The following is a 72,089-nucleotide window of genomic DNA, read 5'->3' as shown; positions in this document are numbered from 1 at the left end:
CTCCTTTTGTACCATGCCAAATGAGTCTATCTCTCGAGTTCATAGAGCTGATAGGTGTTTGAAGAATCACTGAAGCTTCCCCTTCTTCATAGATTTCTTTTACAAGTTCTATTTTCCAGCTCCTTGTTGTAGGGTCAATGAGTTCTACCACTGTTGCCTTGCCATCGAGCACCTTAATTGGACTTGTTACCTTTGTTGGCTTAGTTTTTACTAACCATTTCTCTGTCCAAATGTGTATTTTGTCTCATGAACCCACCCTCCAAAAGGACCCTGCCTCTACTATTTTTCTTGTAGCCAACAAACTCCTTCATACAAAAGAAGGTTTAGATCCCACCTTAGCTGATTGGAAGTTTGATTGAGGGAAATACTTGGCTTTTAAGACTTGGCTGCAAGGGAGGAGGAATCTTGAATTATTCTCCAACATTGCTTGGACAGCAAAGCTTTGTTGAAATGTTCAAGGTCCCTAAAACCTAAACCCCCCTCAGCTTTTGATTGCCCCAACCTTTTCCATGAAATCCAATGTATTTTTTGCTCTTTTCTTGTTGTCCCCACCAATACTTTTGAATGACACTATTTATAGCTTGTACTAGGGTTAGAGGGAGCTTGAACACACTCATTGTGAAAGTTGGAAGAGCTTGAATCACTGCCTTTAGATAAATTTCTTTTCCTGCCTGAGAGAGGGTCTTGATTCTTTGGTTACTTAGCTTCAAATTGATGTTGTCTAGTAGTGTCTTGAAGGTTTTGAATCTGTCCTTGCCAACTACTTGGGGTAGTCCCAGATACCTTTCATATGGCATGGTGGTCCTTATTCCTGCTATTAACAAGATGAACCTTTGAGTAATTCTGCTGGTATTCTTGCTGAAAACAACAGAAGTCTTCTCCACATTTAATCTTTGGCCCGAGTCCCTTTCATAAGCTCTCAGTAGACTTACCATCCTACCCCATTCTTCTGCATTGGCCTTGCAGAACAATAAGCTATCATCTGCAAAGAAGAGATGGGATACTCTCATCTGTCCACAAGCCACTGTACCCCATGTATTAACTCCATCTCTTCAGCTTTGCATATCAAATTACTCAAGGCTTCAGCACACAATATGAAAAGGTAAGGTAATAGGGGATCACCTTGCCTTATGCCTCAAGTTGGGGAGAAGGTTTTTTGAGGTTCACCATTCACCAATAAGGAGTAGTTGACTGTTTCAACACAGTGCATCATCAAGTCCACCCATTTTTTCCCAAAACCCAGCTTGATAAGAACTGCTGTCAGAAAACACCACTTCACTCTGTCAGAGGCTTTACTCATGTTTAGTTTCAAAGCCATATAGCCTTCTTTACCTGCCATTCTACATTTCATAGTATGCAATGCCTCAAAGGCAACAATAATGTTATTTGAAATAAGTTTGTTAGGTACAAAGGCATATTAAGAAGCAGAAATTACACTAGGGAGCACTTTTTTCAATCTATTTGCTATAACTTTTGAGATAATTTTATAGAGGACATTATATAGGGATATAGGTCTAAATTCTGTCACCTTTGTTGGTGCCCTCTTCTTTGGTATCAAAGCAATGAAAGTGTTGTTGATGCTTCCCATGCTATCCTTTCCATTCAGCACATTCAATACTGCTTCACACACTTTAGGTCCCACTATGGACCAGTGTTTCTAGTAGAAAATTGTTGGAAAACTATCTGGTCCTGGCGAGCTTAGCCCATTCATGCTTAATAGAGCTTCTTCCACTTCCTAAATGTAGTAGGGTCTGGTGAGAGACTCATTTTGGGACTCAGTCACTCGGGTCTCCAATGAAGAGATGCAATTGAAAGGTTAAGTAGGGTTTGAGGAAGAGAAAAGGTCAGTGAAATAGGTTTGGAACATTTCACAGATTCCCTTTCTCGAGGTTACTGTCTAGTCACTGCTATCCACCAGCTTCTTGATCATGTTTGTTTTCCTTCTCTATGATGCAGCTTGGTGGAAGAACTTAGTATTCCTATCTCCCTCCTTATGCCACCTTTGCTTGGCCCTTTGCTTCCACTTCATGTTATCAGTCTCTAAGATTACATCCACCTCTCTTTGTACTTTCTTAATTTCACCAGTGAGAAGCTTTGGGTTTGGCCCATTTGGTTAAATGAAGGACGAGGGAATGGAGGGAGGATATTTAAAGGATTAATCAGCTAATGGGAGTTGTCTGGGGTCGGAGGATAGTGGTGATTAATGGGGTTAATTTTTTGAGGCAAATCAGTTATTAATGGGGATTGCTTGGAGTGGAAAGATACTGCTCCATCATTCAACGGGTTCTTGCTCAGTCAAGTGTTCCTCCTCAATTAACTCTTCTTTTCCAAGTGCGATATCCCTCCTACGTGCGGCTTCCATTCCACTTTCAGAAATGTGCACCGATGAAGGTGCCAATTGAAAAGAAATATTGGTGGAGTAATTCTGTTGGAAATTTGCACCAGTAGTGGAAATTAAGATAGATTCACTCCATTGTTCCTAAGAGACTTTTTGCTTCATGGGGACGTCAGTGACCTTTTCTTTGCCTTTCCTAGAGTGTGAATCTGCCAAATTTTTGGAGGATGAAGATGAGTTTTCATCTCCACTTCAAAGGCCCATTCCACTACACAAAAATCGATCAATCATCAGCTTTTGTTAAAAAGAAACAAACCTCACAAGTCAAGCCCCTTCTTCCCTCATAGCTCAAAAATTACCTGTCAGAAGGCTAGCCTATATACACTCTCTAAACCTAGCCTATCACCCTCCTTCCCGAAACCCAAAAGTCTTGAAAGGCCCCATAATAGAGCCCACCCTCATTTCCATCACTCCCTCCCCACTGAAAAAGACCCAGTCACTCCCCCAGCCCATTAACAAAAATGATCCCAGAATATCCATCAAGATGTAAACCCCCTTGTCCTTACCAACCATCCAATAGTACAACCCAATCCTCCCTATATCCCCAAGACCCTCTTTACCTCCCCTTCTTTGACCCCCTCCATTTCACCTCCCGAAAATCACAATCCCAAAAAAGGTGCTTCCTTCACTTAGAAAAGGAGGTTCCCATAAAGGAGAGAGCTTTACCTTTTTATCGAAAAAATTAATCTGAAACACATACCAGTAGTGAAGATACTGAAAGTGATGATAATATCACTATGGCTTCTTTAATCAAATCTGATGGCAAGAGGAAGTATTTGGCAGTCCAGCAAGGAAGCACAACATTTGAGCCACTACAAAAGGCAACAAAGACACAAGCTAAAACTTCTCAAGATGGTAATATCTTTCAGACCCCTCCTTAGAAATTCGCATATCTGGTTAAAGTAGCCAAAATGGCAAGAGAAATCTGTCATTGCCTAAGACATGAGGCTTTTGTATTGGAACTGTAGAGAAATTGCATGTTCCTCTGCAAGGCGTAGTTTAAGGGAAAAAAATCAAGACTCGCCGACCTGATTTTATTTTCCTAGTTGAAACTCTATTAACGGATAATAAAACTCATGGTGCTCTAAACAGCCTAGGTTTTTCTCTTTTTATGCATGTCCCTCCTTAAGGTAAAAGGGGAGGTTTGTTAGTTTTGTGGCATCCTAGTATGGATGTTGAGCCAGTACATGTTTCTAGTAATATTATGGCTTATATGGTGTACTCAGATCTAGCTTACACGCTATAATATCCGCTTCTTCTTTCTTCTTCTTCTTTAAGTATGAGTCTCGTTCTACGTGTTGAGCTTCAGTCTACGCGATGAACCTCGATCTACGTGCTGAGCTTCGGTCTACATGTTGAGCCTCGTTCTACGTGTCGAGCTTCGATCTACGTGCTGAGCCTTATCCTAAATGTTGTACCTCGATGGTGTGTTCCGAACGTTATCAAGTGGATTTCAAAGTAAGATAGATATTTTAATACTTACGGATATTTTAAATATTATGAAAATATCTATAAAAGATATTTTCAGTATTATTAGATAAGATTGTTTTTAATGTAGCATAATTATAACATTTCAATGACCTCTAAAATTATTATAATTGTGAATAATTACTTAATTTAAATATTTTAATTGCTTTAAAATATTAAGAGGTTTAACTTTACGTTGAAATCTCTTATTTAATTTAAATGATTTTGTTCTCTTTGAGTAATTAACGATACTTTATTATTTTAAATAATGATGAAGAAATATTATTTTATAAACTTTAGCTTATAAAATAATATTATATCTTAATTCCTCTTAGTGTTTTATCTAAGTGTTTTATTTTAAATAAAACACTTACGCGTTTTCAAATCAATGTTTAAACTCATCATTAGATTGTTTTGAGGATCCCGAAGCGTATGACTGAGATTAAATACATAGGCCCCTACCCTTTTCCCTTTACTTTTTCCTTTCTTCCTTTTCTCTTTTCTCTCTCTTCTCTCTCTTCCCATGCATGTCCAGTCTGTGCTTTGTGTTTCATGGCCTTCATCCACCTCAAGCAACCTCCCACCATTTCAGATTCACTGTTCACGATGTGATGCTGCCGTGCTCCGCCACCTTTCACCACCATGAGGCCACCATGAGCCTTTCCAAGGCCAAGCCTAGCTATTCTCAAGCCCAAACCGTCACCTTACGTGGTGGACAGCCACTATACGCGGTGTTACTACCACGTACGCTCCTCCAACGCTTGATCATGACGAGCAACGAGCGACGCACGAGTTATCCCGTCAATGGTATAACCCTTTATCTTTAGTTATTTACTTTTAAAGTAGTTAATTGGTTGGACTATAGACTGTGTAGTTAGTATTGTGGAGCTCGCTGCGTAGTTGTGAAGTGAAGTGTAGTTGTGAAGTGTTGTGCTTGATTTGTAGTATTGTGGACTGTGCTGTGAAGTGGGCGTGGGATAGATGCCATAGTTGTGATACGGCGTGAAGTGTGAAGAGAGTACGCGTGGATCGTACTCTGTGTAGTGCAGCGATGCGTCGTGTGACATGCACTATAGTGATATGTAGCATAGAATGAAGGGAGTGAGCGCAGAGTGTACTCCGTGTTGTATGGCAATGCATTGTGTGGTGTGCATCGTGTTAATAGGAGTTGTAGCGAAGGGAGTATGCGTGGCGCATACTCCATGTCGCGTTGCGATGCACCGTGAGATGTGTATCGTAGTGATGTTTGTTGTAGTGTGGATGGAAGAGAGTTCACATGAGTGCACTCTATACTAGGTCGTGATACACTGGATGGCGTGTCACGAAGGGTTGGATGGCGTAGCAGAGAAGCGTGGAGTGTATGGTGTAGTGTCAGGAAATTGTGTAACAGTGTTTCGAATCAGTGGTGATGTGGCTGTAGTCCAAGGTAACGGGTGTTGCCTTGAGGCTGACTTATGGCTGAAAGTAAGTGTGAAGTGGTGAAAAAGTATCAGAGAGTACAACGAAATCACGATGGACATTGTGCTGTTATTAAGGAATATTTCTCGATCCGCATAGTGTGACAGAGGTGCATTTCTGGATGCAGTCCTCTTGTCAAGTGGAGGGAACTGTGTAACAGTGTCTCGAAGTAGTGGTGATATGGCCTGTATTCCTGGGTGATGAGCGTCACCTTGTGGTTGACTATGGCTAAGAGTATAAGGAAGTGGTGCAAAAGTATCAAAGAGTGCAGCAGAAGAATGATGGGTATCGTGACGTGACTCGGGATTAGTCTTGAGCTACGTTATGTGATAGAGGTGCATTTCTGGATGCAATCCTCTCCTATCAAGTGTTGGGATGAATTTGTACCGGGACGGGAAATAGGAAGAGTCCTATCGACCAGGTTTGAGCAAGTTCGTATTGAAGTATGGAACTTGTTTATACAAGCGGGCATTCATTGGAACTATAAGTTACTCTTAAGTGATAAAAGGGGATGAGATACAAGTGTCTCTAGCAAGACATGTGTACCAGACAGGTTTACCATATGTAATGGGTAATCTGTCCTGATCATGGTTATATTGTGTTTTAGCCCCAGAGTTGGCTTAAATTCATGTAGCCTGAGTGGATGGGAATGAAGATTTTGTATGGGCTAGGATACGTGAAGGTAATGACGAGTATATAGTCTAAGGTTGGGATGCATGACTTTGTCGGTCGAAATCATGCGTCGGATTGTGGAAATAGAAGAACGAGATGGAGGTTTTAGTGTCTTAACCCTAAGGTAAATCATAGAGGTTCACTTTAAGGAATAAGACCCCAAAGGTTTTAGCATAGTAAATGGCACATAAGAGCCCAAAGATGGATGAAGAGTGTTCCAAGCGAGGCATAGTTCTATTTTCTAGAATAGTTCCTTATGCATTAGATAGATGATGTCGTAAGGTTATGTGTATGCATGTAGGTTGCCATCTGACACGCACATGAATGAACTGCATGGATTGAGTATGGCATGAAGTCCAGGTAAGTATTATGCTCATACTCTTCTAGAGTTTTCTTTATAGAAATGAAGAAGAAGAGGACAAAAGCTTTTCTTAAAAAGGAAAATGAAACCTTTTCAACACGAATACACGTTTTATGAAAGAAAAATAATGAAATGTAAGTTTTCAAGTATAAGTATGTCGCAGCCTCCCTTGGCAACCCCTTTTCAAGCACCCAAAGTATGTACTTGTATGCATGTGAATGAATGTTATAAGTAGTACGTATTGTATGTATGTTCACGAAAAGAATGAAATGCTGAAACTGAAATGAAAAGAAAGAAAAGAAAAGAAAGAAAAATAGATTTTCTAAAATAGCTCTCTCCCCTAAGAATGATTCTTTCTAAACAACTTTTCTTAAAATAAAAGAAAGAAAACTATTTTTTTCTCTTAAAAGAAGAGAAAACTTTTAAAACGACTTTTACAAAATAAAGGAGAGAAAACCCTTTTTCTTAATTAAAACTTTTATGAATCGAAAGAAATGAAGAACCGTAAGAACTGAAAGAAACGTAAGAACTGTATGGACTAAAATGAAAGAATGGACTGTAAAGGAATGGAAATGACTGTAAAGGAATGAATGGACTGAATGTATGATGTATAAAAATACGTAAGGGTCACATGGACTGGAATGGAAATGGTACCAAATGAATGGACTGGACAGGGCAGATTTCAATGCTGGGTAAGTAGTACTGGTAGTGCATCCAGTGCTGCACCCTGACGGAATGGATTCCCAACCTGTGGCCACGGACAGAATCAGGTCCAAAAGATCACTAACCCCAGCACACGGGGCGTAACAGTGTGCAATGGCCAATGAAAGTGAAAAGAAAGAACGAATGCATGTTAAGAAAGAATGCATGTATGTATGGATGAACGGAATGCATGAATGTACGTAAGTAAGAAAAGATGTATGCATGAACGTATGTAAAAGAACGAATGCATGAAAAGATTCTTTAAGAAATGAATGCAGCGTTGCATGGGGGAACTGTTTTAAAGAAGAAAGCATGTTTATAAAGAAAAATCTCACCTCGCAACATTTTAAAATGAAAAGAAAGACGTATGCATGCTACGTACGATATGTATGTACGGAATGATAACTGCATGACTGAAAAGCTATGTTATTATATTTTGACTGTATGAAGTAATACTTACGAGTCATCGACTCATTTCAGTTTTATGTGTGCCCTCCCAGGTACAAGATGAGCATGACAGGTCAGAACAAACACAACCCAAAGGGAAGAGCACGAAGGCCTAGGCAAGATGTTTTATAATTGAAACTTTAATTACGAAACATAATATTTTCTGCTATAATCTTTAATTAAGAAAAATGAATTTTATTTATGACATGGAATCTTTTGTTTCTTGGCATGAATGGAAAAGAAATTGAAAAGGAATTGTAATTCCCGTTGATTTTTATTAAAATCGTTATGAAAAGGACCCACCATAAGGACGGGTGTTACACACGCTATGGTTACTCTTATGTATTTATTGTCTTGCACAACCAACTCATAAGACTAACTTTTGGAACATGCTCCATGGTATTATCTCTACCTTCTCGGGCCCCATGCTAGAAATAGGCGACTTTAATGTTATTCTAAATCAAGTAGAAAAAGTTGGGGAAGGCCTTTGCTTCTTCCTCCTATCCTAGTGGGTTGAAAATTTGTATGGACCAAAATGGCCTAACTAATCTAGGATTCTTAGGACCAAAATTCACTTGGACCAATATGTGACACGGGCATAGCAACATCAGGGTAAGGTTAGACTGTGGCATTGCAAACTCTCAGTGGTCCCTAATGTTTCTAGATGCTAAAATTCACAACCTTCCTATTCATTCATCTGATCATGGACCCCTATTTCTCAACACTTAAAATGGTGGTAAGCCATTAGGATCCTTTAAGTTTAAAGAACTTTGGACTAAGGATCCGACCAGTTTCTTAGTTGTGAAGAATGCTTGGGAATCGATGTTTATTGGATCTCCTTCTTTTATCCTTTCCTAGAACCTCAAGACCGTAAAAAAAGCTCTTAAGATCTAGAACAAAAATTCCTTTGGACATAGAACATCTTATAGTTTGTTTAGAGGAACAACTTAGGAGGGAAGAAATCCTTTGGCATAAAAAATCACACACCCAATTGCTCACTACCGCTGATTTGAACACTAAATTCTTTCACATGTCATCTATCATCAAAAGGAGGAATGACATCTCTTGTATAAAGAACTCCAATAATCAATGGATTAATGATAACTCCAAAATTCAAGATATGTTCATTGACCAATTCAAAAACATTTTTACTTCCTCTCTTCATGACATTACTAAAGATTTGAACACTCTCTTTCCCGAGAAGCTCAATCTCCAAGATAATGACTTTGCAAAATCCCAAATGATGAAGAAATCTTTCAAGCCATCAAACAAACCCCTTCCTCCAAATCCTCAGGCCAGGATGGCTTCATTGGCTTATTCTATAAGCATTATTAGGATATTGTCAAACCAGATCTCATTCTGTCCATCTAGCATTTCTTCAACAATGGCCATCTCCTGATAGAAATTAATCATACTCATAGTGTGCTCATCCCAAAAACATAGACTCCTAACACTGTCCATCAATTTAGACCAATAAGCCTGTCAAACTTCTATTATAAAATCATCTAAAAAATTCTTTCCAATAGGCTTAAATCTGTGCTTCATAAATTCATCTCCCCACAACAATCAGATTTCGTCCTGGGTTAATTAATTCAAGAAAATACCATCATTGCCCAGGAGATCTTCCATCATCTAAAAATAAAAAAAGGGAAAAATGGTTTCATGGAATGGGATTTTTTTTAATTAAAGTTCTAACTTGCTTAGGCTTTAGTCAAGTCTGGATTAATTGGATTAAGGAGTGTATATCCACCGTTTCTTACTTTGTCGTCGTAAATGGGAGTCCTCGCGGTCATTTTACCCCCTTGCGAGGAGTAAGGCAAGGAGATCCCTTATCTCCTTTTCCGTTCATTATTGGAAGTGAGGCTCTATCTAGGCTCATCTCAAGAGAGGAAAATCTAGGCAATATCAATGGAATTAGTATAAGCAGGAGAGGTCCCTCCCTTACCCATCTCCTCTTTGTAGACAATATTAACCTCTTTGGTTAGGCCTCATCCAATATAGCCAAAGCATTCCAAAACTGTCTAAAGAAATACTCATCCTGGTCAGGCCAAAAGATAAATGTCAACAAATCCTTCATTCAATTCAGTAACAATACTCCCATGTCTTCGAAAAGAGAAGTGAAAAAAATCCTCGACTTCAAAGCTTGCACTAATAGAGTCAAATAACTAGGGCTCGCCCTCAGCTTTGATGCCCCTGCTTAGATCCTCTTTAAAGACATTGTTGAAAAGTCTAATCAAAGCTCTCAGGCTGGAAATCTAAACTACTTTCCCAAGAGGGTAGAATTACTTTGATTAGATCAGTTGCAAGCACAATACCTTCTTACATCATGTCTAGTATATGGATCCCCAAAAGCATGTCAAGTCAAATCAATAGAGCATGCATGAAATTATGGTGGGGCTTTGATCTGAAAAAAAGCATAGCTTCACCCCTAAATCTTGGAGCTCGATCTACAGACCAAAATCAATGGGGGGGTTAGGGATCAGAACAAATTAGAACAACCATCTCTTTTATCAAAGCTCTTCTGAGTAAACTCGGATGGCATCTCATCAGTGATGGCACTAGTGTTTGGAAAAATTTCCTAACAAAAAAGTACCTTAATTCTTCCAATTGGCTAGATGTTAGATGTAAGCAATTTGATTTGAGGTTCTAGAAAGGTCTATTAAAACAAAGAGATTTCCTAGCCACTAGTTTCTATTTCCATATCAACAATGGGTCTGACACCCAAGTGTGGAGTGATCCTTGGATTCTTTCTCTGAACAAGCATGTTCCTAATGCCTCACACTCTTCCATCATCCCTGACCCCACATGAAAGTCTCTGAACTTATCCTTGAGCAACCCAAGCAATGGAATAGTCTTCTGCTTCAAACTCTCTTCTCAGAGAGCTCTGTGACTGAGATAGAAAAGATCCATTTAGCTCTTTTTAACTTTCACAACAAGAAAGATAACATCAAATGGGTTCGTCACTCCAAATTGTTTTTAGTTAAATTAGCTTATGCAACCATCCTATCCCAATACCAGGGACAAAATTCAAACTACCACTTGCTCAATTGGAAAACCTTTCTCGTCTCTTCTTAAGATGTCCTTACTCAAGATTATGTGGCGCCAATCCCCTTAGCCCTTAAACATAGAAAGGATCACTAACCAAGACATCACAAACTGGATCCTTTTTATTCTAAACCCAACCATCAATCATACTATAATGATCCAAGGTGTCAAGAAATTCTAGCATTTTGTGTAACCTTAGCCATGGACAATATTTGGTTCTATCGGAACAAAATCATTCATGACTCCCCCACCATAAATACTGATCAATTTATTACAAAGGTCTTAAAGTCTTACAAGGAACACTGCAATGCATGGGAGTGGAAATCAATGGGCAATACTCCTTTCTGGACTCTTCCTCCACTAGACTTTCTCTTAATTTCATTTGACACAATAGTCAAGGAGTCTGGGAGCACAGTAGCAGCAATCGGCAGAATCCACAATGGTACAACCATCATTGTAATCACAAAGTTCTTGAGATCAAGGAACCCGAACCTAGGGGAAGCAATGGCACTATTGTGATACCCTGTATTTACGTGTATTTTTATTGCAAAATTATTTAAAATTATTTAAAATTATTATAATTAGTAGTTCTTTTATTTTAAATTAAACGTGTTTTTCGTTGTATTGTTTTATGATTTTTAAGTTGTGAGATTTAAATAATGTGTTTTTTTGATATTAATAATTACTTCGCATTTAAATTACTCTCTAGCTTGAATTATTTTATTGTTGGGCTTTAACTATTTTATGTTATTAATATTGAATTGTAGTATTTTTATTTGGATTTTATTGTACTCTTTATTTTCAAATAGTTTATTGTTGAATTCTAATATTTTATTTTATAAAGTTACTGTATTTAAATTATTTCATTTAATTCGTCATTTTAAAATTCATTTTTGTTGGATCAGTTTGTGATCCTGAGTTGAAAAGACTGGACTTCACTTTCTTTCCCTTCTTTTTACTTTTTCTCTTTTTCTTCTTTTTTTTTTTTTTTCTTTTTTTCTTCTTTCTTCCCTGCTCTTTCTCTGTCCCACGCGCAACGTCCCCTCCCCCTTCCTCCATCCATTTTTTTTCATCCACCAAGTGCATCACCGTGCACCACCCGTGTGCCTCACCGCCCCTCCCACCTGGTTCCTCACCTGCTGGCGACCCTCCCCTTCCATTTTTAGACCACCCCATGCCGCCGTTAACCCCCACGCGCACCATGAAGCGGTAGCCTAAAATTCTCCCTAGTCCACCGTCGCTCCACCATCAGCCACCATTTCTTCACCACTTCATCACTAACCTCTTGCCGACCTAGCCCACCCATGTCCAGCTCCGATCCATCGCTAGAGCAACCCCCACGAGCTCAACTTCATTTTGGTATTTTTTTACTTCCACCGCCTTTTACGCCGCCACCCATGGCCAACCACCACTTCTACTAGTTTCATAAACACCTCTAAGCCATTCCCTATCAATCTCAAGCCTTGGTTCGTCCCCATTCAAAAGTGGATATTTTACAACCCACGATCACAGTGTATTTTACATTGTTACATTGCTTTTTTGCCACCTTTTGTAGCCCCTTGATCCTTTGAAAAATATTATATAGCACTGTAAGTATTTTTCAAACTTCATTGTAGATTTAAATATATTATTGCTTTTTTAATAAATTGTGACTGGTTGGTTATTCCAGACTGAGTCCGAGGAGTCGAGGGTCAGATGGATTTGAGGATGGAGTTATTTTATGTTTGATTGATTTGAAATGTTGGATATTTTGTGTCATGTCATTTGCATTGCACGGTGCATGCAATACATGTGTTGGATATTGAAAATTGGATTTTCACAAGATAAATAGATTTTTGGTTGCGTGTGTATCACCACCCCAAGCCGAGATAGAGCATTATCTCAGTGGAGCTCCTCTGGTCACTCAGGAGTAGATACTGAGTGACATCCCCTGGCGACGACCGGATTGCACAATACGGTAATATTGTCGTGTCGACTCTGTGGTCTCTCGGTTAACGGGGACTAGAGAATGCCTGGTCATGATACGCGTTGGGGTGGGACTGGGTATCGCTCGTTTAGATGTCACATGCCTGGTCGTTATCTACAGTGTGACATAGGAACCAGAGTGTGCAGATGATCCTTAAGGGAGATTATCATGCATGCATTAAAATTGGAACTGGTTTTGGATATTGGACATAAGCCATTTTCTGGGAAAATGGCAAGTTTGATTAAAGGATTATTTATGGGCCATTTTATGGGAAAATGACGAGATTTTATAAGAAGATTATTGTAAACCATTTTTCTGGAAAAATTGTGGTTTTTTTTTTGTTTGGGCCATTATCTAAGATAATGGCGAGGACTTGTTTTAAAGGAATTTATTGTGGGCCAAAAATGAGATTTTTGGCGTGCGTGAAAAATTGTGGATTTTTGGGACACATGCATATGACATCTTTTCATGCATATTGTTGAGTTTAATATATTTTTATCTTGTGGTGTTTGAATTATTACTTACTTGCGGCACCATTTTTGGTACCGTAGATTTTGATGCAGAGGTTGAGGAGGAGGAGGCTGAACTTGAGAAGGCGGCTCTGCCACATTATTGAGTTGGAGCTGTTTTACTTTTGGACATTATTTTACTTGCTTTTATGTTATGTAATTTGGATTTGAAACAATCTTGAAATTTGTAATACTCTGGTAAGCTTGTGTTTTAAGTGAATTTGTATTTAAACAAAATTATGATACTTAGTTGTAAGACTTTTATTACTGCTGCGTTAATTTTATTGTACACATGTTACATGTACACACAATCAACACTTGGTGATGGGATGCGTGACTTGTGTTGTCATCATCCCGATGTCTCGATTTCCACGTGTCCGTACGTGGGAATTAGGGGCGTCACAGGTGGTATCAGAGCAGTTCAGATTTGGGTAAAACCAAATATCTCATAGGTGCAGTACCAGAAAATTTTAAAAGCTTGAGTTGAAATTATTTTGTTTATTTATTTTGAATTGTTTTTTTATTTAACTTGATTTGATTTTATTTTATTTGAAATTATTTTATTAAATTTGAATTTATTTTATTTAATTCCATTTGATTTGATTTGATTTGATTTGGTTTGATTAGATCTTATTTGAATTGAAAATATGTTGTTTTATTTATTTCAGTGTATGTTATTTTATTTAATTGGTTTATTTCTAATTTTATTTATTTTGTTTTGTTTTGTTCTGAGTTGAAAGTGGGGTTAAGGGTTACGCTATAGCAGGAAGGCAGTATAATCGAGAATACCATTATTAGGCATGAACATTTAGTGTAGTAGGCTTAAATTCTTAGCGACGTGTTTTTCCTTTATAATGTTGAGGTCTGAAGGGAATGTCATGGTATAAGTGATCTTTTTGGAGTAAGAACTCATGACGCAATGAGGAGCGGAATTAGCTTTAAGTTGCTTGAGATGATTGGGGTCTTAGATTCTGTAGAATTTTTGTAATGAGGCTATAGAATAGGAGAGTGTAGGTTCAACGAACTTCAAGGATAGGTTTATGAGAATTTTATTTAAGGTATGAGCCCTATATTTATGTTATGAAATAAGTTTGTGGGGTTTATGGTGGTAGGTTCAACAAGCATTTGGGGGATTAGTTAAATTGGAGGTTTTAGATTTTGCCTACACGAAGAAGCAATTTCATAGCAATTGAGGCTTAAGAATTTGCAAGCTTTATAAGGTGATGTTTTAGATTTGAGGACATCGATCTTGAGGATTTATGGAAATGAACCTTATATAGTTTAAGGTTTTAGAGTTGTAGGCTTAAAGGGTTGATTTATAATAAGATTTGAGTTCTTAGTTTTGCAAACTTGGTGCGCTAGCTTGATCTACTCTAGAGAGTGATTAGTTTGTAACCATTAAAATGAGGTTGATCTGAGTTGAGTTATTGATATGGAAATTTTCAGGAGCGTATTTCTTTGAGGATTAAAGGTAATGATCTAGTTTGCATATTTTTTTAGGATTAAAGATGTTGATCTAGTTCGTGTGTTTTTCTGAGGATTAAAAATATCGATCTATTATGAAAAATGATTGTTTTAACTTGAGGTTGTAATTGTAGGTTTAAAATTTGATCCATATTAATTTTAAGGATAATAGATGGTGCATATTTAGGAAAATGATTTTTATCGATTCAAAGGTTATAAGTCTATCAAGCTGTTGGGAATAGTAGTTTATGTGTTGATATTGAATGCAATTGAATTTAAGGCTTTATGATCCTTAGACTTTTGGGACTGGATTATTAGCAGGTTTAAGGTTATATTCAGTACAAAACTTTAAACGATTACTAGTTGCTAACTTAAGGATGTAAGATGAGCAGATTCAAGAATAGTTATTTTTGATTTGAGGATATAAATCCAAATGATAGAAATGGTAGGAATGGATCACTTGTATGTTGGAGTATTGGTTAAAAAAAAGAAATCGATGCGTAATAGTTGTGAATGTATGGATTTTGAGAGTGCAGGTCTTTATTCCATTTTTGACTAGAATGAATTGGTTTTGGTAGGAAATTGAAATTGATTCGATATGATATTATTAATTTAAGAGATCTTGGTAGTCATGAGTTTCTGGTGAGTTGATCGGAGTGTGCAATCGAAATGGGTTACTCAATGGAATGTTGGTTGATAATAATTGTTATGATTATCTTCAGGTATAGTAATTTAAATTTGTGAGGCTATACTTTTCTTTGGAGATCAAGCGCCCAATTGGGAGAATTAGGGATATTGTTATTTAACTTGAAGAGAGATTGTTGGGTCACCATGTGTGGTGTATGATAAAATTTTGGAAGTGGAAACTTAGGCATCAACGGTAGGTAGCATAACCATATGTGTGAGGTAATAAAGCTTAGGATCCATGAGTGTTGTTCAATAGTTTTTGATGGATTGAAGATTTAAACAGTATGGCTTGCCTTGAGGTTTATTTGTGTTGTGCGATTGAAGGAATTATAAGTTTTAATACTAGAGTTTTTTAGAGTACAAGTAGGTGGGTGAGTTACCAAGAGGGTTTCGATTATGTCTTGGTGAGGTTAATGGTAGTTTGTAGTGAGTTTAGTCACCGCCAGATTAGATAATATTCATAATGTAGGTGATGAGCTTGAAAGTGTAGGTTGTCGGGTAGAAGTTATAGGTGCTCTTGTTGGTTGGCCTAGAAGGACTCGAGCCTTTTTGGATATGTTCCTTATCTTTAGATGAGACAGGTGTATTTTGGGATGATGTTACATGTTTTCAATTTGGGACGTTGAGGTTGATCGGTATTGGTTTTTGACAATGATTATTGATGCACTTTGTGGAGTATGGATTTTGATTAGTGTAGCTAGAGCCAACTGAGGAATGAGTGATAAATTGTTGTTTTTGGAGGTATACTATTTTCTGTCGAACTGTGGTAACGGATTTTCTTGTTTTCAGGTGTTGAGTTAGTTTGTACTCAAGGGTGTTAATTTATGAGGACATAGTTTTTTTACATTTTCGCGTATGGAAGCGTGATTTTTAGAGATAATTGGGTGTTCAAATTTTGTGTTGATTTTGAGGAAGTAGTGGTTACTCAAAATTTTCAGAAGATACTAGCAATTGGAGAGTAATCATTTGGTTGTACTAGTTATGCTTATTGATGATTAATTTTGAAAGTGGCTATTAGGTTACCAAAGTGTAGTATGCAATGAAGTTTGGGAGATAAAGTATAGGATTGGTTTACGTTGGCACAATTTATTCTAGGAAGATATTATCCATTGAAATTACTTGAGTATTGTATTAACGTTCTTATGGAAATGGTGATTTCCAATTACATGGCCACCCTAGGAGTACATCGTGATTTGCAATTGGAGTACTAGTACGAATATAATGGAATCGCCTATAGGAGTAGATTTGGGAGAGCTTTACTTGTGCCTGCATGGGGTTAGTTGATGGTATGTTTTCTCAAATGTGTCTTGAATTGTACCTTATATCCTGCTTGGCACTGATGTTTGATCTCATAAATTTCGATGATGAAATTTATTTTAAGGGGGGAGAATGTGATGCTCCATATTTACGTGTATTTTTATTGAATTATTATTTAAAATTATTATAATTAATAGTTCTTTTATTTTAAATTAAACGTGTTTTTTGTTGTATTATTTTATGATTTTTAAGTTGTGAGATTTAAATAATATGTTTTCTTGATAGTAATAATTACCTCGCATTTAAATTACTCTCTAACTTGAATTATTTTATTGTTGGGCTTTAACTATTTTATGTTATTAATATTGAATTGTAGTGTTTTTATTTAGATTTTATTGCACTTTTTATTTTAAAATAGCTTATTGTTGAATTCTAATATTTTATTTTATTAAGTCACTGTGTTTAAATTATTTCATTTAATTCATCGTTTTAAAATTCATTTTCATTGGATTAATTTGTGACCCTGAGTTAAAAAGACTGGACCTCACTTTCTTTCCCTTTCTTTTTCTTTTTCCCTTTTTCTTCTTTCTTTTTCTTTTTTTCTTCTTTCTTCCCTACTCTCTCCCTCCCACGCATGGCGTCCCCTCCCCCTTCCTCCGTCCGTTTTTTTTGTCCACCCAATGCGCCACCCATGTGCCTGACCGCGCCTCCCACCTGGTTCCCCACGTGTCAACGACCCTCCCCTTCCATTTTCAGGTCACCCCATGCTTCCGTTAACCCCCACGTGCACTACGAAGAAGCTGCCTAAAATTATCCCCACGTCGCTGTCGCTCCACCACAGCCACCATTTATTCACCACTTTATCACCGACATCTTGCCGACTTAACTCACTCATTTCCAGCTCCGATCCGTCGCCAAAGCAACCTCCACGAGCTCAACTCCGTTTTGGTCTTTTTTCACTTCCACTGCCGTTTTCGCCCCCACCAACGGCCAACCACCACTTCCACTAGCTTCATAAAAACCTCTAAGCCATTCCCTATCAATCCCAAGCCTTGGTTCGTCCCCATTCAAAAGTGGATATTTTACAACCCACAGCCACAATATATTTTACACTGTTACGTTACTTTTTCATAACCTTTTGCAGCCCCTTGATCCTTCAAAAAATATTATATAGCAATGTAAGTATTTTCCAAACTTCATTTTATATTTAAATATATTATTATTTTTTTAATAAATTGTGACTGGTTGATTATTCCGAACTGAGTCCAAGGAGTCGAGGGTCGGATGGATTTGAGGATGGAGTTATTTTATGTTTGGTTGATTTGAAATGTTGGATATTTTGTGTCATGTCATTCGCATTGCACGGTGCATGCATATACATGTGTTGGATATTGAAAATTGGATTTTCACGAGATAAATGGATTTTTTGGTGCGTGTGTATCACGATCCCAAGCCGAGATAGGGCATTATCTCGGTGTAACTCCTCTGATTACTCGGGAGTAGATAAAACTGAATGACATGCCCTGGTTAAACTGAGCTCCTCTGGTTAATCTGAATTCAAATTCAAATATGTTCCACAAAAGTATATTAGTGGGACATATTTCTAACAACTAGACAGTAAGATGTACACATAATGGCCCAATGAAACATGCCTAAATATTCGGTAATACAGAAGTTGTGTTGTCCATTCGTCTTGGTTAAAAATGGTGAAAAATCAGGAACAAAACGCTAAACAGAAATCACAATCTTCCCTCGTACTTACATTGCAATAGTCAACATTATTTGAAGATAATGGCAAAAATCAAAATGCTCTTGTGCATTCACCTAGCCATTTGTACATGAAATCAGATCATACATAAGTTATATCTAAAACTTTTCCTTCTACATTAGTACATATATTTGAAACTCCTAAATGAAATATAAAAGAATATACATATAAATATATATTTATGTACATATAAGTGACAGCACCATGTCACGTTCCTAACCTCTTAACACCGCATTCAGAGCAGAACTTAGAAGTTTCTCTCAAGTACGGGGCCCCACATTCGTCACAAAACTTTGCCGGGCTGGATGGCTGACATATGATCAATTTTAAAAGTTCAGTAAAGACACAGGTTGAAAGAAAAAGATAACAAATAAATCCTCCTGAGCCTTTTTCAAACATTCACAAAGCTATAATGAAGCCCTACTTTGTTTTCCATAAGAAAAAGCATCAATAAAGATTCGAGAAAATTAAGCAGGATTCATAGATAGTTTAAGCTCGTGAGGATACACAAAGATTTTAATAAAATATACAATGAAGGAAATGGACCATTATTCATTCTGATGTAAATATAAGGGACAAAAAGATCACATGAATTGAGACATTGAAATGACATACTGGCCATTGTTCCTGACATAATCACAAAGCAAAAACATTCCCTCTTAATAGATTGGCAGTACCAGTTCACACTCACAACATCACATTTCAACACAAGAAAACATGTGAATGCAAAACTCTGATAAAGTATAAATTACACGAAAAATAAAAATGCACAGTAACACCTCCCTAAAAATATTTCTCAATATAACTCGCTGTTGAAAACAAAAGCACGCACATACAGACACAAAGAAATCAAAGGAGTCCTATGGTCAAATATGCTTTTAGGGGACAGATAGCAGGTTATCCAAGGAGTCCTATGGTCAAATACGCTGAGCTACTTTTGACCAACTTTGTTTTGGCTGGCTATAATAATGGAAAAATAGAAGTCCACAAATAGGTTGTATAGATGTGCTTGTTCTACACCAGCAGAGCTAAAATTTAACATAATATCTTATCTTTGAGGGTAACCATGCCACTAGCCATGAAAATAAAAGTAAAACTTATGATATTCAAGTAAGTGCTATCATAATTCATAGTGGATGGAGGAATAATCAAATTAATAACCCACCAGTACATGCAAACGCCCCCCAGCATGACCACCACCTGTGAGCGGTTGTAAGGATGCCATCTGTTGTGATATGGTTGGTTGATGAGGATGAGAAATTTCAGGCAAGTGAGAAGCTGGAGCACATTGATGACTGTGAGGATAGTGGGATGCAGGGTGCATGTGTTGTTGATGATTCTGATGAACTGGGTGAAATTGGGGCTGATGCGAAAGATGTTGCATAGGATGCTTGCAAATGATCTGCTGCTGATTTTGTGGCTGCAAAGAGGGATAAGAAACGATAAAGAAATTTTACAAAAGAACAAAGAAGGATTCTATATTGAATGCCATAAATATATCAAGAACACATTTGCAAACGTCTCAATCACAACCATGGCAATCTAATAGCATTATTAATATGAATATAGACAAAGATTGATTTTAGTTGATTTCTGAGTGGTGCATGTGAATATAAATCTAAACAGGATTTGCTCTGAATCATGAAGTGAGCTAAAATGAGGTGAACTCCACATCTAGGCCCTGCCCATTATTTTAAAAAAAAAATGGACACAGAAATCAGTCAAATGATTTTAACCAGCCTTAACCACTTCAGAATCACTTTTTTATTCAACTATGGAATGCATGATAAGGTCTCAAATTAATCTCTTGTTCAACATGTAGATATGGCACGAGTCTTCAAAGAAGTGCTGCTAAACATTTTTGTCGTTATACTTCAGATTTTTCCAGCTCACTAACTACTCTCAGCACAGCATCATGACATTATTTCATTCCAGCTACAGTTAGGGCTGTCAATTTTTTACATGACCCTCGAAACCAACACGTAGTATTTCTTTTGATAAGTAAAAAGATATTTTATTGATATTGAAATAGGCATAGCCCAAGTGCACAGGAAGAATAGGAACTAGAAACTGATATGTAATATTAAGGTTGGGCATAATCGGGGTTAAGGTCAATTAGGGTTGACCCGAATTTGACCCTGTAAATAATTGAGTAGTATTGAGTCAACCTGTGGGTTCATGGGTTGACCCGATCATCCAAAAGGAAATCGGGTTGACCCGATTGACCCGCTACATATTTCTAACTAGAAATTGAGTTTTAAATGGAAAAATAGAATTCATGTTTTAATTATATTCTTAAACGTTTCTTGTATAACCTTTGTCTTGTTATATGGTAGTAAGAATGTTCAAATATTTGTGAATCTTTTTCATTCTTGTTTTTCTTTTTAAATGGGTCTTGTGGGGTTGACCTAACCCCAATTGATATACAGGTCAACGTTAGTTATTTGGGTCGGGTTCAGGTCAAGGTGTTTGACCCGATTAGTTATTCATGTCAAGTTCAAGTTGACTTGAAATTGACCTGACTCTGATCCGACTCGACACAATTGACAGCCCTACGCCACAACATAACTTCACTCACATAAGTTTGGCCGTATTAATGTTAGGCCATGCATAACCATTAACCCTGGTGGAGCATAATTTTGGAGGATCAGAACTCCAATTTCAGGTCCTGATCCACTGTACCCATGAGACAAGTTCTATGGAAGTTGATGCTAAGCAATAGGGGTGTAAAAATTAACTAGAAAACGGGACCGGACCTGTCCAGTTTTGGACCCGTTCCCTTAATTCCAAAACTGGCTGGTACCGGTCCGGTTTCAGTTCTATGCTTTTTAGGGCCGGACTGGTTCACTATATTATATATTTTAAATTAATTTTTTTAATATTATATATAATATTTTTTATATTATATATAATAACATAAATTATAATTATATATAAAATAATGTTATTATAATTTATAACATAAAATTTTAATCTTAAACATGAAAATTTATTTGATCATATGCTTTAATCATAAAATATATATATATTAATAACATTTTATGGCCTAATAAATTCTCAATATGCTCTTTTTGATAAGTACATTAGTAAATTAGTAATACATTACATTAGTATATAATGTCTATTAATTACAATTTACATTTTATGGCCTAATAATAATAGTCTAATACTATATTACTATTAGTAATATATTTTAAGTCTATATATAAATTACTATATAAATCACTATACTACATAATTATATATGAAATAATGATATAGTAATACTAATACTATCACTATCAATGATATAGTTATAATAAATTAAAATCACTATAACAAATACTAATACATAGTTATTCTAATCACTATAACTAATACTAATATATATATTAATACTATTAAAACCGGAAAACCAGACCGAATTGGATCGGAACGGGTAAAACCGGAGGTACCGATTTAAGAGGATAACTTGTGCGTAATCGATTTTCGAAAATGCAAAACCGGTGCATGATAGTTCGGTCATAAATTTTGTCCAAAACTGGACCCGTTACACCCCTACTGAGCAACTACAAGTATTTGCTAACCTAATTCGAGGCTTATTTTCCAACCATCTCTTTAATGAACCTTGTAGGATCTACAATATTTCATGCAAACAGAATATCTATCAATCTAAACACCTGAAATTAGATTTTTAGTTGGGTCGACAATCATGCAATGTCCTATAAGCAGGGCAATAAAGTTGTTCATGTTAACATCGATTATAGCGACATTTCTGGACCAGTGACCAGAAAGGCTTTAGCACTAAAGCGAAACAAAAGAATGGAGAAAAAAATGAAGGGGAAAGGAGCAGAAAACAAGTACCTCCCAAAGGCAGCTTGCAAAATTCATGTTTCAGAACAATAAATAGCCAAAACTTTTATAGGATAACTAAAGCCAAAAAAAAAAAAAACATACAGTGCCTATGCATGGTGAATATAAACTAGGTATCATTTTGCATTAAAGAGGCCCACCAATTAAAAAGAAAAAAATTGATAAAATCAAAAGTAACATTTGGGGCAGAGAGAGAGAGAGAGAGAGAGAGAGAGAACTAATCGTTATTTTGTGAGGCTCTGGATTATCGTCACAGAATAACAATGTGTCATTTGCAAAATGGAGATGAGACACTAGAAATTAATTGACATCCAATTCCTTAAATTTGAATTATCTAGAGGATGATATATTTCGATTCAAAAAAATCCTAAATAGACAAATAGGGTCCCAAATAAGGATAAGAGATACAGCAGCTGTAATTACCAAATGTTATACCTACTTCATATCCTAATTTGTGAACAAGCACCAGCTCCCATTCCATGATGCGGCCAATTCTTTCCTTCTAAATCTTTCAATTTTTACTCTTCTATTTCCACATTCTTCTTGAATTCTTTCTCATACTAGTTGTAGCCTGATCATGAGGCTGAGCTGTAGGTCAGTACCAAGTTCGTGGCTAACTAGCCTTTCCATGGATCAAACTAGATCAGTCTGCCTTCTCGTTATCCAAAAGAAGAAAAAATAAAAATGGCTAGGCACATGTTTCAACTTTCCTTTTGAACTTTTTAATGAAATATTTTATTAATTAACAAAAAAGTATGATTAAGGTTTTGTGGATAAAGTGAAGCCATGAATGGTTCCCCCAGTTTTGTATTGGCAAGCAAGTTGAAAGAAGTAAAGAAACAGGAGGAGTTGGTTGTATTCAGAATCAGGAAAGGTTTCTATTAAATAAATTGTGGTTGTGATGGGATTCCGAGTGAGCTTTATGCATAGAGGAGGAGAAAATATGATATTGCTAGAGAACTGGGCCACACAATCCTTGCCGAAAAAGTGAGTTGGAGACAGATATCTAGCACTATGGTGAAAGGAATGAGACAAACTAAAATTTTCCATCGTTTGGCTAACTCGAATCAAACAAAAAATACTATCAAATCCCTAGTGATCAGCAGCTCAATCTCAACAGACCCAAAAAAGTAAGTGAGCATATCATACATTTTTACATATGCCTTCACTCTAAATAGTTGATTTGGCGACGCAAGCCATATGGTCTTAAATTTGATGCTGTTGGAGTGGAGGAAGCCACATGGATAAAAGGAGAGTTTGAGGAAAGAAAGATCCATAAAGTCATGCATGCTCTGAATGACAAGAAGGCAGTGGGTGTGGATGGATTCTCTAATGCCTTTTCATAGATGTTTTGGAAGATGCTCAAGGAAGATTATAAATTCCATGAGTTCCATATTAGCAGAAAGTTTGAAAGAAGCCTAATGCAACTTTTATAGCATTTATTCCAAAGAAAACAAGCAGTGGTGTGGAGATAAAGGAATTCTGTTCCATTAGTCCAGGGGGTGGTGTTTACAAGATTATTTCTAAAGTCCTAGCGTAGAGGATGAAGGTAGTGCTCAAGAAGACGATAAACCCAAAATGCATTCATAAGGGAAGATATATTTTAGACACAATCCTAATTGCTAATGAAAGTCTTACAAACGTATTTTTATCAAGAATGTCATGTAAATGAGATTCAGAGTAGGCTTACAACCATGTGAATTGGGATTTTCTGCTATGCTTATTGAGGAGATGTGGTTTTGGGGCAAAGTGGTGTCAGTAGATAGCAGTGTATTTCTACCGTGCATTTCCCCATTCTGATCAACTGAACAACATCTGGCTTCTTCAGTAGTTCTTGCAGTCTGCATCGAAAGGACCATTATCCCCTTTGCTCTTTGTTGTGTCAAATGTTAAATGCAATGGTAGATGGGGGACTCTTATCAGATTTTTCTGAGGCAAAGGAACTTGAAGAACTGCCAATACTCCAGATCTTTTTCACAGATGAGACACTGTTGAACCCTTGAGTTACTCCCAAGTGGCTTGGCATGTATTAGGTTTTGGGTTTAAATCTGAATATAGATTCACCTTAGACTATTACTATTAGCAACGTAAGGATTTATTAATTCCCTAGAGGGGCTGGGGTCTAAGCTATGATTCAAACCTGACTTGAGGGTGTGCCTGTAGCTTCCTGCTGTCTAGGCCCCTCTTGTCTGTTTCCTAGCAGGTAGAGTGCTGCTATGGTCACGCCCAGGTAGAGAAGCCACTTTTGGTTGCCCCCTCCTACCCTTTTTTATTCAGCAAAAGAAAAAAAAAAAAACAATTAACTAATCAGTGAGGATTATTCACAGGAAAGGTGAACTTTATTGACCCTAGTGGATCCACCTTGTCCTAGGTTGGCATTGACTAAAATGGTCCCATGCTTTCTTTCTTGGTCAACCAATGAATTTGAACCAGTCAACTTGATCTAATACCAATGGTTAAAATAACATAATCATTTTTTTAATTTAAAGTTAAAATAACATAATCATACAATCTAAAGGTATCTTTTTATCCAATCATTTACCCAAACACAAAAATTAATACAACTTTTACAAACTCCAAAACAAAAATACTCTTAAAAACTTTACCCGTCCACTTTCACAAACTCCAATATAAAAATTATTTTCAAAAAATCTTACTCAAGTTTTTCTCTCCTTTTCCAAAACCCAATCTCAAAAAAATTCTCAAATATTCTCCAAATCTGTGTAACCAAACATACCCAAAACATAGCAACAATAATTTAATTTCAAAAATTATAAATACCTGCTGAAAATGCTTTGTATTATTTGATTCACATATTCCACAAGATGATAAGCAACTAGATTTTTCTCTCTTTATTCCTCTTTATAGTTCCATTCCATAATAAGTTTCTAAACTATAGGAAAATAAGATTTCTAACTATGTGGAGGACTTACCGTTTGAACTCCTTCCCTTTCACTCTAATTATATTTCAACGAAAATGTTGTAATCTCAATAAACTTAGTGGTCAATCATTAGATTGGAGCCTGAACATGATAATATTATGGACTATTATATATCATTTTATACAAGTAATTTTGTGTACTATATATCTAATCTACTTTAACAATTTAACACGCTACTTAGAATTGCAATGTAATGACTTATACGTTATTTGAACAAAGGTTGAGAGTTGACTAATATACAAAAATACTTTTATTTCAATTCAAAAAAAAAAAAAAATTGTGAACTATTTCATCTGGTCTTTCATTTGTAATGCCATATAGAACAAAAAACAAAGAATGGGTCAGTCTCTTTAGTTCTGTGCATCACGAATTTCATATTAGCACATAGGCAGCCCACAGCAAGTCATTAATTCATTGTTGGTGGGAAAATATAAGCTTTTTTTGTATGTAAAAGAAGATCAGCTCTATGAAAATGGAAAACCAAAATGCATTTTAACAGCAAGTTCTAAACCAAACAGACCATTGATGGCTGTATGAAAGTATGAAGTAAAATGTATTTTAGCCCTTTTTTTTTTTTCTCAAGTAAGGTAGTGCTGGATTCAGATCCACTACTCTGTAAGAGATGTGGTCGATTATTAAATAGAAATTAAAGACTAACACATAGAAAATAGACAATAATTGCTTCTTAAATAAATTCACTTACAGAGCGAAAACCTTGAGCAGTAGCCAATGTAGAGGAGTTATCCGTGATGGGAAATGCCTGAAAAAACAACAAAAGTACAAGAAGTTACATCTACCTTCAATTTAGTCAGTAAGGCACAGCAATCAAAATGTCTTACAATCTACTTAGTTGAATTGTCAATATTTTCTATAAAATCTCTTGTCACTATGCAGAAAACAAAAAGTTGAATGACATATCTTTTCTTTTCATAGCACAAATTTTGTTAAAAGCACAGTGGGGTGCAACCCAAATACACAGGAAGTGTACAAAAGGATATACCCTTCTAGCACAAAAAAGAGCAAAACTCCTTGAGCTCTAAAAGATTGGAGACTTCGTAGCCGGTGTAAGCAATCAACCAAGCATAGAGATTGTTCAGCTTGATGGCTTTTAATTCTATCACCGTCCTTTCATGACAATTAAAGGATCAGACATTGTAATCTTGCCAAATACACCACATTAAACTCAAAGTGACCATCTTCCAAGCTTCTGCATTATTAGGGCCAATGCAAGGAATCCACCAACATGCCAAAAACTCCACCACATGCTAGGGCATAACCATTCAGACCCAGAAATGCAAAATACCTTCACCAATAAGCTCCCAGTGAACTCAAATGCGACAGAAGAAGATCTATGTTTTCCCGATTTTGCTTGCACATTCAACACCATTCCATTACCACAATATGCCCCTTTCTCAAGTTATTCATTGTTAAAATCTTTCTTAGAATGTGCTTTATTTCTCCAAATACACTTACATGGAAAAAAGGAGTGAACTAGAGGGGCAAACCCCTTGAAATAGGATTTGACCTCAAAGATTCGTCTCATGGACGAGGTCTATAACACCCCACTCCCCACGATTAAGAATAAATCACTTTTAGAAATTCTGGGGAAACTAGAGTGCTACTACTGAACTTGAATTAAAATATTTTTATTTTATTCTAAAGGAAGCACCAGGTACAAAGATTCTTATAATAATTAAAGTTGTTTTATATTAAATACTGAAATCATAAGAGAGAGTTCTTGAAAGCATTTATTAAAATTCTCAAAGTCTGCGCTATAAACTTAAAATTTCTGTACATGATCCAGGCCATTGGTCATGCCTCCCTAGACCCTGGACTAAGACCCGTCTTGCAGCTCTACCTTCATAAATATTTTGACCTGGAGTGGTTTAAAAAAATTAAAAAAAGTAAAATAAAAACTAAAATGAGTCGATGACTCAATAAGAAACCTATCATAATGTAAACATACTTAACATAAAGTTTGTCATAAAAGATTTTATGCCGAGAACTTAAAATCATGATTTTTCATACGTATGCTATGACATGCATGACTTATTTGAATTAATTGACTTGTTTGGCTGATTTGAATTATCTAACTGTTTTGACTGGCCAACACACTTAATCCTGTGTGCAAGGTTGTGCACTGGTCCAAGGGGAACCGCTGATCTAATATGATAAAATACTATGGTGGACCAAGCTTGAGTCCATGGCTTGCACATCCTGTAATATCCGCTCCTTCTCTCTTCTTCTTCTTTATGAGCCTCGATCCACGTGTCAAACTTTGGTGTATGTGCTGAGCCTTGTTCTACGTGTCGAGAGTCAGTCTATCTGACGAGCCTCGATCTACGTGTTGAACCTTATCCTACGTGTTGTATCTCGATAGCGTGTTCTGAAAGTTATCCTGCGGATTTCAAAGTAAGATATTTTAATGCTTACGGATATTTTAAATATTATGAAAATATCTATAGAAGATATTTTCAGTATTATTAGATAAGCTTGTTTTTAATGTAGCACAATTATAATATTTTAATGAGCTTTAAAAATATTATAATTGTGGATAATTACTTATATTAAATATTTTAGTTGTTTTAAAATATTAAGAGATTTAATTTTACGTTGAAAACTCTTATTCAATTTAAATGATTTTATCCTCTTTGAGTAATTAACGATACTTTATCATTTTAAATAATGATGAAGAAATATTATTTTAAATAAAACACTTACGCGTTTTCAAATCAATGTTTAAACTTATCGTTAGATCGTTTTGAGGATCCCGAAGCGTAGGACTGAGATTAAATACCCAGCTTTTTTTTCTTTTCTTCCTCACTTTTTCTTTTTCTTTTTTTTTTCTTTCTTTCTCTTCTCTCTCCCTCGTGCACGTCCAGCCGTTCACTGTGCATGGATTTCCTCCACCGTTCGGTTGAAGCTCCCAGCCGGCGCCACCTCCAACCGTCGTGCCCCACCTCCCACATCGGCCTGACCCTCCCTCACCGGCGAGCTCCACTGCACCGGTGGTGTGCTTCACCGGCCACCCAATCTCTCTCCTTCCTCCTTCAAACAAATGGGTATTCAAGCTTTTTTCTCCTCTTTGAGCCACCATACACGGCCAAATCAGCCACCAAGCACCACCAATGAATTCACCACATCAAGGACTTCCTCCCCATGTCTTTCTTTTCCCCTAACTCTCTCTTTTTCTCCGATGGGTCTCCATAGCTAGAGTTTCGGTTGCACCACTGTACGCCGCTGTACACGGCCACCCATGGTGTTTCACCACCACCATCTTATTCCTCTCATCACCATGACCTTCTCCAAGAAATTTCATGGCCAACAGAGTTGTGTATAGCTCTCACTCTCCCTCACTCTCCAAGGCCGAAACTAGCTTCAAGCAGCTGATCCGCTGCCGTGAGCCACCGTATGGCCACCACCTCGCCACCACAGCTTCACCACATCTTCATCTACCTTTCCCTAGCTTCCCATGAAGTTCTATGGTCTTCCACCACCCCAAGCAAACTCCTAGCATTTCAGATTTATTGTTCATAGCATGATGCCGCCGTGCTCCGCCACCTTTGACCACCACGAGGCCATCATGAGCCTTTCCAAGGCCACGCCTAGCTATCCTCAAGCCTGAACCGCCACTTCACGTGGTGGACAGCCACCGTACACGGTGTTACCGCCACGTACGCTCCTCCGATGCTTAACCATGACGAGCAGCGAGCGATGCACGGGTTAGCCCATCGATGGTATAACCCTCTATCTCTAGTTAATTTACATTTAAAGTAGTTGATTGGTTGGATTGTAGACTATGTAATTAGTAATTGTGGAGTTCGCTGCGTAGTTGTAAAGCGAAATGTAGTTGTGAAGTGTTGTGCCTGATTTGTAGTATTGTGTGGATTGTACTATAAAGTGTGGACATGAGATGGATGCCGTAGTTGTGATATGGTGTGATGCGTGAAGAGAGTACGCGTGGAGCGTATTCTGTGTAGTGCAGCGACGCGTCGTGTGATGTGCACTATAATAAGGTGTGGTATAGAATGAAGGGAGTACATGTGGAGTGCACTCTATGTTGTATGGCGATGCACCGTGTGGTGTGCATCGTGTTAATAGGAGTTGTAGTGAAAGGAGTACTTGTTCCACGTACTCCATGTCGCGTAGCGATGCACGGTGAGGTGTGTATCGTAGTGATGTTGTCATAGTATGGATGGAAGAGAGTTCACGTGAGTGTACTCTGTACTAGGTCGTGATACGCCATCCGACGTATCACAGAGGGTCGGATGGTATAGCAGAGAAGCGTGGAGTGTATGGTATAGCGTTGGGAAACTGTATAACAGTGTCCCGAAGCAATGGTGATATGGACTGTAGTCTGGAGTGACGAGTGTTACCTTGTGGTTGACTATGGCTAAGAGTATAAGTGGTGGAAAAGTATCAGAGCGTGCAGCGGAAGCATGATGGGTATCGTGATGTGACTCGGGATTTATCTCGAATTACGTGACGTGACAGAGGTGCATTTATGGATGCAATCCTCTCTTATTAAGTGTTGGGATGAACTTATAAAGAGCCGGGAAGTAGGAAGAGTCCTATCGACCGGGTCTTAACAAGTTGGTATTGGAGTTTGGAGCTTGTTTATACAAGCAGGCGTTTATTGGAATTATAAGTTGCTCTTAGGTGATAATAAGGGGATGAGATACTTGCGTATCTGGCAAGACAAGTGTACCAGACAGGTTTACCATATGTAATGAGTAATCTGTCCTGATCATAGTTACATGGTATTTTAGTCCCAGAGTTGGCTTGAATTCATGTAACCTAAGTGGATGGGAATAAAGATGTAGTATGGGCTAGGATACATGAAAGTAGTGATGAGTATATAGTTTAAGGTTGGAACACATGGCTCTGTATGTCAGAATCATGCGTTGGATTGTGTAAATAGAAGAACGAGATGGAGGTCTTAGTGTCTTAACCCTAAGGTGAATCACAGAGGTTCACTTTAAGGAATAAGACCCCGAAGGTTTTAGCATAGTGTAATACCCTAGTCTTACTATGTGAGTTTTTACGTCATTTTATTTTATTCCTTAAGTTAAATATATTCATGTAAAGATTTTTATTATTTTATTTAGATGGGTGTGTTTTTTTTTACTTTTATGTGGGTTGTTAAAATAAATTAAGTACATGATTTTAAGGCCTTGTAGTATTTTCTCCTTAAATCCTAAAATTTTATGATTTATGAAAGAGCACAAATGATTTCCACCATTGGATTGGTAATTGGAATAGTTATCTTCCTAAATCTAATCCTAACCCTCCATTTCCTTAAGCTTTTAATGACCAAAATTTAACTAAGCCTTCTTCTCTTGTGAACCATTGGTCTACACATAATAGATGAAGGATTTTATCTTCAAACCCATTGGTCTACACCTAATAGATGAAGGATTTTCTCTTCAAACCCATCGGTCTACACCTAATAGATGAAGGATTTTCTCTTCAAACCCATCGGTCGACACCTAATAGATGAAAGATTTTCTCTTCAAACCCATCGGTCTACACCTAATAGATGAAGGATTTTCTTTTCAAACCCATCGGTCTACACCTAATAGATGAAGGATTTTCCTCTTCAAACCCATCGGTCTACACCTAACAAATGAAGAACAAGTCTTCTTCATCTCTCTTTCCATGCTAGCCAACGCCACTTCCCTCTTTTCTTCTCCTCTTCAAGAAATCAAACTCCTCTCATTTTCTTCAAGCTTTGGACCTTCACTTCACCTCTTGAAAGAATCTAGGAGGTTAAGGTAAATTGTTTAATGCGATTTAATGTGATTTTGGAAGCTAACTAAATTGTTTAGTTTATGTTTTGATATTATGTTTTATATATATACATATATGCTCTGTTTTAAGGGATTAAGTATTTATATGGGGATGTTTTGATGTTATGTTTTGTATATCTACATATATGCTCTGTTTTAAGGGATTAATTATATATATATATAAGGCTGTTTTAATGTTCTGTTTTGTGTATATATATAATTATGTTCTGTTTTAAGTGATTAAATGCATATGTGGAGTTGTTTTGATGTTATGTTAACTAAATTAACTATTTTCTTATGTTACTCTTGTAAGGATTTGTCGAGAGGGTAGTTAATTGAGGTAACATTAAGGGTCGTCACGAAGAAAAAGGAAAGGACTGTAAAGGAATGAACGGATCGAATGTATGATGTATGAAAATACGTAAGGGCCACATGGACTGTAATGAAAATGGTACCAAAAGAATGTACGGGGCAGATTACAATACCGAGTAAGCAGTACTGGAAGTGCACCCAATGCTGCATCCTGACTGAATGGATTCCCAACCCGTGGCCACGAGCGGAATCAGGTCCAAAAGACCGCTAACCCCAGCACACGGGGCGTAACAGTGTGCGATGGGCAATGAAAGTGATAAGAATGAGCGAATGCATGTTAAGAATAGATGTATGTATGTATGTACGAATAGACTGAATGCATGAATGTACCGTAAGTAAGAAAAGATGATTTAATGAACATATATATGCATGAATGTACATAGAAATATAAATGCATGAAAAGATTCTTTAAGAGATGAAGGCAGCAATGCGTGGGGAGCTGTTTTAAAGAAGAAAGCATGTTTTAAATAAAAACGCCACCTCGAAATGTTTTCAAACGAAGATAAAGACATATGCATGCTATGTAAAATATGTATGTATGGAATGATAACTGCATGACTGGAAAGCTATGTTATTATATTTTGACTGTATGAATTAATGCTTACGAGTCATCGACTCATTTTAGTTTTTATGTGTGCTTCCCAGGCACAAGATGAGCATGACAGGTCAGGACAGGCACATCCCAAAGGGAAGAGCACGAAGGCCTAGGCAAGATGTTTCATATTAGAAGCTTTAATTATGAATTGTAATGTTTTCCGCTGAAAGCTTTAATTAGAAAAAATGAAATTTTATTTATGACATGGAGCCTTTTGTATCCTGGTATGAATGGAAAAGAAATTTAAAAGGAATCGTAATTCCCGTCGTTTTTTTTTATAAAAATCGATATGAAAAGAGGACCCACCACAAGGACGGGTGTTACACATCCATTCTAACTGCATTGGTACCAAGCATCTGAATGACCATCTGATTTATCTGATCTTTATCTTACACTTTATCGAAACCTTACGTGTGACATGCATGAGCTGTATTTTTTTTTTTTTTTTGATAAATGAAATGCATGAGCTGTATAATACATACATAACTATAATATGAGAAATGAAACATGATCATGAGTTATGATGAATGATGTGCTTGCAGATATTATAACATATGTGGAACATAAACATTGGCTTCCAAAGAACTAGCTTTAATAATAATAATAATAATAATAATAATAATAATAATAATAATATAACTAGTTAACGTATGTTAGTCTTAATTTATGATCAAGCTACTTACCTTGCAACGTTAATCCAATATTTTTGACATGAAATCGATCACGTAAACTAGAAGAGAGAAAACATGAGAGATATTGTGAGAGGATGAGGCAATCAGCTATTGGCGTGATGAACATGGGACATGCACGGTACTGGACTAGGTATCTTGGGTTCGGCTGCTGCACTTATGGAGATTTATGGTTTTTCTAAATAACATACGGAATGGAAAATATTTATAGAGAGATTTGGGAAAGGGTGCCAACGAGTTCGAGTTAGATTCGGTCACAATTATTCAAGAAAAAAATTTGAATTTAAAAACATGACCTAGTAGTTCATTCACTGTAGGATTGGTAGTGATTGAGACTATGTAGGAGACTTCAATCAGCGATGATTTTAAATTGAAATAAATTTCTAACGGCTAATCTTTAAATTCTAAAATGAGTCTAACTCATTAGATAAATCATTTTTTTTTTTTTTTGGATAGTTAATAAGAGAATTTTATTCCAAGTAAATAGACATAACCCAAGTACACAGGATGTATACAAGTGAATACACCTAAATGCAAGCTAAAACAAACCATGACTAAAACAAGACATTACAAATATTCCCGTCCCTTGCAAGATTCTTCACCCAAAAATTTAAAGTGCTAAAGAAAAACTCCTTAAGTTCCCCCATAGAACGTTCACAATCTTCAAAACATCTTTCATTCCTCTCCAACCATAGGCACCAAAAGAAACACAAGGGGGATCATCCTCCATATTGCTGCATTGCCTCTACTCCCCACAAGACCTTGCTAGCAAGCCAAGAAATCCACCACATCATAGGCATCACCCAAGCAATGCCTACCCTTGCAAAAATCTTATTCCACAACTTCGTCACCACCTCGCAATGAAGAAAGAAATGGTTAACAGATTCACCATCCTTCTTACACATATAACAGCAATCAACTAGCAGTAAACCTCTCTTCCTCAAATTATCCGTGGTTAATATGTTCCCAAGAGACACCAGACAACAAAAGAAAGTAACCTTGCCTTGGCCCTCCAAATACATTTGGATAGTCTTTAGCTCCCTGACTAATTATGGATGTATTGAGTAGAATCTTAGAGGTAGAGGTGAATGGGTCTTTTTTGTCTGGATTTTCAGCAGGTGGTACTTCATTTGGGAGCATCAATATATCTCATCTTCTCTTCGCTGACAACTGACAACACCTTAATCCTTCATGAGCCAGATCCGAATCAAATTTGTGCATAGAGAGCCCTCTTACTTCGTTTTGAAGTTGTTTCCGGTCTCAAGGTGAACTTGTTTAAATCTGAATTGGTACCGATTGGCTTGGTAGATCATATCAGAGACTTGGCTGAAATCTTGGATTGTAAGTTTTCTTCTTTGCCTATGAAGTACATTGGTCTTCCATTAGGGGCCCCTCCTAAATCCAAGGTAATATGGGATGGTGTTATCGAAAAAATAGAGAATAAATTGGCTAGTTGGAAAAGGATGTATCTATCTAAAGGGGGAAGAATCACTCTCTTAATATTATTATTATTATTCTTTTTTTTTTATATAAGTAATAAGTTATCTCATTGATATAAAGATAGGTAGAGCCCAAGACACTAGAAGTATTACTAACATAGGAACTCCAACCTTTCTGTATATACTTCCATAGCCCCACTCCATAAGCCCCCCAGCCCTCTTTAGAACACCAGCCCCCCCCCCCCCCCCCCCCCCCCCCCCCCCCCCCCCCCCCCCCCCCCCCCGGGTTCATTTCCATACTTCGTGTCAATCACCCATGTCCATAAGGCTCCCCTCTCATAGTTATAACGCCACAACCATTTACCTAATAGAACCTTATTGAAATCCCTCACATTACGAACTCCCAAACCACCGTCTCTCAAAAGAGAGCAAATGTTGTCCCACCCCACTACGTGGAATTTAAACTCATCACCTATTCCACTCCACAAAAAATCATACTGAATTTTCTCCATTCTCAATACAATGTTAGTGGGAAGGGGAAATAAAGAAAGGTAGTATGTTGGAAGGTTTGATAAAGTGCTCTTGATAAGTGTGATCCACCCCCTTTTAGATAAATACAACATTTTCCACTCAGCCAGCCTCCGCTCAAATTTTTCTAGCACCACCTCCCAAATTGACTTAACTTTGAAATGAGGTCCCAACGAAAGACCAAGGTACTTCAAAGGCAGAGAAGAAACCACACAACCCAAAAAGTTAGCGAACCCCCTAATGTTGTTTACATCACCAACCGCAACTATCTCCGTTTTAGCAAGGTTAATCTTCAACCCAGATATTGCTTCAAAATAAAGTAAAATGGCTTTCAAAGATTGGATATGCTCTGCATTTGCCTCACAAAATAGCAAGGTGTCATCTACAAACAAAATGTGAGAAATAATGGTAGAGCCGTGGATATCTCCCACAAAGAAACCTGAGAAAAACCCACCCTCTACTGCAGCCGACACCATTTTACTTGGCGCCTCCATTACTAGAACAAACAAGAGGGGTGATAATGGATCACCTTGGCATAGTCCTCTTGAACTGTTAAAAAATCCCACTAGATCTCTAGTTACCAAAACAAAGAATTGAGCCGTTGACACATAGTGCCTCATCCATTTCCTCCATCTTTCCCCAAAACCACATCACCCTAGCATATATATCAGAAAATCCCAATTAACATGATCATATGCCTTCTCCATATCTAATTTGCAAATAATACCTGGAGCTCCCAACTTGATCCTACTATCCAAGCATTCATTAGCTATAAAGACCGAGCCCAAAATTTGTCTCCCTCTCACAAAGGCATTTTGTGACTTAGAAATAATCTTCGTCATGACCGTGCCCATCCTGTTGGCAAGAACTTTTGAAAGCATCTTATACACACTGCCCACAAGACTAATCGGCCTGTAATCTTGGACCTCTCTTGCACCAGCCTTTTTAGGGACTAGAGCAATAAAAGTAGCATTTAAGCTTTTCTCAAATTTTCCATAAGTGAAAAATTCTTGAAAAACTAGCAATACATCCTCCCTCACCACTTCCCAACAAGTCTGAAAAAAAGCCATAGTGAAGCCATCCTGCCCTGGAGCTTTATCCTTATTCATTTTCCGGATAACTTGATGTACCTCTTCTACTTCAAATGGTCTCTCCAACCAAGCCGCACCATTTTGATCAATAGCCTCAAAGACTAACCCATCAATAGTAGGCCTCCATGCATGAGGTTCCGACAACAAATGTTCAAAATGGCCAGCCACATGCTCCTTTATAACAACTTGATCAAAGGAAGCACTACCCTCTATGTTCATGGACTCAATGGAGTTAAACCGCCTATGTGCATTAGTGATTCGGTGAAAAAACTTTGTGCATTTATCCCCCTCCCAAAGCCACAAAGCCCTTGACTTTTGCCTCCATGAGATCTCCTTCATAAGGGTCAATCGTTCAAGTTCAGAAACTACTTAATCTTTTTTGTTGTTCTCATCTCCTACACCTTCCAAGATTTGTAGTCTTGAAATAAGCTCTTCTTCTGTGACGTTACATCTCCAAATACCTATTCATTCTGTATCTTCAAATCCTTCTTCAAAGCTTTCAGCTTGTAGGCCAATATATTGCTCGGATTGCCCTCAAATAAGTATGAATTCCACCATTGTCTAATCAAGTCCACAAACCTAACCGTTTTTAACCACATATTCTCAAACTTGAACGACCTTCTACCCCCTTGAATACCACCACAATCTAACATTACAGGGAATTGATCAGAGCATATCCTCAGGAGCCTTTTTTGGCTTAATTCTGGGTATTGTAGCTCCCACGAGGGAGAAATGAGAAATCTGTCCAGTTTTGACCATTTCAGGTTATTAGACGAAGTAAATTCACCTCCCATTAAAAGTATGTCCATCAAACCTAGCTTAAAAATGAAATTCAAGAAATCCATCACAGCTTGATTTTGTCGTCCCTCCCCTAATCTTTTGCTGGAAAATCTTATCACATTAAAATCCCCGCCAATACACCAAGGAGCCTCCCACCAAACACTTAGGCCAGCCAGCTCATCCCAAAGCAACCGCCTCTCACCATCCAAGTTAGGACCATATACCCCAGCAAAAGCCCATAAGAAACCATCATCTATATTTTTTTAAAAACACCCCCAAGTATTCTCCCACAAACTCGTCAATGTTCCCCACCAGCCTCTTATCCCACATAACCAAAACTCCACCCGAGGCCCCTTTCGAACGTAAGTATGTCCAATCTTCAACTTTGTTTCCTGCAAACAAATGATATCCACCTTCCATTGCCTCAATAAGGCTCTTATTCGAAGGCATTTATTAATCTCGATTAGCCTCCAAACATTCCAACTCAGAATTTTTGGCTTCATTTAACAACTGTCCCAGCTCTTCCCTTATTTCTACCACGACTTGACTCAATAAGGCTCTTATTCAAAGGCATTTATTAATCTCGATTAGCCCCCGAACATTCCAACTCAGAATTTTTGGCTTCATTTAACAACTGTTCCAGCCCTTCCCTTATTTCTACCACGACTTGCACTCCCCTCATTTCCATCATAATTAATGGACCACGCCAACCTCTTCAACTCCCTATTTGTTTTAGACCCAGCACCATGTTGTCCTGCCTCAAGGCTATAATCAATGCCTTAAACTGATCTTCTTAACCCTCACACGAAATCCCCAAACAACTTTGCAATTCTTCTACCTTTTTCAATACCCAATCTGGAGCAACAATAGGAGGGATCATACTTATAGGGATAGGATCCTCTCCTACTGACTCCTCCCCCTCGTTTGAGTAATTACAGGGGTCATAGAGCATCAACTGGCCTTCCCCATCTAACTCCCCCTTATCCAATGAGTCCCCCACTTTGTTGAACAACTAGAGGATCTACTCGTACTCCCTCCAAGGGTACCATGAGCCATAAAAGCATCACACCACCTTAACTGAGCCTAACCCAAAGATATTGATAAATCTAGAGGTGTCCCAATGCTCGTCGGAACTTTCTATGGCAGTAACAGCTCACCCTGAGCCACACCCGAGTATTCTTGTTCAGAAATGCACAATTCGAGACCTTCTGCATCCACGATTTCCCCCATCTCCACTTCCGGCAATTGTACTACCTCTGACAGACCACCACCCATGTCACCACAAGCCGTCATCCCTATCTGTGTAAGACTCGGGCCCGGTACAGTAATTTCAGGCTACACCCTCACACCCGATAAGTTCAAAATCGGGCCTTTCTCCTACCAGACTTGGCCCGACCCATAAGCCACCTTCTTCCCCTTCCAATCCGTCTCTCCTTCAAGGCCTCCACAGCTCTTCTTCCCTTTCTAAGGCCCACTCACCTGAGCCTTACCCAACACAGCCACACCCCTCTTTTAAACCTCACTTGGGCCACAGACCACACCCAAACCCAAGCCCATCCCTTGTTTCTTCTCTACACATTGTATCATCCAAATAATATTATCTTGCAGCTTATCTATCTGACATTTCATCTCTTCAAAACAAGAAACTCACTTTCCTCATTCGGACCGACATCCACTCTGCCACCTTTCTCTCTTGCTTGGGCTCCTACACTCCTTTGCAGGCCTACCCCTTCTCTCGAGCATGCCGCAGTGTCAGAGTTATGGCAACCCATGACACTTCCTTGGGGAAGCAGAGCCTCCCTATACGACCGAAATGGTGGTTGCTGTGGTGGTTGGAATACCAAACCACCTACACTACCAGCCTCCCTCATAACCTCTCCACCAACATCCTCCAGCCCTTCCCTCCCTATCCTCTGGTATGAATATTATATATATCAATAGGAGTAACCAAGTACACTGGACGTATACAAGAAAACACCTAACCCATACTAGAGAGGCCCTAATCACCAAAAAAGCCCATGAAAAACTACCCAAAATACATCAAGCCCGAATTGGAATGGAACACAGCTCCCCATCCCCAACCCCAACCCCTTGTTTCCTGTAATACTCTACCCGAAACTCCCTCTACAGGATTGTCTTCACAATGCCCTCCTTTTAGTCTTCACAAGCTATCACTCTCTTATTAAAAGTACATTATCTAACGTCCCTACATACTACTTCATTATTCTCGATTCCAGCTGGTGTGGCTAATAGGATGGAAAGTTCCATTTGATTAAATGTAACCACCCCCGCCCCCCCAAAAATCCCACCTCAAAAAAAAACCCCTCTTCAATATTGGGAAGGTTTGGGAATTAGAAAGTTGAGCATTTTCAATAAGGCCTTACTCAGGAAATGGTTGTGGCGCATCACTATGGTTGATGCTAAATTTGGAAGCATTTGGGGAGGTTGGATTTCTAATGAAGTCTGTGGATTGTATGGTGTGAGAGTATAGAAATTTATTAGGAATGGCTGGGAGGATTTCCTTCGTAATTTCAGATTTGTGGGGGGGCATGGAACAAGGGTCAGATTCTGGGTTGATGTTTGGTATGGTGATGTTGCTCTCAATGAGGTTTTTCCTTCTCTTTTCAAAATTGCATTGCATAAGGAAGCCTTTGTTGCCGATTATATGGACTCTTTGAATGGTCTGTTGTAGTGGAATGTGTCATTAATTAGAGCAGTTCAAGATTGGGAAGTGGGAGATATTTGTGATTTCTACAACACCTTGTATGCATTGAATTTGGAGGGTGGTGTGGAGGACAAACTATTGTGGATACACCTCAGGAACAATAATTTCTCAATTAGATCTTTATACAATGCTTTGTCTACCCATTCTTCTACTGTTTTCCCTTGGAAGTGCATTTGGAAGTGCAAAGTGTCCCTAAAAGTTGCTTTCTTTGGTTAGTTGGCCTCTCACAGGAAACTTCTAACCAAAGACAAGCTGAGGAAGCATAGATTTTTTTATAATGGATTGGTCCTTCACGTGCAAAAGGAATGGTGAATCAACAGACCATCTACTTCTCCATTGTGATTGTGGCAAAGGCTCTATGGGATGAAATCTTTGTAAGGTTGGACATTGGTTGGGTGATGCCAAAGAGGGTGGTGGATCTTTTGGCTTGTTGGTGCGGAATATAGGGAATTCGTCAAGTAGCGGGTGTTTGGAAGATGGTAATATCTTATGTGGTATATATGGAATGTGAGGAATGGAAGATATTTTGGGAGGAAAAGAGGGGGGGGGGGGGGGGGGGGGGGGGACCTGCTATTGTATTAAAGGGGGTTAATTTTAATGACTTGTTTGCTTCTTTTTTTGTTTGTAGGTTGTAATTAGGTATTTCACTCTTGTATACACCTGTATAAATGGACTATGCCTAATTATGAGGATCAATAAATTTCTTTATAAAAATAAAATAAAATCCTACATGCAAGCATTTTGGAAGTGCAAAGTGCCCCTAAAAGTTGCTTTCTTTGGTTGGTTGGCCTCTCACAGGAAACTTATGACCAAAGACAAGCTGAGGAAGCATGGATTTTTTTTATAATGGATTGGTCCTTCATGTGCAAAATGAATGGTGAATCAACAGACCATCTACTTCTCCATTCTGATTGTGGCAAAGGCTCTATGGGATGAAATCTTTGTAAGGTTGGACATTGGTTGGGTGATGCCAAAGAGGGTGGTGGATCTTTTGGCTTGTTGGTGCGGAATACAGGGAATTCGTCAAGTAGCGGGTGTTTGGAAGATGGTAATGTCTTATGTGGTATATGGAATGAGAGGAATGGAAGATGTTTTGAAAATAGAGAACACTCATTTGGGGGGGGGGGGGGGGGGGGGGGGCTGTCTTCTATTGTATTAGAGGGGGTTAATTTTAATGACTTGTATGCTTCTTTTTTTGTTTGTAGGCTGTAATTAGGTATTTCACTCTTGTATACCACCTGTGTAATTGGACTATGCCTAATTCTGAGGATCAATAAATTTCCTTATTAAAAAAAAAAAAAAAGTCCTACGCGCAAGCATTTACGTCTTATCTCCCACACATCCATCAATTTTTTCTACCACCCTCCTATGCCACATGAGCAAAATCTCTCTGAAAAAATCCTCATTTGAGCCCATACAGCACCAATCCATGTGTTGGCATCCCCACAAGCTTCAAACAATAGCCCTAAAAACAACAGCCAGCTTAGTCTCCTACACACAAACAATATTTGTTTCAATTCCATGATTATATTCTTGACAAGCAAGCAGTTATCCATCTCATTCAACCCTCTCAAATTCCAAGACAATCTTTGGCTTCATCCACTAAATATTGACCCCCTTTCCCTATACCTTTGCCTCTGCTAGAATTACCATTCTTGTGATCATAACTAACAGGCAATGTTGACACTTTTATTTATATGTATGGCATGTTAACCATTTTAATCCATGATTTCCCCCCACCTTAGATCTTATCAGATTTTTTTGGTGACGTCAACCACCAATTGCAGTAAAAAAGACATTAAATCTGCTTCAAAACAGAAACATGATAGACCCACAAAACTGTAAAAGCCTTTTACCTTCTCTAAAATCCATTCAATGGAATCAAGTGAAGGAGGTACATACTCTTCTAGAATAGCAAATGGACTACATTTAATAGGGTTCATAAAGACTCGATCCTTTCCCAGAATACAGCACCATATCAGAGAATGGAAGTCCCATGTCAGCTACACTTCTCTGCTTACAAATTTCTGAAACACAAATAGAAGCTAGAACCTCACAACAATCCTTCCCCTTGCTCCTCTCTGCTTGAGAGTCATTTTCCAAAGTATCATAAAGCTCCCCAGATAAAGTATCTTTCTCCTAATGTCTTATGTTATCCAACTAATCCTCATCGAATGCCAAAGGCACAATATCTATTGGAAAACCACCTGGAGATACATCCAAACAAGGAAGTCCTTAATGTATGTGCACATAAATTCATCATCAATGTATGTGCACGATTCTGTGACTCGTGCAAGCTCCAGATACAGAAAAAGATCTGGAAAATCTTCAGACTTTGAAAAGAGGAATCTCCAATATCAGCTGTACCAGTGAGAATGCTGAATTGCTTCTTCTCATTCTTTCTTTCTTTCTTTTTTCTTTCTTTTTTTTCTTTAATCACCTTTACATGCAGTCCAGGAAAAAAAAAAAAAAAAAATCAACCATATAATTTCCTAGTGACATCTTTGATGACCCCTTAATGTGACATGTAAAATGAAACTTACAGGCAAACCATTGATGTTAGACACTGAGTTTGTTGCAACACGCCTATACTTGTGTCTTGGAGAGTAGAACTTATAATCTCGAGCAGAGACAGCTACCTCATTACGACCAGTCAATCGTTTAAACCTGCACTAATGAGCAAAAACGTCATAAATATATAGGCACACACAAAAATAGCAAAGCGTAGGTAACCCCTTCTAAATATAAGAAAAAATAAACCTACAACATACCACTCAGCATCCTCAATAGGCATACTATTTGGCTTTTCAATAATAACCAAACCATTGACTACCACAAAACGAACTCGCTTCTCTTCTTGTATTACTAATTCTGGAAATCTTGTCCTAGTTTCAACAGAAGTTGCCAACTCTCTTCTTTTGAATGTACAGGGTCCTGTTGAGCAAAGTTTAAAGATGCAAATGCTAAATCTGGAGGTGTAAGAAAGAAATATAACAAAAGAAACCCATTATCAAACACTATTAGCAATAAATGAGAAGCACAAATACTATGCTAAAAATAAAACAAAACAAAGTTCCAAGCAAAGGTTTTTAATCCCAAAGGTACATTGAAGGAGGAAAAATGAAATACCTTTCTTGGGGAATTTCTTAGCCAGCCTTCTATACAAACCACCAGCTGCCTCAAGGGCTACTCCAATGGTCTTCTCACGAATACCATTCAAGGAAGCAAGCCTAATATTTACATCAGCAACTAAAGTTTCATACATATTTGCCACATACATCAAGGGTAATGCAAACCTCGGGTCGCCTTCATACTGAACCTCTCTCATCTTCCTCTTATTCAGTTTATCTTGTCCAGACTGAACATTATAGTCAGCCTCAGAATCCGCCACTTCAATTACATTATCATGTATAAAATAATCCACAATAATTTGTAGAAATCTTGCCCTCGCTGATTCAATAGGTGAAACATCTAGTTCAAAATTCAACAACTCAAATCAACCAGCCATTTTAGGCACAAAAAGTCTATAGAATTCAATTAGAAATCCAATTAAGAGTTTCATTTTTAAATCAATTGTACCTTCAACTGTCAAGCTATCATAGGAACCGCTTGAAGGCCCATTGTTTTCAAGTCCAGAGCGATCTTCTTCAGCTTCTATGCTGTGAAGCGGTAAAGAGTTCCTATACGATTCATGCATGCAGTCCTAAAAGATATATTGCATAGATTTAGCAATTTGCAAAACAACTTACACAATCGTATGACAACTATTGAATCTTAAAGCTTAAAAAACTCCTTAACATATACATACCATTGCCACAGACTGAGAATGCTCGCCTGTCTAATACTTCAAAACAATTATTATTATTATTTGATAAGTGATATAATCCTTCAAAAGAATCAGTAACTTATCGGGACTCCTCATATGGTCCAGTTTAATCTACTACACATCAATGTAGGACTTAGCACAGGTCCGTACGAAACCTTGACATTCAATACAATTATGGTATCGCAATCTTCCCCACAAAATATCTTATGTCAGGAGCACTACAGTGCCCCTACACTATATAGCGTTATTAAATGGACGTTTTTACCATTCATCACGAGTTAAAGATGCACTTGCTACACCTGCGTGATATCCCAAAAACCTACACGACTGACGCTCCTCTTGTAATTGCTCATATAAAGGAATTTCAACGAGTGCACACCCAGTAGGAGACTTGACACATTCCCAGTATCTGATCCATTACCCCATCTACTCGTGTCTGACTTTTAAGCCCAAGCATGACTACAAATTCTCATCAACCAACTCCGTCATCTAATTTCCTTATTTATAAACAAATTATTTAAAGTTCGGAATAAAGTACACTCTGTTAACTCATTTCCGTTCTTTTCTATCGCAGTTTTGCTCTATTTCCGTCAGCTTCTCAGAAATCATACAGACAGCCATTACAAATAAAAAGAAAAAAAAAAAAACTTAAAAATAGATATAAGATACTCACAACGGAATTAGAATCAACATCGTTGTCCAAGCTATCTTCTGTGACGGCTTCCCGGTCAACGTCGCTGATGGCTTCGATGTCGGCAGGCCGAGCATCAACGGTGTTGAGGTCATGCAAAGGGCTTCCGATGAACGAATTCGCCGATCTCAGATTGTAGTGCTGCACTGGAACCCTAGTCCCCATACTCTTTCTCTGACACTTTTCCTGGTTACTTCTATACCGAAGAATGAAAATTTATTGCAGATCTAACCCAGGCATGCACCCTTCAATCTTCTTCTTCTCCTTCTCCTTCGTTTGGATAAGAGTTTGTTGCCTGAGAGGCAGAGAGAGAGAGAACAGTGGGAAAGGTTGAAAGGTTTTGGGGCAGTGGGTTTGCTTTGGAAGACGAAGGAACTTCAACGGCTATACAGACTGAGAGGAAGAAAGACCGTAGCTGAGCTTTCGGAATTCCAAGCCTCACTCCGATCTCCACACCAAGCTCCAATGCCACTAGGGTCTTCACAACATACTCCGATACTGCGGGTGTTAAAGATATTATGATGGCAACCTCACCTTTGCTACCGTGAGCTCTCCATAATATTCAGGCTTGTCATGACCTCCTAAAATAAATATTCTTTAGTCATAAAAATAAAAGTTATAAAATAGATATTTATTGCTCGTTAGAGCAGTGCCACGCACGAGACAGGTCAGATATGGGTAATTTTTTTTTACATTAAAATATTTTTTTTAAATTATAATATCATTAAAAAATATTTCTTTAATTATTAAATAAAAAAAATTATTAAAATCCAATTACCGCTGAAAGTAGCATTTTTCTTCTTCATAATTAAATTGTCAGTTTCAGTGATACAAAAACTGACAGCACTACTGCATCAGTGAAAAAGATTACGCAGCACCGTAATCCTAATTACATTAAAATGCAAGAGATTATCTCTCATCATGATAAGATTTCACACATCAAGACTTGGAAAATCGATAGAATATTTGCTGCATCATTATAGGAAAGTCTAACTGTAGTTTCCCTTATTTAATAAGTAAATACAACACTCTTGTATGTAATTACTCTGTAAATATAGTATATAATTAAATAAAAGTCCTCTCTATCTTATCAAGTAAGCTAGAATTTCTCAAACTTTAAAATGCTTTATGGTATCATTAGCTGACGGGCGATATAGAGAAGTTTCTTATGCTCATTCTTCTTCACTCTGTCAGAGTCATCAATGTCTCAACAAGATGGTTTTTCTTACCTTGTCACTCAAAATGTTGCCAACTTTGTCTCATTGTGTCTTACTTCCACAAACTTTCTCATTGGATTGGCCAAATCCAAATTCAAATGTTAACTAATCTCACATGAGTTTGCATTTATCTATTTCATTTAAATTTAATTCCCACATTAGATTATCCATTTACTATCTATATAATAATAAAATATTATTGATTTAATAATTTTTTATTTAATTTATTTTTATCACATGTTTTAGTTATACCAATTAAATTTTAATAATAATTATATTCTAAATAAATTAATATTAAAAAAATCATATTTTCAAAAGTCATTTAATGCTAATAACCAAAAATATTTCATTAAATTCATCTATGATTCTATATGAACTTCTTAGTTACTAATCAAATACCTTCATTTTCTATCAAACCATATTCTTTTGCCAAACTTTCTTCCCAAACTTTCTTCTATCAATTACAGAAACATACTAGTTACAAAAAAGACCTACATAAATCTGCATTTCCAACAACAAATTACCATGTCTAGCAACATACTTGTGTTCATGTCAACAACACATGACAGGAGCACAAAAGAAACTCCCATATTACAACCCAATTTGTACAATATAGACATCTATGTTAAACCAAAAAAAGCCTAGATCTATCATACTAAGTTACAAAAAACATGCACATACTAACTTACAAAAACCATCCACATAAATATGCACTTCCAACAATACAAAACATCAGCACAAAACACAGCTTTCAAAGAGTTTCAGCAATATCGACCAGCCACAAAGGGTGTTTTGAATAGTACCTGCAAAAACACAGCCAATCATAAATGTTAGCACAACAAAGTATGCAGATTTTAATAAGATAAGCTAAATGAGACAGAATTTAATAGTTTTCTAATTATTCATTTGTTTATAGCCACATATATAAACTATGCAATATTAAGCCCAAAATTAATGCAAACTGTGGTTTTGGTAAATTGTGAGCAGGAAAATAAAATAAGAAAAAACAAAGTCATTACAAAACTAATCATACTTCTCCCTCCATGAGTATACAAAAAAAAAAAAAAACACCCATGAAAGTGCCAATGCACTATCCCCAACAACCTACCTCAAAACAACCATGAAAATGTGAATAAGCACTCACCCATTGGCAAAGAAACTTTGCAACTCTCTATCCTTGACAATAGAAGCAAACCAGAAAGTTGATTGATTGTCTTATTTCATGTTTGTCTTTATACAAAATTATTCAAAAAACTGAGCAGATAATGACCCAAAACATTACAAATTACCTAGGATGACCAACAAAAAAACCCAGAATATTATATCTCATTTTTCTACAAACAAAAGAAGAATTAATGTCTTTAGTAGTGTTGAATTCCCGACATCATTAATTCTTCAACTACAGACTGTCTTCAGAAAACAACTAGACAATGTGCATCACAATTTGCAACAAATGTTGTTTTAGCATGTTAGATTACACAAATAACATAAAAGAATCAAGGGATTAACAGGTTCTGCCAGCAGTGATATGCTTTGGTTCTCCAATTTATTACCTCCCAAGTGCAATAGGTGTTATGTTGATGTGCAGTAGATTTCCCAAGGTCGATTTCACAAGGATTAAGGCAACTTAAGTTCAGAATTTTGCCAATAGATAGGAGGAGATGTTTCTCTTTTAAGGACAGCTCTTTAGCCACTAAGTTGACTAAGGGGTAGTTCCTTGATTGAGATTCTATCTTCCCCTTTTGTGTGTGTGTGTGTTTTTTTTTTTAATAACAAAGGTTCAATCACTAGAGATTCCAATTGAACCTTTCCTTCTTTCTTTGATTCTAAAATTTAATTAGAGTTTGACAAATCAACAAAAATTGCTAAGAGAAAAAAAAAAAAACTTATACTTAGAACAGACCAACACAGATTCAATGCTGTTTAACAGAGTGAATAGTTGAATTAAATGTATAGAAACCTAAGTCTTGGGCAACCTTCTTGCACTGAGTAGTCCACGAATTCCCCTATCTTAGAATTTACTTCAAATGTCATACTAGTCTAGGTTAAAACATTTGGATGATAATCTCATATACACCCAACCAAGAAATTGAAAAGAAATAATTTCAGTAAGTTTTCTATCAACCCAGTTTTAATTAATAAATTCAGAGTAATGAAATTTTCCACACTTCAAGTATATAATATGCTGTTAATTTACAATATATAAAAAAAAAAGTGAAACAAATCCAATACTTCATTGAATACAGGGGTGAAGAAACTCAAAGAACAATGCAATTAGGCATAGTCTGAAAGTCGAAACCCTTGAAGAATAAACACTGCTCGATGGTTTCCTTCGACTTAGGGTTCAGAAAACTACCCCCCCTTCATCTTAGGATTCATCCATAAAAATAAAATAGAACAAAAAAAAAAACTTCTCGACTGTAAAATAAAAGGAATAACCAAAAACAGCAAAAACCCCATAATTTTCTTTTGCATTTCGTCCACGCCACCTCTTCTCGTCCTTTCTCCTCCTTTTATCCTCCCCTTTTACATCCTTTGCTCTACATCTAACCAACTCCTATCCAATTCCATCCAGTTTCTTCTAGAGGGTAGAATCTGTAAAACACAGATTGAGGGTTCAAGTTTTGAGTGTTAGAGGAAGCCGAAATGCCCTAAGTGTTGGTGTGGAGGTGTAGTGGGTGCATTAAGAGTGAAAAAAGTCTGATTTGCCCCTTATTTCTTTTCCTTTACCATGGAGTGTCCCTTGTACAAAAAATAATGATTAAATGAGTATTTTTAGAGAAACTTAGATAAAAAAATCTTTAATTTAAATATTCACTATCCACATTATTTTCACTTAATCACACACCCACCTAACTAGCTTGTTGCTAGCCTCTAGCAACAAAAGTGATCATGAGAGTAATATATATTCACCACACAATGTAATAAAAAATTCATGGCCTCAATCAGATTCAAAGGTCTTTAGAGCCCCAGGGTTGATGCAAAATAGATATTGATTTTCCATAGAAGTTTATACATCAGTCAGTCAAACTTCCAAACGGAAACTAAAAGGACTGCATCCCCTTGAGTGTGCATTGTGATAAAATTTCCAAGGCTATCCACTAAAGTCCATTTATTAAAGGTTCATCAGTAGCAACTGATAAAGAAAAATCATTGATCTTACTCTAACTTAAAACCATTACAATGGTGGCTTTCACGCTATTACACTTTAAAAAGGCTCCTTTTTTTTTTTGGTGGCCCCGGTAATAGGCAACATTTTCCACTGCACTTTACTTTTCTTGATCCCTAGCTTGTCCCTTCTCTCTCTCTCTCTCTCTCTCTCTCTCTCTCTCTCTCTCTCTCTCTCTCTCTCTCTCTCTCTCTCTCTCTTGTTTTGTTCAGAAGTGAATACCAAAAGGAATCAAACTTATGGATATGCGCCTATCCACACTTCCAAAAGCTTGCCCTTACCACTAGATTATCCCTTCCTAAGCCATTAGGATATGGTTCCTTAGAGTTCTTTTACAACTGCAGTGATGAACACCCACTTATGGTACAAAAGTGTTGCTAGTACAAACAAGTGTATGTGACTCAGTGTTTAGCAGATTTCTCAAAGTTCACTACTGACTGAGACAACCCACCAATGGATAAACTTCTATTTTGAATTAACATCTCCAACTTCAAATGCCACTGTAGTTCATAATTCCAACAAGTCTTTCCTTAGGCATGAGGTTTTGAACATATCAAGAAAAAAATGATGAGTGAGTGAAAAGGAAAACATTCTGCTTTCTAATCTCAAAAGAAAATGTCATGCAATGACTTATAATTGTGTCCTAAAAATTCTGCTCCTACCCCCCAATTAAAATTCAACATTATCCTCAATTATAACAACTTGCAAATGAGGGATAAAGACAAAAGCAGAAAGAGTACCTAGTCATACTGTATGTAAAAGGGAAAGGAAAATACAAATGATAAAGAGAGAAAATCTGCAAAAACAACAAGATTAAATTGACAAAATGCAAAATACTATTGAGCGGTTGGGTAGATGGGGTCCTGCAACACAGTTGTTGCAATCTCAGGTGAAAATTTGATCACGAATGGTTTAAGCCTCTAATCATTTACTTTGAAAATGTTTCCATTTTGAGGGTTCATAATCTTAATAGCACCATGTGGCCAAATTTCCTTAACTACATAGGGTCCAGTCCATCGAGATCTAAGTTTACCAGGGAATAAATGAAGTCTGAAATTATAAAGCAAAACTTGTTGATTGGATTCAAAAGATTTTCTGAGAATGTTTCTATCATAAAAAGTTTTCATATGTTCATTAGTAATCCTAGAATTCTCATAAGCATCTCTTCTTAATTCCTCAAGTTCAGAAAGTTGTAACTTCCTCTCAGATCCAGCCTTATCCATATCAAAATTGAATTTTTTTATGGCCCAGTATGCTTTGTGTTCTAGCTCAACAGGAAGGTGGCATGCTCTACCATAAACTAATCTATAGGGAGACATGCCAAGAATTGTCTTGTAAGCAGTTCTATAAGCCCACAAAGTATCAGTTAACCTTAATGACCAATCTTTCCTACTAGGATTCACTATTTTTTTCAAGGATCTGTTTGATTTCCCTTTTGGCTAACTCGACCTGACCATTTGTTTGTGGATGGTAAGGTGTAAACACCTTATGATGAATTCCATATTGGGTCTGTTACAAAAGTGTGACCCATTGTCATTGATAATAACTTTTGTCATACCAAACCTTGACACAATGTTATCTTTAAGAAACTTGAGAACTACCTGATAATCATTCTTTTTGCAAGCAACAGCCTCTATCCACTTAGAGACATAGTCTACTACAACTAGAATGTAAATATTTCCAAAATATGGGGGGAATGGTCCCATGAAATCCAAACCCCAACAGTCAAAAATTTCTAAAACTAAAACTGGCTGCAGGGGCATCATGTTCCTTCTAGTGATTCCTCCCAATTTTTGACAGTTTGTGCACCTTTTACAAAATTCAAATGCATCCCTAAACATGTGTGGCCAGTACAAACCAGATTGAAGTATTTTGGCAACTATATTTTTAGCAGAAAAATGTCCACCACAAGGTTTAGTGTGGCAGGAAGTGAAGACTGAGTGTATGTCATAGTTTGGGACACATTTGCGAATTATTTGGTCAGAACAATACTTAAATAGGTAGGGATCATCATAAAAAAATACATGACCTCTGACTTAAACCTCTTCAAGTCTTGGGTGGTCCACTGTGTTGGTGTCATTCTTGTCACTAAAAAATTGACAATATCAGCATACCAAATAATAGATTCAATTGACAAAATATTTTCATGGGGGAAAGAGTCAGAAATAGGTAAAGATGATGCAGCCTCTGTGAAGGAGAGCCTAGATAAATGGTTAGCCACCACATTTTCTACTGATTTCTTATCTTTAATTGCAATGTCAAACTCTAGGAGGACCAGCACCCATCTAATCAGTCTTGGTTTAATATCTTTTTTTGTCAACAAATATTTTAAAACTGCATGGTCAGTGTAAATGACTACAGGTGACCCAAGAATGTAAGCTCTAAACTTGTCTAAAGTAAAGACTACTGCAAGCAACTCTTTCTTTATGGTTGAATAATTTTTCTGGGCCCCACTCGAGGTCTTACTCCCATAATAAATGACATAGGACAGGTTGTTTCTACGCTGACCAAGAACAGCTTCTATGACATTTTCATTAGCATCACACATTATTTCAAAGGGGAAGGTCCAGTTTGGAGGTTGTATGATTGGGGCTATAGTGAGTAACTCCTTGAGTTGCTCAAATGCTGATTGTTGGTCTATAGTCCACTCAAACTCAGTGTCATGCATTAGCAATTTACACAAGGGTCTAGAGATGGAACTAAACTCTCTTATAAATCTCTTATAGAACCCTACATGCCCCAAGAATGACCTAATGTCTCTCACTGTTTTAGGTACGGGCAGTTTGGAAATTATGTCAATTTTTTATTTATCCACCTCAATACCCTTATAGGACACTATATGCCCTAGTACTATACCCTGTTGAGCCATAAAATGGCATTTTCCCCAGTTGAGCAGTAAGTTCTTCTCCTCACACCTGGCCAAAACAGCTTGCAAGTTAGTTAAACAGCTCTCAAAAGTGCTTCCATAAATAGAGAAATCATCCAAAAATACCTCTAAGCTATTTTCAATTAAATCACTGAAAATACTAAGCATGCATCGTTGGAAGGTTGCTGGGGCATTACACAATCTAAAAGGCATCATTCTAAATGCAAAAGTCCCAAAAGGACAGGTAAAAGTAGTTTTCTCTTGGTCCTCAGGAGCTATTTCAATATGATAATAGCCTGAAAAACCATCCAAGAAACAATAGAATGCATGGCCTGCAACTTTTTCTAAAACTTGGTCCAGAAAGGGCAAAGGGAAGTGGACTTTCCTAGTGGAAGCATTAAGCTTCCTATAGTCAATGCACATCCTCCATCCCATAGTCACCCTAGAAGGTATTAATTCATTTTCTTCATTTTTTACCACAGTCAATCCTATTTTTTAGGAACCACATGAATGGGGCTGACCCATCTACTGTCAGAAATTGGGTAAATAATACCCACATCCAACAACTTAAGTACTTCAATTTTGAGTTCTTCCTTCATTGTGGGGTTAAGCCTCATTTGCATTTCCCTAGATGGTTTGACATCCTCTTTCAAATAAATCTTATGAGTACAAACTAAAGGGTTAATACCCTTAATATCAGCCAAAGTCCATTCGATAGCCTTTTTGTGTTTAGTTAGGACCTCTAGCAATTTTCTCTCTTGACTATCAGTTAAGCGAGAAGCAATTACCATTGGAAAAGTTTGGTGAGGACCCAGAAATGCATATTTCAACTGGGCTGGTAAAGGCTTGAGATCCAAGGATGGGGTTTGCTCTCCAGAAGGTTTAAGTGGTTCTGTCACTGGCTGAAGCTATTCAAACTTTAGCTTCCATTGTACTTCAGCTGGGTTTCTTGCAATTGATGCAGAAAATAATTCATTACTTCCTTCATTAGACATACTGATATTTTCTAAATCAATTAGTGAATCACAAAGTTGATAGGATAAATGGCAATTTTCTGAGCTAATGTTGTCCAACATATTCACTTCTTGCACTTCTTCCACTTCTTGGGGCTGTCTGCATAGATTAAAAGTATTTAGTTCTAATGTCATATTCCCAAAACTTAGTTTAAGCACACCACTTATGCAATTTATTAGAGTATTGGAAGTGGCCAGAAATGGCCTTCCCAAAATTATTGGTGCTTGAAACAAGGAGTTTGTTGAAAGTTTCAAGTCAAGAACAACAAAGTCTACTGGGTAATAAACCTTATCAATCTGAACTAAAACATCTTCTACTACCCCTCTAGGTATTTTTATCAACCTGTCAACTAGTTGTAGGGTAGTGGAAGTAGACTTTAACTCCCCTAAGCCAAGTTTTTCATAAGCATAGTAGGGTAACAGATTTACACTAGACCCCAAATCAAGTAAAGCATGCCCAATTTTTGAATTTCCAATCATACAAGCAATAGTGGGTGAACCTGGGTTCTTATACTTAGGAGGAGTGTTGTTTTGTCTGATTGCACTGACTTGTTTAGTGAGAAAGGCTTTCTTTTTTACATTCAATTTTCTCTTAACAGTGCACAAGTCTTTAAGAAATTTTGCATAAGTGAGAATTTGTTGAATAGCATCTAACAAAGGTATATTGATTCTCACTTGTTTAGAAACTTCAAAAATTTCAGCATGATACTTATCTTTGTGCACAGGGGTCAACCTTGTAGGAAAAGGTGCATGTGTTTGAAAGTTGTTCACCTTAGTTTCAACATGTTCAGGGATAGAATCCTTACTAATGGTGGCTGAGTTAGGAGTGGAATTTACCAAGATTTTCCCACTTCTCAAAGTTGTTACAGCTTTTACTGGTTTAGTGTTGGAAGTCTCCACTGCCTCTGACACTTGATGAATCTGCCCCTGTGGGTTAGGTTGAGGTTGAGCAGGGAATTTTCCCTTCTCTTGAGTGTGCAAGGTTGTGGTTAACCTTGTCAAGGATCCTCTAATCTCATTGATGGCCTATGAAGTCTAGTTGTTGATGGTGGTTTGCCCTTGCATGAATTGTTGAAGGTTTGCTGCCATTTGATGTACAATGTCCTCAAGATTCCTCCTATGCCCATAAGGTTCTGCAGTAGGATACTGAGGTGATCCTGATGCAACTGACTGTTGATTTACTGTGTATTGAGAAGGGCATGGTGCATGATTAGAGGGTTGGGTTGATTGGTAATTCCTCCAACTTAAATTTGGGTGGTTTCTCCAACTGGGGATGTATTTGTTAGAAAATGAACCTGGAAAAGGTTTAGAAATCATGTTAACAGCTCCAGATTGGTCCACTACTTCTTTAAAAGCTGGGCTAGTGGGGCAATCATTAGTGGGGTATCCTATGTCCTCACATATGTTGCATTTTTCAGACACTCTTTGAACAACCTATGGTTTCTAATTTCTTAGTAAGCATAGACACTCTAGCATGCAAGTCATCCACTTCCCTCAAGTTGTATTCCTCCCCCCCCTCTAGTTATCTTTAAAGGTTTAGTTCTATCATATTCATTTGAAACATCCCATGACTGAGCGTTTTTAGATAAATAATCAAAATATTCAAAAGCTTCCTCTGATTCTTTATTGAAGAACTCTCCATACACATTGTCTCTACAAATTGTCTCATCTTGGGTTGGAAACCCTCATAGAAAAAACTTATTTTCCTCCAATTTTCATACCCATGATGAGGACAAACATTGAGTAAATCCTTGAACTTCTCTCAGCTCTGATAAAAGGTTTCAGTTTCTTTTTGGGCAAAGTTCATAATCTGTCTCTTCAGTGCATTAGTTCTGTGCATAGGAAATTTTTTTTAAAAAAACTCAGTTTGCATTTCTTGCCATGTAGGCCTCAAAGAATTCAGCCAAGTCTTGGCTTGTCTTTTAATGAAAAGGGGAATAACTTGAGTCTGATATCTTCTTCTGTGCAAGTCCGATCCATAAAAGTTGATCAAACTTTCTCAAATTCTTTAATGTGCAAATAAGGAATTTATGATTCCATTCTATGAAAATAAGGTATCAAAGAAATCATCCCGACCTTAAAATTAAAATTATTTGCATTCAAGGGTTGAATGATGCATGAGGGTGAACTAGCCCTAACAAGTTGCAAATAATCCTTGGGGGTTTTGTTTTGGTTTACCACTCTTCTCCCATCATGTTCTTCTTTAGCCATAGTGCTAAAACTATCGGAGGATGACTCAAATGAGAGTAACTCACAACTAGAATATGTCACTGATTAAGTTCTGACTAGTTTAGAGGAAAAATCACGACTCCAAACAGACATACAAATCCCATTAGTCACACCAAAAACCCCCAAACAGCTTGTTACTTAGGATTGAATACACTATAGAAAGCATTAGGGGTTAGAGATCACCAAAGTGTGAAGAGGTTCACACTTAATCACTCCTTGTCTCTGTCAATTCTGCAAATTGCCATTAATCCTCGGTAACGGTGTCAAAAACTTGGTTCTCCAATTTATTACCTCCCAAGTGCAATAGGTGTTATGTTGATGTGCAATGGATTTCCCAAGGTCGATTTCACAAGGATTAAGGCAACTTAAGTTCAAAATTTTGCCAATAAATGGGAGGTGATGTTTCTCTTTTAAGGACACCTCTTTAGCCACTAAGTTGACTAAGGGGTAGTTCCTTGATTGAGATTCTATCTTCCCCTTTTGTTTTTTTTGTTTTTTGTTTTTTTTAATAACAAAGGTTCAATCACTAGAGATTCTGATTGAACCTTTCCTTCTTCCTTTGATTCTAAAATTTAATTAGAGTTTGACCAATCAACACAAATTGCTAAGAGAAAAAAAAAACTTATACTTAGAACAGACCAACACAGATTCAATGCTGTTTAACAGAGTGAATAGTTGAATTAAATGTACAGAAACCTAAGTCTTGGGCAACCTTCTTGCAGTGAGTAGTCCACGAATTCCCCTATCTCAGAATTTACTTCAAATGTCATACCAGTCTAGATTAAAACATTTGGATGATAATCTCATATACGTCCAACCAAGGAATTGAAAAGAAATAATTTCAATAGGTTTTCTATCGACCCAGCTTTAACTAATAAATTCAGAGTAATGAAATTTTCCACACTTCAAGTATCTAATGTGCTGTTAATCTACGATAGATCAAAAAAAGTGAAACAAATCCAATACTTCATTGAATACGGGGGTGAAGAAACTCAAAGAACAATGCAATTAAACATAGTCTAAAAGTCGAAACCCTTGAAGAATAAACATTGCTCGATCGTTTCCTTCGACTTAGGGTTTAGAAAACTACTCCCCCTTCATCTCAGGATTCATCCATAACAATAAAATAGAACAAAAAAAAAAAAAAAACTTCTTGACTGTAAAATGAAAGGAATAACCAGAAATAGCAAAAACCCCAGAATTTTCTTTTGCATTCCGTCCACGCCACCTCTTCTCGTCCTTTCTCCTCCTTTTATCCTCCCCTTTTCCATCCTTTGCTCTGCATCTAACCAACTCATCTCCAATTCCATCACGTTCCTTCTAGAGGGTACAATCTGTAAAACACAGATTGAGGGGTTAGGTTTCGAGTGTTAGAGGAAGCTGAAATGCCCTAAGTGTTGGTGTGGAGGTGTAGTGGGTGCATTAAGAGTGAAAAAGTTTGATTTGCCCCTTATTTCTTTTCCTTGACCATGGAGTGTCCCTTGTACAAAAAATAATGATTAAATGAGTATTTGTAGAGAAACTTAGATAAAAAAATCTTTAATTTAAATACTCACTATCCACACTATTTTCACTTAATCACTCTTCAGTGCACTTCTCACTCCTCAAAGCTACTACATTTGAATAGATCCATTCTTATGTTTATTTAGGATTTCCATTTGAAGTGATCTGAAGTATTCTTGCTGCACTGCATTCTTGTTATCAACATCCAAACTCATAACTTTCATCTCCATCTTTTTCTTCGTAAGGTCTATCATCCCAGTCCTATCTCTCTCAGCCGGCTTATCTCTTCCCGTCGCTCAATCATCATTATCTTCCTATCACTTTCCATGTGACTTAACATTTCATCAAACTCAGTAGGTGAAGATTCTTTGCATTTCCTTTTTATTTTCCTTTCTTTTTCAGCTTTCTTGCTTATTGGCCTCTCCGCATTGACAAACATACTCTCACAAATGTTGTCATCCTTGGCATTGGCAATTGGAACAGTGGAACTACTTCCATTTCTCTTTGTTGGCAAATATCCATATGCACTTGTCACTTTCACTAGTGCCTCAATAGATTCCAAGAATGGTCCAAATTATAGGTGGTTTTTGTGTCGATCGGTACACTACATTTGCCTTCTCGATCTAAAAAACAATTATAAAAATATTAATACATATTTTAATAAATATTTATAATAATTAGAAATATACATTGTCTTATTCATTGATACCGCTTGGATGCATTGTTCAACTTGAGCCAAGCAACCACAAAACTTATTTGTGGCTTTTTGGATGGTTGACCATCAATTAGTGAACGAGCCTACAGAACATTCAGGCTAATTCGATTTTTTTAAAAGTATTGAAATAATCATGGATTCTTATCCACAATTGGATGAACTTTTGGCTAATCCCCCTGATAGCGTCTATACTAATGTTGAGCCACTCTAATACAAGGAGGTTGTCTTCCTCCGTGGTAAAGGACACACCCCGTTAGAATTTTTTAGTTTGTGAACCCACAAATTGATATAATTTAATATGATATGTTAGATCTACTTTACAATAAAATTATCTTTACAATATAATAAACTACATCCAGCTACGCTAATTTGTGAGTTTACTTTTGTAAGATATCTTTGTGTCTAAAATATTTTTCAAGCGAGAACACATTAGCAATAGTTTTCAACACTTTTGATTAACAAACACGAGCATTTTATGAATTTCATATCATAACCTCATGATCAATATGAATGTTTAATAAACTTTGTACCATACCAAGTACTTAGGACACGTTTAGTTTATAGAATGGACATTTCTATTGTTGAAGGAATGGAAATGCCTTCTCATATTCTTTTGTTTGGAGACAAAAGATTGAATGGAAAATTTGAATTGAAATAAAATTATTAAAGTATCCAAATAGCATAACTTTTTCAAAAATACATTATCTATTTTTTATAAAATAAAATAAAATTTTAAAAAATATATCGTTTGGGATATCCATCCCTCTCAAAGCCCAAGGGGTGGCCAAACCACCCTCAAAATAGCCTTTTGCCGCCCCCTTAATGGCCACAAGGTGCCCACAAGGTGCCCACAAGGTGCCTTAAGCTACCCTTGTGGCTGTGCTGGGGGTGGCCCAAACCACCTACCATAGTCACTGAATGATCGATGACCCTTGGTGTTTTGGTAGCCACCAACAATTTTTTTTTTAAAAAAAAAAAGGAATTAGCATCAATATTCTTGGAATATCTATTCCTTCAAATAAATTTTCATTTCTCTAAAAATTCTACAGTAAATAAGTATTTATGGAAATAGGTTATATTATATTTCAGCATCATATTCCACCTAGGGCTGTGCAAATCCTCCGCCAGCTTTGACTCCGATCTATGCCTGCTCCGCCTCTGACTTTGATAGAGTCAAAGTAGTTGGAATTTGGAATCAGAGTCAGAATTTGTATGGGATCCAAACTTTGACTCTTTTTTTTTTCAAAAAAATCACATATAAAATGGCGTCATTCTACATCTGATAGTTTGAATTATTAAGTTAACTAAACAAAGTCATTCCATTTCAAATGGAACAATTTCGTTTTGTGCACATCAAGGGTCCAAAATGTAAGACCCCCCCTTTCTCCTCCTCACTTTCGCAAAGCTTCTTTCTCTTTTCTAGATTTCTCTTCCCGTGAGCCATGCTGAGACTTCCAGCCATTGCCTAATGCCATCACGAGCTTAGACCCACCATAGACTACTTCCCATCAACCATCATGGCATCATAAGGCAATTTTAGCCTTCTAAATTCATGTGTGTTTATTGTTTGATTTATAGTTTTTTCGATTTAGGGTTCCAAAATCAAATTGGGTTGATTGTGAATTTTTTTGTCTGAATTGGGGGATTTTAATTTTTAGCCTTTAAATTGGGGGATTTTTTGCTGAAAACTTGAAAACGCCATCCAGACAATGTTCGCTCAATGCTTTCTAGAGCGAACTTCATATAGATTGTTCACTCAATGCTTGCTTGATTTTGGGTTGAATGAACTTCATACAAATTGTTCTCGCTCGACCTTGGCTTGAGTGAATTTTAGACAAATTGTTTGCTTAATGCTTGCTTGACACTCCTCTCAAGTAAACTGTTAAGCTAAACAAAAATAATGAGTTAATTTAATTAAAGAAGTTTTTTCTTTTCACAATGAATATGCATGATTTGTATTTTTTTTAAATCTGTGTGACTTTTAGTAATTTTTTTTTTCTTTTTAAAACCATACACATGACACATATGGTTTGAAGCACGTATATATATATATATATTTTTTTTTTTATTGGAAACACATGTCTAGATTATTTTCGTAACATGTCTTTATTGGTTGTTTCTTAATTTTTTTCAATGCAATTTATATGGATATGGATGCTACACCTACTCAGGGAGGTACTTCCACCCCTAGACCCACGTCTAAAGTAACTATTTCCTGTGCAAGTAGTTTAGTACCTATAAATATAGAAAATGAGGGTATTTTTAATGAGGATAAGGAGTTGGATATTGATGTCGGTCGACCACCATGACATAGTATAAAAAGGTTGTGGACAAGAAACATTTCACCAAAATCTCCAGTGATTATGAGAACCCGCAAGCAGGATTCCACCACTGTAGGCAATTTTATGGTTGTCACTTGAAGAAGTAAGGCATTTTTGTATTAATAGCATATCTTAAGAGTTGTAAATGGTATAAAATACACAAAGGGTTGGTGGCCAATGATCAGATGAAGCTAAGTTACGAAACTTCTACAGCCACGATGGTACGCAAAGTAAGAAATTGTCAATCCCTCAATACAATGAGAAGATGTTGAGGGATTTACTTGTGAAAATGATCATTACGGATGAGATGCCTTTTCTCACAATTGAGGAAAAGGCTTCTGTAAATTTGTGCAATGTCTTGAGCCTCGATTTCTCATGCCTTTATGGTATACAGTGATGCGAGATTGTTTGAAGAGGCATACCAAGGAGAAGGCCCAGATGAAGGAGATGTTTATTACCACTAGCCAAAGAATGTCATTCACGATTAATTCACAGACATATATAAAAAATCTCAGCTAAATGTGTATCATAGCCCACTTAATTGATAATGAGTGTATGTTGCACTAGTAGATTATTGGCTTCAAACAAATTGAAGATCACAAGGGTTCATCCATTGGAAAGGAGATAGATGACTGTTAAAGAATTAGGGGATTACAAAAGTACTTTGTATCACAATTGACAATACCAATGCTAATGAAACTGTAATAGATTAGTTCAAGTGGAATACGACGATAAAAAAAGATATAATTTGTGAGAACGAGTTTATCTACATTCGATGTTGTGCTCATATCATCAATCTCATAGTTGTTGAGGGGTTTGAAGGAGATTGATGATTCAATTGTCAAAGTCCGCAACCTTATGAGATATGTGAAGGCTTCCCCCCAAAAGCTTGGTAAGATTAAGGCTATAGTTGAACATTTTGAGATCCAATCTTCTAATATGTTGAGCTTGGATGTTTGCACTCAATGAAATTCACATACACAATGTTGGATGTAGTACAAAAGTACCAAAGAGGGTTCGAGCAGATGGAGGTCGAGGATGGGAGCCTAAGATATGCTTTGCTAGAGCCAGTAGGGGGGATATGGGGGCTCAGTGTGCTGGACACTATTGATTTGGCCAATGTGAGGTACTTTGTTCAATTTTTGAAGTTATTTTACAACATAACTGTGTGCATATCTTTCAAATACAATATCGTGAACATGTACTTCAAGGAGTTCTCTAGGTTTTATGACCATTTGCAACAAAGTTGTGATGACATTGTCAAATTGTTGAATGGTATGGCTATAAGGATGAAATCCAAATATAGTAAATATTCGGGGATGTTGAGAAGATAAACAAATTATTATTTGTTGCTGCAATTCTTGACCCCCAGTATATGTTGATTATTGTAGAATTTTGGATTGGGATGTCCTCGGTGATGAGAAATTTGATGAGTTTATTATAGTGTTGAAGAGTGATATTGATGTTTTATATAATCATTACAACAATAGTGGTCAGCTTTCAAGCCAAGGTGTTAGCTCCTCAAGACCGATTGGCTTGACATCTTCCTCAAATGACACGTGTGGAAGTAGTTCATAGGTTTTGATGCAGAGGAATCATCAAATATAAGTATCGAGGAATATTATGCAGTGTAAGTATAAGGCTGAATGTTATTTTATGGAAAATGTCAATGCATCTAATGATACATTTCATAGATTAGCTTGGTGGGAGACTCATTTCACCAAATTTCTAGTCCTTTCTTGAGTAAACTGGTATGTACTAGCCATTCCTATCACTATGGTTGCCTCTGAGTCAGCGTTTAGCACTAGAGATCGCGTGTTGGATGCTTAACAGAGTTCATTGACTCTAACCACTGTGGAGACCCTCATTTGCACATAAAACTACTAAGTTTAATGCCCATTCGACTAGATACTGTTGATGATGCCAAGAGCTATAAGCTTGAATCAAGTAACTTTATACTTTTACATGATTAATTACATATTTTAATGTTTTAATTATTTAACTTATAATTTTTATGATTTTCTAAACCTAGTCGTGACACCCCAATATGATTGCAGATGATTGAGATGGACTGTTTGTGTGAAAATATCTGCAAGTGTATAGAATTATAGCAAGTAGTCAAGTGTTTTAAAAGAAATGAATGTCGAACTCAAAAAGATTAATTTTTGTTACTGAGTACTGAAATTTACTAAATTAATTTCTATTTGAAAAACCAAAAAACTGGAAAAATTCTAATATTTAAATTAAATTGAAATACTTGACAAAAAATAAATTTAAGAATAAAAGAGCATAAAATCTAAGATTGCAAATATAATAAAAATAGATCTAGACCGTTTGATTTTATCTAGAAAATTCCACCAAATTTAGATTGCAAATTCTAAGTTTTCCAAGTTGATGATAAAAATCCATTAATTATTCAATATTTTCTCTCGAATAATATTAAAAAATATTTCCAACTAATAACCCATCGTATCTCTATGTGAATTTAACTAATTAGAGACTCATTAATTTCTTTGAATTTTTCTTGAAAATTACACTAATCACGGTAAAGTATTTATACTTTCACTCAACTAATGTTGGTTAATCCTAGACCTCAAATCACAAATCACCTCTTGATCTCATTGCAATTCAATAAGTCGAACAATAATTGGCCAAAAAATTGCAAGTATTAAGAATAAGGAATAAATACTCAATCATGGAAATATTGAGAATAAAATAACTTGGAATATAAATTGTGAGTTCAAGACTAGACTACATCAAAGCTCTAGAAAATAAAATTAGCACATAATAAAATTGAAAAGAAAAAGAATAAAACTAGTGTTCCTCATTGGAGTTGGTTGATAAAGCATACAGCTCTCACCTTTGCTCTCAAGATCTGCCTCTTCCTTAATAAAAATAAAGAATAAAAACTAAACTAAGAATTGGACGTGGGACTTGGACTAAGACCCTCAGACCCCTTTTATTTTTTTGTTACAAAATGGACATGAGAATATATTGATGGAGTTGGTGATAATGCCGTATAGGATTTTTGAAAATCACCAATGTAGAGTGCATGCTTCAAAAATATTTTGACTTGATCAACATTAAAAAGTTCTGGAGAATCTTCCGGCTGCTATGGTTCAAAATCCTGGGAGCTTTCCTTCCACGCAACACCAAGTTCAAATTTGAAAATGTGATGACCTCACCCTCCACTACCATTCCATCCAACCTTCACACGCCAACTTCAAATATTCAAGATGCTATGCAATCCTTTCCACAACAAATTCCTTCTCACATCCAACTTTTATCTTCCATCAATCCTTCAAACACAATCAAATAAAGAAAAATAAATAAAAATAAAATAAAATATAAAGAAATAAAGGAAAACTAACAATTTTAATAAGTAAAAGAGTAATAAAAATCATGTAAAAATTACACTTATCAAATTCTCAAAACTTAAAATAATCTAGCCCTCAACTAAAGAAAAAGAGAGGAAAAAAAAAAAAACAATTAAAACAAGCATAATTGGTTTGATTAATAAAAATTATTGCCTCCAAGATTGCGTAAAGTTTATAATCCAAAGGAATCATTCAATATCAGTCAAGTCCAAAAGTTAATTCTTTTCGCACGCAGTTTTTCTTTCTTATCAACTTTTGAGCTTTGAAGAGTCTCCTGTGTAAGCTGAGGAGCTTTTCTTGCTACAGGCAAGGATAGTCCCCTGGTTTTTAGAAATCGAGGGGTCTAGTTAGTTGTCTCTTTACCAATCCTTTTCAGTGTGGATATCCCCTATCCCTCTTCGCTCTGTCCAAATCAAGTTAGGAGCAACTGGAAAAAGTGTAATAGAAGTTCCCCCGGGACAAACAGATCTGACCAGTGATGGAAGAAGCCTTAATAGAAACTTGGGGAAAACTCAAGCTGACCGAACGCGAGCAAACAGATGTCTACTTCGACTTAACCACGGAAGAGGTAACTATCAGATGAGGCAACATGAGCTTACTTGGGCTTGTCATAACGGAGAAAGTGATTAATAGTGAAGCTTTCAAAATTTCAATGGGAAGGATCTGGAAGTTACGAGGAGGACTACAAATCAAGGGTGTAGGTAAAAATCTCTTCTTATTTGAGTTCGAGGAAGCCTCTGATATGCAAAGAGTAAAGCTTGGTAGGCCGTGGACGTTTGACCGTCAACTTCTTTGCCTCAAAGACTTTAATGGTTTGATTTCTCCAAAGGAGATGGTCTTTGACAAAGAACCTTTATGGGTGCAAGTGCATAATATTCCATTGGGAGGAATGACTAGGAAAGTGGGAGAGCAAATAGGTAAACAGGTGGGGGAGGTCATAGAAGTGGATGTAGATGAGCAAGATGTTGGCTGGGGGCCTTATCTTCGTATCAAGGTCTTAACCGACATAACAAAGCCATTAATGCGGGGAGTCATGGGATCATTCAATGGCAAAAGAGTATGGCTATCTTTCCAGTACGAGAGACTTCCATCTTTTTGCTTCAACTGTGGTATTATCAAACACAGTCCAGATGGTTGCCAAAGTCAAGATCAAGCGAAATCATTGCATGGGAAGAAAGAGGTACAGTATGGGGTGTGGCTACGTGCTGTTAATCAGAAGGAACCCCTTAAGGAGTCGAAGGCAGGCAAAGGAGGGGCCAAAGAAAACCCAGAAAATTATACAGGTCATGAGGAAGGAGATGGTGACGTGGACAAGGCCTCTAGCCACCCAGCAAGAAAGTCAAATAACTCTGACAAGTTGGTAGGAGAAGTGTTCCCAACCATCCCTCGGATAGGACTACCAAAGGAGACTCTACTACACAGAGGAGCAGGTTCCTCGGGTCCACAGCCAGGTATGGGTTCTGACCTGCTTTCAACTAAATATCCAACTGTCTTAGTTTCACCTAGTAAACAAAAAGGCTCCGAACTAGAATGTCAAAGTCACTGCCTTGTTACAAAGAATAGTGGAAGTAAACTAGATGTATTTTTCTCGTCAAACCATGAGGGTATGAAAGGGACATTAAGCCAAAATAAGTCAGGGGGGACTGTTACAGCACCTACCCAAGAAACACAAAAGCAGGATAGCCTCCCTACAAAAGTTCTCCAGGAAATTGACCCTAATGCACCTACCCCTACTCACCCTAAAACATGGAAGAGGAGGGCGCGTAGGGAGGGGACTATGGACATTGAAAACAACAGAGTTCTGGAGAAGGAAGAAGTTCAGTATAGTGCAAGTGAAAACCAACAAGTTAATACTTCAAAGAGGAAGGTTGTATACAAAGGTTCAAGTAGGAAGAGAGGGAAGCAGTTAATGGAGTTGGTAGATGAGGATTCAACCGTTATGGCAAAGGCTGGTTAATGGAGTTGGTAGATGAGGATTCAACCGTTATGGCAGAGGCTGGTGACCAGCCCTGTCAACCCAAATGAGTCTAATAAGCTGGAACTGCCGAGGGCTTGGGAACCCCCGGACAGTTAGAGTACTTAACATGTTAGTTAAGGATAAGCGCCCGGATTTGGTTTTCTTAATGGAGACTAAATGTAAAAATAGGAAAATGGAAGCAATTAGAGTGAAACTAAAGCTTGAAGGGTGTTTCACAGTGGAAAGCCGTGGAAGTAGTGGGGGTCTGGCCCTTCTATGGGGTCAAGAGTATGAGGTACAGATCCAGAATTTCACAAGGTGGCACATTAGTGCTATAGTGAAGGAGAAAAACTGCCAACAGCAATGGAATTTCATTGTTTTTATGGCAATCCCAACACCTCAAAAAGAGACAGTAGCTGGGGTCTGTTAAAGGCTATCAAGGACCAAACCATCTTTCCTTGGATATGTATAGGAGATTTTAATGAGATAAAAAGACAAGAGGAGAAGTGGGGAGCTGCACCAAGGCCTTATAGGCAGATGGAGAACTTTAGAGATGCTCTTAGTACTTGTTCACTGCATGATCTAGTCACTAGTGGTCTATTTTTCACATGGTCTAATAACAGAACTGGTCCCAACTTCACAAAAGAAAAACTCGACAGAGCTATGGCCACACCAGAATGGATGTCCCTCTGTCCAAACAACATCTGTCAAGCACTCCCAGCAGTTAACTCAGATCACTTTCCCCTCCATCTAAGATTGGATTTTCCAACACGGAACAGCTGTAACAGAAAAGTTGTATTTAGATATGAAGCAGCATGGTCTCTGAGGAATGAATGCCAAAATTTGATTAAAGAAGCATGGCAAATTCCTACAAAAGGGCATCACCTGGACAAAGATTTCAGAGATAAGCTAACAAACTGTCAAAGAGTGTTGCAGAAATGGAAAACAAAAAACAGAAAACTTGCATCTCATAGCATCCAGAAGCAGCTGCAGCAGCTAACAGAAGTGCAAAATTCAGGGTCAGCTGACCACATCAGTTGCATGCAACAACAGCAGGAAGAGATAAATTTGATCTTAGCAGAAGAGGAATTAAGGTGGAAACAAAGGGCGAAACAACATTGGTTAAAACAAGGGGATAGGAACACAACCTTCTACCATAAATATGCCTCCCAAAGAAGGAAAACCAATAGCATCAGGCTCTTACAGGACCAGTTCGGAACTGAAGTTATTGACCAAGGAAAGATAGGAGTAATGTTCACTGAGTTCTTTTCAAGGTTGTTCACCTCTTCACAGCCTACTACAACAGTGGCATGCATCTCAGGCTTGACCTCCAAAGTATCTGAAGACATGAACAGAAATCTCCTACTGGAATTCACTCCTCAGGAAGTTAAAGATGCAATTTTCCAGATGAACCCGTTAAGTTCACCAGGGCTAGATGGCTTCCCTGCTCATTTTTATCAATCCAACTGGGAACTTATTCAGAAGGAAGTGATAGACTTATACTCTACATTTTTTGAACAAAGGAGGCCCTCTAAAGGAAGTAAATGACACCTTCATCACCTTAATCCCTAAGATAAAAGAGGCAAAGGCATTGAGTGATTATAGACCCATAAGTTTGTGCCATGTCATCTATAAGGTCATAGCAAAGGTGCTTGCTAATAGACTTAAAGCTGTCCTACCAAAGGTGATCTCTCAAAACCAAAGTGCATTTGTACCTGGAAGGTTAATTACAGACAACATTCTAATAGCCTATGAAACTATCCATGGGATGAACACTCGGGTTAGAGGCAAAGAGGGCTTTATGGCACTTAAGTTGGACATGAGCAAGGCGTATGACCGAGTAGAGTGGTGCTTTTTAGAAAGTGTAATGCTGAGAATGGGTTTTGAAGCTAAATGGGTTACTCTAATCATGAGATGTATTTCTTCTGTCTCTTATTCCATCCTGCTCAATGGAAAAGCTCAGGAATCTTTCGTTCCCTCTAGAGGATTAAGGCAGGGGGACCCTCTCTCCCCCTACTTATTTATTATCTGGGCTGAAGCTTTAACCTCAATGCTGAATGAGGCAACAAAAACTGGCAATATTACAAGTGTGCAAGTGGGAAAACAACCAGTTTTTATCAACCACTTGTTCTTTGCTGACGATAGCTTGCTGTTTTGCAAGGCTAACTCCCTGGAGTGGAGTAGGATCCTCTACATTTTAGAAACCTATGAAAGGGGATCAGGCCAGATGTTAAACAAGGAGAAGAATTCTATTTTCTTCAGCAGAAACACGCCTTTAGAAAATCAGCAAATGATCCTTCAGTTGGCAGGGGTAAAGTCTCAGGGATCCTTTGAGAAGTACTTGGGCCTCCCATCTATGGTGGGTAGGAAAAAGGTGGTTGCCTTCCACTCTATCATTGACAGAACCTGGGCCAGAGTTACAAATTGGAGGACCAAGTTTCTGTCTTCAGCGGGTAAAGAGATATTGCTTAAAGCTGTACTTCAAGCAATCCCAACCTACTCCATGGGTATTTTCCTTCTTCCTCAGTCAATTATTCATAGACTTAATGTTCTTTTGAAAAAATTCTGGTGGGGGTACAATGAAGACCACACAAAGATTCAATGGGTGAAATGGAGTCTTTTGGGGAAAGCAAAGGAACATGGTGGGCTGGGGTTTAGGGATCTTAACAGCTTCAATATTGCTATGCTAGCAAAGCAAAGCTGTCGCATCTTAAAGTTTCCAGATTCCCTTCTAGCCCAAGTTTTTAAGAGCAAGTACTTTCCTCACTCAGATTTTCAGGAGGCAAAACTGGGCAACCGGCCTTCATTTGCTTGGAGGAGTATAATGAAAGGCAACCAACTACTGAAAGAGGGGTTAATTTGGAGAATAGGGAATGGTAGAAGAACCAAAATATGGGAGGACCATTGGATCCCCTCATCAATACCTTACAAGACCATTAATAGAAGAGGAGAGAGTAATCTAAATTGGGTCTCTGAGCTAATCGACTCTGACCTGAAGCAGTGGAAGGAAAACTCCCTTAGATCCCTTTTTAGTCCAGAGGAGATTGAGAAGATTAAAGCAATTCCTATCAGCCTAGGAAACAGGGAAGATCAGCAGGTGTGGGCAAGCTCATCGAATGGCCTTTTCAATGTTAGAAGTGCGTAGCTCCTGCATAAGGAGATGATCAGTCAAAAGGAAGGTGAATCCTCAAAAAGCATGGAATACACTGTCGAATGGAAAGCCATATGGCAACTTAAAGCCACAAACTTAGTCAAAATGTTCATCTGGAAAGCATGCCAAGATGCCCTCCCCACGCTGGAAAATCTGTACAAGAGGAAAGTAGTTGAGAGTATGAAGTGCCCAATATGCAAGTAGTCACCTGAAACAGGAATTCATGTGCTATGGAACTGTGAAGCAGCCAAGGATGTGTGGGGACAGGGCTGTATTAAAGTTCAAAAAATGGCAGGAAATGGTACCTTCTTCAGTGAGGTCTGGAAACAAATGACAAAGAGCTTAAGCAAAGAAGAACTAGCAAAAGCAGCAATCACAGTCAGACTAATCTGGTTCAGAAGAAACAACTGGATTCATGAAAATTCCTTCACCCCTCCAGGACTAATTGTTCAAGCAGCCAAAATGGAAATGAAGAACTTCAAGGAGGCCATGGGTAAGCCTCAGACCTATTCTGACTACAACTCAGATACATCACTCAGTTTATGGAAGAAACCACTAGAGAGGTCCTATAAACTTAACTGGGGCATAGCCACGGGAAAAGATGCAACAAAAGTGGGAATTGGAGCTATTATAAGAGATTCAGGTGGTCAGGTAATTGGAACCCTACGAGCTACAAGAACCTTAAAATCTGACCATTTCACAGCATAAGCATATGCTTTACTGATAGCTACAACATTCTGTAAAGAAATAGGTACCTCAGCAGTGACAGTGGAGGGGGAATCTCTGAGAGTGTTAAACATCTTGAGAGGTGCAGACACTGATTGGAGTCAAGGGGGACTTATTGTTGAAGAAGCAAGGGGAATCCTCAATTCGTGTCTTCCATGGTCTGTTAACTTAGTCAACAGGGAGGCCAACTTAGCAGCTTGTTCATTAGCTAAAAATGCTCTTGTGTTGTATGAAGATCTATGTGAGTTGGAAGAAATTCCTAACTGTATTTTATCCACTGTTCTCAGTGAGATGATGTAACTCTGTTTGAAGATTAATAAACTAACAAGGTTTATTTCAAAAAAAAAAAAGTCCAAAAGTTAATTCAAAACTCACTTCCACCTCATTATCAATCCTCACATTCTGCATTCCTATCATTTGTACTTCACCATTAGCTCCCTGGATTGTTTTATGCAAACAAGAAATGAATAATGGGTCTCTAAAAAAAACTCCATAGGCTAGCTTTCAAATTACTCTCCACTAATGTAGAACAAAATTATCACCAGGTATCACTAGGTCATTATTAAGCTTGTAATGTAAGGCTAAGGTGAGGGCTATAAAGAAAAGATAGGATTCAAACAAAGTAAGAGAACTTAAGTTTGAACACCAACAAACTAAAAAGAGCATTCTCACTTCTAACACAAACATCTCTTCTCAATCCTCTCAAACCACTTCATAAGACTTTCAAATATATCTCTCTTTACCCTCTATTCAGCAATTTAGACTACCCTTTTTTTTGTTTTTTTAAATAAACCAATTTTTTCATTGCCTTTGTGGATGACTATCGTCGGCCTTAAATTGTCGATGATACAGTAGCCTTATTGACTTTTCACACCCCAAACTTGTGATTTTGATAACATGGCTATGATAAACTTTACTTGTAGCCTTTCTACCTCTCTCGCCTTTCATGCTCTTGTGAGTTTGTGTCAACTTAGTTCTTTTGAAAGGTGAGGAAATAAGTGTTTAAGCTCAAATAGGGTACGGAATATGATGGTTTGCTAGGAAGAAAAATATAAGGCCAAAATATTATTCAAGAAAGCTTGAAGAGGTGACTAGGGATAAAGATAATGAATAGGTAAGTTTGAAAGGCTCAATCAATCCAAAGAATGCCTTAATCATTTCCCCAATAATATTCTATCTAGGACTTCATCTCGAGCGTAATCAAACAAGTTCTAAAGTTTGTTGAAATCTCACAAAATTCACATAAAATGTCTCTAGGTATGCAAAAGAATTAATGATCATGATAACCATGATTCATTAAATAATAAAGATCTCAAATTAAGCAAGATCAAGTAAAGGATTAACAAGTCAACTCAAGCAAAGAGAATTTTTCCTAAAAATTATAATCATATTCTTATCATAGACTTCTTATTCATCAAACCAAAAACAATTAAAAATATCAGAAAATATTTTTTTTATTTTTTTATTTGTTTTCAAACATAAAGGAAATAACAAAAATTAAGGATTAAAATGAAAGCAAATAATAAAAATTAAAAATTAAAATTATCTTCCCCCAAACTTAACTAACACATTGTCCTCAATGGGTAAAGTCAAAAGAATGAGAGAAGGTAAGAAATGCTCCCCTGATTATTTTCTTTTTCTTCCAATTGAATATTTTCCTTGAAGGTACTTCTGTGTACCCCTTGGAGATCTCCCAAGCCTCTTGAACTTCAAATTTGATGTATGCGATTTGAGCTCAAGCTTGAGTGGTTCCTTACTTGCAGAAGTCGGTTAGAAGAAACTTAACTCTTCTACTTTTGGCTTAGGTGGCCACTTTTGAAATTTGGCTTCATAAATCTTGTCGGCCATGACCATGTCTCATTCATTTATTTGAAAGCATGAATGCACCTCGGGATGAAATTTCATGGCTTTAAAGACATTGAAAGTGACATGCTCATCTTCGACCCTCAAAATAAGCTTTCCTTGTTGGATATCGATTAAAACTCTCCCTGTCGCAAGGAATGGTTAGTCTAGAATTAAAGGAATCTCCTCGTCCTCCTCCATATCGAGTACAATGAAGTCGGCTAGGAAGAGAAACTTGTCCACCTTTACCAATATGTCCTCAATGAGTCCTCTCAAGTACTTAATTGATCTGTCCGCCAATTGAAGAATGATGGTGCTTAGCTTTGTTTCTCCAAGACCCAATTTCCTGAAACAGAGAGAAGCATTAGATTAATACTTGCCCCTAAATTGCATAAAGCTCTATCAAAATAAGATTTTCCTATAGTGCATGAGATCACAAAACTCCTTGGATCTTTCAATTTAGGCAGCAGCTTCTTTTGCAAAATCGCATTGATCTCCTTAGTCAGCATCACTGTCTCATGCTCCTCCAAGTTTTGCTTGTTTGATAATATATCCTTAAAAAATTTAGCATATTTAGGCATTTGCTTTAAAGCTTCAATAAGAGAAATATTAATATGCAATTTCTTAAAACAACTAAGAAATTTAGAGAATTGATTATCCAACTTATTTTTTTAAGTTTTTGAGGAAAAGGAATCAGTGGATCCTAAATTGAAGGAGAATTAGTTTCAGATGTAAACTCCCTAGAATTCATGGGTTATGAATCTTCTTCTTTATTCTCCGTAGAATTTCCAGCTTACTTGTCACCCACTTCTTGCTTTGCTTTGTTCATCTTGGACTTGGCTTTCTTCATCTTGGACTTGGCCTCCCCATGATTGTCCATATTTTCATGCTCTGTACTTGCCGCTTGTGGCTGCTTGACATGCTCCTTCAGATTGGTTGCAGTATTTACTCAGCAAAGTCCCTGTTTTCCTCTCGATAAGCATGTTTGCAAGCTGACCGACTTGAGCCTTAATATTGCGGATTGAAGCTGAGTTGTTTTGGATCGCCAAATCAGTCTTCTCCATGTATTAGTCCGTCTTTTGCATGTACTGCATGAACATCTCCTCTAGTGTCGAATTCTTTTCTTGCTGAGGAAACTGTTAAGGTGGTCTTGCCGACCCTTGATTATTGCTCCATGAAAAGTTAGGGTGATTCCTCCATCTGGGATTGAACGTTTCAAATATGGATTATCTCGATCCTAAAAATTGGATACGTAATTTTCTTGTTCATAACTCGGTTGGGCAAAAGGATTCCCCTCTTAACAATCAGTGCTTGAGTGATTTCCTGGGTAGTGATTACAAAAAACATTAGTTTGAATAGCATTAACGTTCATCTTATCTAGTTTTTTGGATAGATTTGCCATCTGAGCCGCCAATGTGGAAATAGAATCAAGCTGAAAAACTCCAGCTGCCTTTCTTGGCATTGCTCTCTCTGAAGGCCATTGATAGTTGTTGGATGCCAATTCCTCCAAAAGTTCATAAGCTGCTTCATGATTTTTACTCATTAAAGCCCCTCCAGCTGTTGTATCAACCATGGACCTGTTTATGGCTCCCAAACTATTGTAGAATGTTTGGACTTGAAGCCATGCTGGAAGGTTATGATGAGGACACTTTCACAATAAATTTTTGTATCTCTCCCATGCTTCATACAAAGATTCATTCTCAAATTGAATGAATGTGGTAATATCATTCCTTAGCTTTGTTGCGTTGGTTGGAGGGAAATATTTTGATAAGAATTTGTGTGCCAACTCTTTCCACGTGGTGATGATACCAGGTGATAAAGAGTTTAACCATGCTTTTGTTTTTTCCCTAAGTGAAAATGGAAAGATTCGTAACCAGATAGCATCATTAGTCACTCCATTATGTTTAAAAGTATCACAAATTTCTAGAAAGTTTGCAATATGGACATTTGGATATATATATATATATATCCTCCTATGACAGCCCCCCATACTGGATAGTCTACTATATCATTTGAATGATGGCTAGCTTGATCTCAAAATTATTGGTCTGTATAGCCAGTCTCCTTATGCTTGATGTAGTCCCATTAACTGAGGGCATAACATAGTCCCTTAAAGCCCTATTCGCTCTCCATTCTGCTGATCCACCATAGTGATGGCAAATGTGGTGACTTCTTGCTTCTTCTTTTTATTTATTCGACGCAAAGTTCTCTCAATCTCGAGATCAAAAAGTGTAGACTCTAATGGTTTAGATCGGGGCATACACTTCTAAATCCTGAAATAAAAATAAAAGAAAAGCAAAACTGAGATCTAATCAAACCAATCTTCAAAAATAAATAAATAAATAGATAATCCAAATTAGTAACAATCTAGGTAGTATTAATATCAATAAAAATTAATTAGTCCCCAGCAATGACGTCAAAAACTTGTTCATGTGAAAATATCTGTAAGTGCTCGTAATCATAACAAGTAGAAAAGTGTTCTAAAG

At 37.2% G+C, this 72,089-nt stretch overlaps 2 protein-coding genes and 2 non-coding genes across 6 annotated transcripts; 2 read left to right on the top strand and 2 right to left on the bottom strand.

Annotated features, from left to right (window-relative positions):
- Window positions 1-18,211: 18,211 nt before the first annotated feature.
- LOC122310567 (uncharacterized protein At2g02148) lies at window positions 18,212-44,052 on the bottom strand. 3 transcript variants are annotated; one of them, XM_043124548.1, is made up of 8 exons: window positions 43,500-44,046; window positions 42,580-42,703; window positions 42,130-42,471; window positions 41,772-41,934; window positions 41,544-41,667; window positions 25,696-25,752; window positions 19,364-19,618; window positions 18,212-18,507 (listed from the first exon to the last, which is right to left on the bottom strand). In XM_043124548.1, exons 1-8 carry the CDS (start codon window positions 43,680-43,682, stop codon window positions 18,406-18,408), a joined length of 1,350 nt encoding a protein of 449 aa, XP_042980482.1. In that variant the 5' UTR covers window positions 43,683-44,046; the 3' UTR covers window positions 18,212-18,405. The 3 variants fall into 3 exon arrangements, with proteins under 3 accessions (XP_042980482.1, XP_042980484.1, XP_042980483.1); XM_043124550.1 differs by lacking the exon at window positions 18,212-18,507 and adding an exon at window positions 24,191-24,314 and having other exon boundaries at window positions 19,482-19,618; window positions 43,500-44,050; XM_043124549.1 differs by lacking the exons at window positions 18,212-18,507; window positions 19,364-19,618; window positions 25,696-25,752 and adding an exon at window positions 40,837-41,440 and having other exon boundaries at window positions 43,500-44,052.
- Window positions 44,053-51,677: 7,625 nt separating this feature from the next.
- On the bottom strand, window positions 51,678-57,691 carry LOC122310219. The gene is made up of 3 exons (XM_043124101.1): window positions 57,625-57,691; window positions 52,881-53,077; window positions 51,678-52,745 (listed from the first exon to the last, which is right to left on the bottom strand). The coding sequence occupies exons 1-3, from the start codon at window positions 57,689-57,691 to the stop codon at window positions 51,678-51,680; spliced, it is 1,332 nt and encodes a 443-aa protein (XP_042980035.1).
- On the top strand, window positions 53,501-53,608 carry LOC122312109. The gene has a single exon (XR_006243022.1). It is a non-coding gene; the product is annotated as a small nucleolar RNA R71 (small nucleolar RNA).
- Window positions 57,692-71,234: 13,543 nt separating the features above from the next.
- On the top strand, window positions 71,235-71,341 carry LOC122312034. Its single transcript, XR_006242949.1, has one exon. It is a non-coding gene; the product is annotated as a small nucleolar RNA R71 (small nucleolar RNA).
- The last annotated feature ends 748 nt before the right edge of the window (window positions 71,342-72,089 follow it).

Source organism: Carya illinoinensis, chromosome 5 (genome assembly GCF_018687715.1).
Source record: "Carya illinoinensis cultivar Pawnee chromosome 5, C.illinoinensisPawnee_v1, whole genome shotgun sequence".
Lineage (NCBI taxonomy): Eukaryota > Viridiplantae > Streptophyta > Magnoliopsida > Fagales > Juglandaceae > Carya > Carya illinoinensis.
Note: the sequence above shows the minus strand (reverse complement) of the source record. Positions and strands in the feature narration are given on the sequence as shown.

Bases quoted from the DNA above. Each gene is read 5' to 3' on its own strand.
- LOC122310567 (XM_043124548.1), bottom strand. From the start codon at position 43,682: ATGGGGACTAGGGTTCCAGTGCAGCACTACAATCTGAGATCGGCGAAT. The intron at 42,472-42,579 runs GTACAATTGATT...ATTTTGAACTAG, and splicing joins TGATAGCTTGACAGTTGAAG to ATGTTTCACCTATTGAATCA. The intron at 18,508-19,363 runs GTGGGTTATTAA...ATCATATGTCAG, and splicing joins GGGGGCGTTTGCATGTACTG to CCATCCAGCCCGGCAAAGTT.
- LOC122310219 (XM_043124101.1), bottom strand. From the start codon at position 57,691: ATGGCTGGAAGTCTCAGCATGGCTCACGGGAAGAGAAATCTAGAAAAG. The intron at 53,078-57,624 runs GTGAGGAGGAGA...AACCTTTTCCAG, and splicing joins GAGAAAGAAGCTTTGCGAAA to GTTCATTTTCTAACAAATAC. The intron at 52,746-52,880 runs GTACATCAAATG...ACTCAAGAGAAG, and splicing joins GGAGGAATCTTGAGGACATT to GGAAAATTCCCTGCTCAACC.